At 35.5% G+C, this 60,948-nt stretch overlaps 5 protein-coding genes across 5 annotated transcripts; 3 read left to right on the forward strand and 2 right to left on the reverse strand.

The window, feature by feature from the left end:
* Positions 1 to 6,640: 6,640 nt before the first annotated feature.
* LOC128229694 (uncharacterized) lies at positions 6,641 to 23,002 on the reverse strand. The gene is made up of 8 exons (XM_052941486.1): positions 22,787 to 23,002; positions 20,573 to 20,803; positions 19,920 to 20,011; positions 19,420 to 19,490; positions 17,576 to 17,690; positions 15,844 to 15,902; positions 12,589 to 12,716; positions 6,641 to 11,263 (listed from the first exon to the last, which is right to left on the reverse strand). The coding sequence occupies exons 1-8, from the start codon at positions 22,952 to 22,954 to the stop codon at positions 10,985 to 10,987; spliced, it is 1,143 nt and encodes a 380-aa protein (XP_052797446.1). The 5' UTR covers positions 22,955 to 23,002; the 3' UTR covers positions 6,641 to 10,984.
* Positions 23,003 to 23,140: 138 nt separating this feature from the next.
* Positions 23,141 to 38,852, forward strand: LOC128232138 (probable tRNA (uracil-O(2)-)-methyltransferase). Its single transcript, XM_052945524.1, has 11 exons — positions 23,141 to 23,294; positions 24,346 to 24,914; positions 26,395 to 26,500; positions 30,956 to 31,172; positions 31,876 to 31,944; positions 33,198 to 33,305; positions 34,251 to 34,322; positions 34,891 to 34,997; positions 36,109 to 36,310; positions 36,769 to 37,219; positions 37,718 to 38,852. Exons 2-11 carry the CDS (start codon positions 24,362 to 24,364, stop codon positions 37,936 to 37,938), a joined length of 2,106 nt encoding a protein of 701 aa, XP_052801484.1. The 5' UTR covers positions 23,141 to 23,294; positions 24,346 to 24,361; the 3' UTR covers positions 37,939 to 38,852.
* LOC128232139 (DNA ligase 1-like) lies at positions 27,590 to 29,734 on the reverse strand. The gene is made up of 2 exons (XM_052945525.1): positions 29,641 to 29,734; positions 27,590 to 29,004 (listed from the first exon to the last, which is right to left on the reverse strand). Exons 1-2 carry the CDS (start codon positions 29,678 to 29,680, stop codon positions 27,818 to 27,820), a joined length of 1,227 nt encoding a protein of 408 aa, XP_052801485.1. The 5' UTR covers positions 29,681 to 29,734; the 3' UTR covers positions 27,590 to 27,817.
* Positions 38,853 to 44,393: 5,541 nt separating the features above from the next.
* Positions 44,394 to 50,191, forward strand: LOC128229797 (agrin-like). Its single transcript, XM_052941617.1, has 5 exons — positions 44,394 to 44,494; positions 46,552 to 46,675; positions 47,009 to 47,123; positions 49,627 to 49,727; positions 50,075 to 50,191. The coding sequence occupies exons 1-5, from the start codon at positions 44,458 to 44,460 to the stop codon at positions 50,145 to 50,147; spliced, it is 450 nt and encodes a 149-aa protein (XP_052797577.1). The 5' UTR covers positions 44,394 to 44,457; the 3' UTR covers positions 50,148 to 50,191.
* A 6,618-nt stretch (positions 50,192 to 56,809) lies between these two features.
* Positions 56,810 to 58,759, forward strand: LOC128229901 (uncharacterized). The gene is made up of 3 exons (XM_052941803.1): positions 56,810 to 56,940; positions 57,511 to 57,643; positions 58,608 to 58,759. The coding sequence occupies exons 1-3, from the start codon at positions 56,907 to 56,909 to the stop codon at positions 58,699 to 58,701; spliced, it is 261 nt and encodes an 86-aa protein (XP_052797763.1). The 5' UTR covers positions 56,810 to 56,906; the 3' UTR covers positions 58,702 to 58,759.
* The last annotated feature ends 2,189 nt before the right edge of the window (positions 58,760 to 60,948 follow it).

Genomic DNA, 60,948 nt, shown 5'->3' on the forward strand with positions numbered 1-60,948 from the left:
TTATCTATGGTCATGTAGTTTGCATGGTGACAGTGATTTACTGTAAGATAAGTAACACTGCGTGGAGTTTAATATACTAAGTTTCATGTTAAAGTGACATTCGTATTAAAAATCAATACATACACATGTATAACAAACATATATTTTGAGTGTTAAACCTTTAACTTCGTACCAAATAATGCATTTATACAAAATATTAATTACTGATAAAGAGATTGTAACAATGTATTTAATAGTTAAAAACGCACAGATATTTAATGACTGGTGGGTCCTAAACAATTTACAGTGATCTACTATCGTCGCATAAGGTAGAAATACCGTGTTTTCTGCACCATTGTTAAAAGTTAAACACGGCATCCTTCATAAGAACTATTGTTTTTGATACTTAATCATCCCATATGATAAATTAAAACAATTGTATTATTAGAGTAAGAGTGCATATATGTCTCGGACGGTTTCGAAATGATGACGACGACGAACATACCAACGTTTTAGCAATACCTTGTATTCTTTATTTATGTATCACGTGATATCTATCCATGATCATGTGATTTGAATGGTGACAGTGATTTACTGCAAGGAAGTAACACTGCTTGGAATCCGGTGTACTCAGAAATGATGACGACGGCGAACATATATAGGTTAAAGAAAACTCGTATCCTGATTCTTATTCGAAAACAGACAAGTTGAAGTTTAATGTGTTGGCTATTTGCTGTACTCGCAGAACTTGAAAAGTGTTTAAGGTACGTGTTATACATTCGTTAATCTTCGAGGCACGAGGGAGTTTTGTCTACTAAGCACATACATATTTAACGCCGACATTCATAAAGTATGGCAAGTCTAATAAAACATTATCTTCTTTCCCATTCGAGTCAATCCAAAGCTTGCGAAACATACATAATGTATTGCAGAATGAGAAACCTCTGGCCGATAAGCAATGCGTTTCACACAAACAGAACAAATAAATTTGACCAACATCTATGAATTGTTAGTTTATGTCACTGTGATTTTTATAAATGGATAGATGGCACATATACAACATAACTCGTTCTCTTCTGTCCTGTTCTTTAATATTGTTTATTCGATGCCAGATCAGAATAACTGGCCAGAGCATTTTAAGATAACAGTATTCAAAATGTGCGACACATATATATAGACCATCGACACGATCTTTCCCGATCGTGTGCTCTGCAGAACATGTTAAAAACAACGTGATCTTAGCACAAGACAACAGTGCAGTGAACGAGCGCTGCATGTTTCAAATCATTCTATGTCTTCCGGTCTCTTGGAATTGAAATCCGTCGACACGTAATTCAGAAATTGCAACGAAAATAAACATTGACTTTGCTTATAGCATTCTGCTAAGAATGTAAATATAATTCCTGACAAAGATTCTAACTCACTGCACGATCTGTAAAACCTCGTCTATCGTTTTGAAAGTCTTAACTAAGATTTCCCTGCGGCAGTGGCAAATAGTTTACTTGACAATCGGCTGTAAAAAGAAGAACTCATTATAAGATTCAACGGCAAAACACGAGAAATTAAAACGGTTTTGATTAAGCATTGGGGTTTATCATGCTGCTTTTCCTGTGTTTCGTATCTATGTCTGAACAATTATTAGGATAAATGTTAATATGTTAGACATTGGTCCAATAAATCAGGGAAATGTGTAGACAGTATATCATGGGGAAGCTCACTAGATAGTGTCGTATAGCAATATGTGAATAATTTAAGTTAAAGAGCTCATAACACAGAAAGACACACTGTGGCTGCAGGAAAGTGTACTTCATATCAAAGCTTCCACCCAGGTGAATGTAATTAGTGAACAAAAATCTTCCATATAGCAAAAGGTGCATACTTATTTTTTAAATGGTATGCCAGATATTAAGCTAGATAGATGAAACTTTTGCTTGTTGAAGCATTTCATTATTTTGAAAGGAATGTGTTCGAAAAGTTATCTTCTGATGTTGTAAAATCTGGTTATCTCCACCTGACTTTCCTTACCAAGCTATTTTATTTTTGGGGGTTTCAAAACCTGTTTAGATCATATAACCATAGAATTAAAGATTGACACACCAGATTTTTAAAATACTATGCTTAAAAACAAGCCCTCTTTCACTATCAAGTTGAGACAGCAAACGGTGGTGCGCACGTCATATGAGATATATGCCAGCAAACGGTGGTGCGCACGTCATATGAGATATATGCCAGCAAACGGTGGTGCACACACCATACGAGATATATGCCAGCAAACGGTGGTGCGCACGTCATATGAGATATATGCCAGCAAACGGTGGTGCACAAACCATACGAGATATATGCCAGCAGACGGTGGTGCGCACGTCATATGAGATATATGCCAGCAAACGGTGGTGCACACACCATACGAGATATATGCCAGCAGACAGTGGTGCGCACGTCATATGAGATATATGCCAGCAAACGGTGGTGCACACACCATACGAGATATATGCCAGCAAACGGTGGTGCGCACGTCATATGCGATTTATGCCAGCAAACGGTGGTGCACACACCATACGAGATATATGCCAGCAAACGGTGGTGCGCACGTCATATGAGATATATGCCAGCAAACGGTGGTGCACACACCATACGAGATATATGCCAGCAAACGGTGGTGAGCACGTCATATGCGATTTATGCCAGCAAACGGTGGTGCACACACCATACGAGATATATGCCAGCAAACGGTGGTGCGCACGTCATATGAGATATATGCCAGCAGACGGTGGTGCACACACCATACGAGATATATGCCAGCAAACGGTGGTGCGCACGTCATATGCGATATATGCCAGCAAACGGTGGTGCACACACCATACGAGATATATGCCAGCAGACGGTGGTGCGCACGTCATATGAGATATATGCCAGCAAACGGTGGTGCACACACCATACGAGATATATGCCAGCAGACGGTGGTGCGCACGTCATATGAGATATATGCCAGCAAACGGTGGTGCACACACTATACGAGATATATGCCAGCAAACGGTGGTGCGCACGTCATATGCGATTTATGCCAGCAAACGGTGGTGCACACACCATACGAGATATATGCCAGCAGACGGTGGTGCGCACGTCATATGCGATTTATGCCAGCAAACGGTGGTGCACACACCATACGAGATATATGCCAGCAAACGGTGGTGCGCACGTCATATGAGATATATGCCAGCAAACGGTGATCCACTCGCCATACCAGATATATGCCAGCAGTCGGTGGTGCGCACATCATATGAGATATATGCCAGCAGACGGTGGTGCGCACATCATATGAGATATATGCCAGCAGACGGTGGTGCGCACATCATATGAGATATATGCCAGCAAACGGTGATGTGCATGCCATATGAGATATATGCCAACAAACGGTGATGTGCATGCCATATGAGATATATGCCAGCAAACGGTGATATGCATGCCATATGAGATATATGCCAGCAAACGGTGATATGCATGCCATATGAGATATATGCCAGCAAACGGTGATGTGCATGCCATATGAGATATATGCCAGCAAACGGTGATGTGCATGCCATATGAGATATATGACAACAAACGGTGATCCACTCGCCATATGAGATATATGACAGCAGACGGTGATCCACTCGCCATATGAGATATATGACAGGTACGAGATATATGACAGCAAACGGTGGTGCATACACCATACGAGATATATGCCAGCAAACGGTGGTGCACACACCATACGATATATATGCCAGAAAACGGTGGTGCACACACCATACGAGATATATGACAGCAAACGGTGGTGCGCACGTCATATGCGATTTATGCCAGCAAACGGTGGTGCACACACCATACGAGATATATGCCAGCAAACGGAATGGCTCAAAACATATGATATATGCCAGCAATTCCGTGCGCATGCCATTATCATTGACAAGTTTATTTATGATTTTCAAACGGTTTGTTTAAATTTCTTATTTCGGCAAAATATATGATCTTGGTGTGTGTGCTTTGATTTTCTGTAATATATTTTTGCCTCAGTCCTGTTTTGAAGCCGAAAATGGAGTAATTATAGGGGCTGCGAAGCGCTTCTTGACATTACCCGTACAAGCAAAAGTTGCTATTGGCCTTAAATTCGTTTGCGATTTCTTTTCTTCTCACATGTACTGGTGATCTCTCCGACTCCCGCATACAACGCTTTTACCGTGACTTGTAGATGTGATTAAAAAATCAACTTGCATGAGCCTATGCAAAAACTATTACGGTCTGCTACAGGTCATAGGTCTCGTCATAATTCGCCACAAACGCTAGTCGTCTCTCCGCAAACCAGAGATTTTCGTATTTGGATGGAATAAATAATTCGCCATCATTCAGACAGAGAAAATCCCAACGAGTGTAGCATCAGTAAACCGTGACAAACAATTTCGTAGAATACTTTCAGATTTCTTTCCGAAACAGCGGTCCGCGAAATGGAAAATGAGTCAGAGGCTTGTGCAAATAAAAAATGTCAACGTCTTAGATTTCATAGTGTTCATTGTTCAAGAAATTGTTGTATCACCCTTTTCGCATTTGATGGTCGAATAAATCACGCATGTTCATGCGAATACTCTCGTGGTTTGATAGCTTTATATCTAAAAACGCAACTAAGTTCGATTCGAAATAGGCGCCATATACTTAGTATGCTTTTTGGCTTTTTTTCTATGGTCAGAGATTAATGATACATATATAGAAACGGGCAATGGCAACCATTAAATCATCGGCGACCGGAAACTATGTAAGACAAAATACAAGAGTATTCCCCATGTTAACATATATACCAAATTTCATATTAATGCCTTGGACGGTTTTCAAGTTATTATTAATAAATATAAGACCAATGTTTGTTTCTTAGTTACTAACACAGACGCTATTGGACATTGCTGTATTTTCAAACCATTCCCCAACATTACCAGGACATTTTATGCTGGTTGTACTTTGTTGTCTTGTAGCGTTGTGTCTCTTGTTAAAGGGATTCGCTCATGTTTTATAAAATGCATTTAGTATGATGAAATAAAGTGTGGCAAATCATTACGCCTGAAGCCCTTCAACAAATGTTGAAATATGCTCAATTTTTGTCTTTCAGTCCACGATTTTGAACAGCATTAGTAACGCTTTACAACAAAGGGGTTTAAGGTTAAATAATCCCTCACTATATCCGAGTTCTCGTGGGCGAGCGGTTTTGTTGTCAGTTTTATCATTTTTTCTTGACTGCATCAGCGTGAGTTCTCTGCCAACTAAAACAAGTTTTCTTCTACACTTTTATGGTAATTTTTTCTGCAATTTCGGTATCAAAGAGTATAAACAATCATAATGTAAATAAGTGTTTTCTGATGCATTACCATGAAAAAAATGGTCGAAGATCATAAGCGAGGCGCTTAAAGCGTTTGTTTCGAATTCATCCTACTGCCTTTAAACATAAATAGTGTTTAAATGTTTTAGGCTACTGGGCTTGTCCCTGCAGTTTCCATTGTGGCTTTGTAAAGTGGTTTAGTAAGTCTTAAACAATTGTAGTTCTTCTTGATTGCGTTGCCTTAAATATTAAAGCTGCACTCTCACAGATTTATTTTTTTGTGCTCGAATTAGCCAATTTGCGTAAATGTCAGGATACGAGTGATTTAAGACTGCTGACAAATATTAGTTCGCAGTATATTTTGTATATTATTTTCATGTTAGAAAATTAATGTTTTATACCTTAAACCGTTACTAAAGCTTTAAGAAAAATGCATTTTTCCGGCATTTAACCAAGCAATTCACTGAATTGAGATTTGTTCTATTGTGAGTTCTTTAATATGACTGAATTGAAGGCAATGGTGCCAAAATCAGCTGATTCTGCTACCAAAATATGAAAGTGTCAAAACTTAACAATTTGTGAGAGTGCAGCTTTAAACACTGATATCCATTGTGTGTAAAACATCATTTGATTATTAAACAAATAATGTATTGAGGAATGAGCAACCTCTCGCCAGTTAACATGCAATACCTTCACACACAAAAACAACAAATAAGTTTGACAATGCTTACTTATAAGATCAGTTGTTAGGCCATATAAGTGTCTTCTTCAAAGTGCTCTACATTGAAACATGATTGCTCCTCTTTTCATAATATTGTTTTTTGGATGCCAGACCAGAATAACCAAAACTCAATGTTAGACAGACTATATTTTAACCTTTTTTTTCTGTAAAACGAAAACACAGTACAGCCATATATTTGATATGATCCAAACTCATGCAAATAGAAGAAAAAGTGCTTTTATCTGCCACTAATCTCTGGATATAAAACTGACTCTCCCAGACTATGCCAAATAAAGCTGTTTATCTTTAAACCCTTCGATATAGAGAAAACATAAGAATGTATGACTTTTGATCAGAAAGACAATACATTCATTCACTATTGGAACCTCTAAGCAAATACGTCCACTGTTTAAGATGTAGAAACTGTAACAAATAGAGAGATAAATCTCAATAGTTCATTGCATGTAGCACCCTGACATGTTTTATCATGACATGTACCAAAACATAGGTTTAATAAATCAATTTACAATCTAGGGAATCAAACGAGTATTTGAATATTCAAATATTTGAGGGAAAGTATATCTTAACTTTAGATATAAGAGATTCCTTATTTATTTCATTAACACAACATATATAAAACATGCCAAGGCATCAAACTGCATAAAAACATTTAGTAGAAGACATCCCATAATGTGGTGGATTGATTTTGGCTCCTGAAGTAAACAAAAGTGCCTTGAGCAAATTTTTGTCTCAGTCAAACTAAAGATGCACGCTTACTCCCATAGGAGATGTACCTCAATAAATACCATTGTTTTAATTTACCGAAAAGCATGAATAAATATGGAAGAGGGGTTCATATAGAAAGGTGCAGAAAACACAGTATTTCTACCTTATAAAACAACAAGTTGATCACTGTAATCGGCTCTTAATACACGAAACATGCAAATGGAACTGTTTCAATTCCTGAATGGAGAATAGAGAAAATTATACTATTGATTTCATGCTTCCAAGGCACGATTTCCAAAACTTTCAAACCCTCCGACTGATTGAGTTGCGTGAAAATCTTTAAAACTAAGCCATATCAATTTAAATTTGAGGCTGCAGAATTAATAGATTCTATTATTTTGAGATTTCCCTTGGGAAAGCGAAAGAAATCCCAAATCTTGTTTGTCATTCGTCAATCCGTCAAGTTTTCCCTGTGTATATCCTGGATTCCTAATTCAATTAAGCGTGTGAATTGATAATTAACTAGATATGGGACCGTCTTATTCGGCAGGTTCATAAATTGTTCCGGGAAATCTTCGTAGTTTTTATGTTGCAATAGATGAGTTGCAATAGATGAGATTTTCAAAAGAAATGGGATCTGTTTGGGAGAAGATAAATTATGTAATCAAAACTAATGTTCCACTTTTAAAACAGTTCTTTCAAGATAGCGCAAATTTTCAAAGACCTTCATGGTCCGTTTAATTACATTTGTTTTACAATAAAACTCAGAAAGTGTAAATAAAAGTGCTCCACCCTTGAACCACAAATTTTATGTTCCAATAAAGGTTACTTTATTGATTTTATTGCCTTTAAGAATGCTGTTATGTACACATCTACTTTTAAAGTATTTTTTTCTGGAACATAGTGTTTGTTAGATTTCATGGAATACTATTCAACCCCCGTCAACCCATCCCGTCCCCCTGATGAAGTTGTGTCACATTATATAACAACTCAAATATAATGCACATGTGTTTTGACTTGGTTATGACTTCATTTCTTTGTTTCTGAAATACAACAATATTTTATAAACTCTCTATTTAACAAACAATGTATTTTCTTCAAAAGTGATCTGACAAAAGCAATTGCAATTAAGTTCAGGTATTTTTCATTCTTGAGTTTTATTCATTTCAAAATTATTATCATTACACAAATGCATACAAAATATCGATGGCACCGAATGAAAATGAAAAACCAGTAAATAGATTTTGGCGCAATTTATTTTAATTAACTTTCTTGAATATTCTTAATTTCGCGCTTCTGTTGAGAAAACACTCTTTCCAAGAGCCAATCAAAAGGCAAAAAAATCACCATATGATAAAGAGTGGCAATTGCATTGGATGAATAAAATTCTGGTATTTGCAGGCTTAGTGCAAGACAGTTTCAATTCCACATAAAATTGATTATTACATCAATTTTGTTCACTTACCCTTAACATTGTTAAAAACAATAAGACAGGTTCGGAATTTTCACTTATCAGTTTTTGGTCTCTGCTGAAAAGTACCATTTTGGCATTTACTGGTTTTTCATTTGGTGCCATCGATATGCAAATACAAAAAACAACAACATAGAAGTCATAAAAAACACAAACAGACATAACAGCACAGCAAGTGAAAGATCAGCAGTTTTTAATCAGTCAACCAAGAAGCATAGCTAACAAAAAAGCGACTTGAAGAAAGTGCACATGTTTAACGTTCGTCTGTTGATTTTCAGTTAAAAAGAGGCAGATCTCGATAATTATTAAATCCAGAATTATGGGCCTTGCTGTACATGTGTGAATTGTCAGTCTCATCCTTTGTACCAAGTTGCATTTTAATATCTTGGAAGGTTATTTAAGTAATGGGCAAAGTTAAAAGATTTTGCCCACCAACGAAGACCACAACACCACAGCTTTAACAATAATTTGACTTTTTTCATTGAGTGACAAGCTTAAAATTATACAGCCAGAGTAATAACATTTACTTCACACATGCGTAATATCATTGATAATGTATATACTAAATTTCATGGGAATATCTTGAATGTTATTCCCATTTTTCAAATCTTTGCAGATCTCTGCTGCCAATGACACCTTAGCTATGACAATATGGTGGTGAAGTCCTAACTGTGTTCAAGAAAGTCTGAAATGTATCTGAGCAATTGGATTAAAATAACAAGTGATCACAATGCATTCAATTACTTAAAAATAACATTTAAGATTGTTTTCAAATTGGCTGTAATTTCCTGTTTTTCGACAAATTGCTTTGCCACAAATGGAAACATAGTTGTTTCCCCCACATGAATCATTTTCACTGGTGACGTCAGATATTATACTGTTAAAAAATTGCAAAGAAACAGAAGAAAGATGATGATTTCAACAGTTTAACAACTAAGCATAACTAAACTTTGTTAGGCCCTGATTTCACGAAACATCTTAAGTTACATGTAACAGGATAAAGCTATGGAAAACTCACCATTTAACATTTGGTATAGCATGTGATTTTGTTTCGTTGTTCAGTAATTTGTTGACATTTAAAGAAAAATCATTCTCATACACCAGGGTGAAGATGCTATGGTACCATTCTCATACACCAGGGTGAAGATGCTATAGTACCATTCTCATACACCAGGGTGAAGATGCTATGGTACCATTCTCATACACCAGGGTGAAGATGCTATGGTACCATTCTCATACACCAGGGTGAAGATGCTATGGTACCATTCTCATACAGTGTGAAGATGCTATGGTACCATTCTCATACACCAGGGTGAAGATGCTATGGTACCATTCTCATACACCAGGGTGAAGATGCTATGGTACCATTCTCATACACTAGAGTGATGATGCTATGTGTACCACAGATATATCATTATCAAACCTCTGAAGAATAAGAATGAGACAAATATGTAAAAAAATCTTAATAATCTGCTGTTAAAAAAATCAAATTGAAGTAAGTAATTTGGCGAAATTAAATAAACTAATTAAGCTTATTTTGCTTAAGAAATTTTGAGAAACAGGGACCAGATATTATGCCATAAACAATCCACATATATAATTTGCCTTAGATAATGAACACATGAGGTATTGAAAAGATTACTCCTCCAATCAACAAATACAAAAACAACTCAAAATATGCGTAGCATTACAGGATTTTTAGCACAAGTTGTTACAAAAATTAGTTGTTGACATAAGCAACACATTGCATTCAAATGATTACAGTTCAATTATTTAAGGGCTGATTTAGGTTAATCCTTGTATTTTGGTCAGTGCAAGGTTATTTAAGTTCAATTAGGCCTTCACTTTTATCTTGGCCCTATATAATAAAACGTTTTCATACGCAGATGAAACCCTATTCTAAAATATGCAATGAAAATATTTTCAATTAATGTTAGCAAAAAAAATTAAGTGATCATCCAATAAAAATGGGGAAATGTTTTCATACACAGACGCAACACTAATTTAAAATATGCAATGCAAATATTTTCAATCATTATTTGCAAAATATTTAAGTGATTATCCCACAAGAATGGGGCATGTTTTCATACACAGATGAATTGCTATTGTAAAATATTCAATGTTAATATTATCACTTATTATTTGCAAATTTTCTATGAGATAATCCAAAAAAAAAAAGTGGGAAAATAACGCTTCAATGATATGAGGTTGTCATAAATATTGGCTGTTCAAAGTGCAGAAGCATCACTGATGTCACATTCATTTTACATACTTAATTATCATTTAACCAAACACAAGCGTCGGTATTGATGTGTCAGAGGTATTCCGATGATGTTGTGTTCTTCCGAATATGAAAGAAATCAGCGGGACTGTTAATATTTAATTCTGACTACAGAAGTGATTTCCTTTCCAAATCAAGGGTTCTGCCTAAGAGCTATTCTCGTCAAACATATTACCTGTGGGGTAAGGCAATTATTTTTATAATACATAGGTGGGTGTCATTTTTACTAAATTGGACCCCAAAAAGGGTAAATTTGCTACGGTAGGGGGATGGCATAATTAAGAAGTGCCTTCCCCCCGTGGGTTATATGTCTAAATAAAAAAGCCCTAAGAGCAAAATTAATTATTACACATTTAACACAAACTATTGCGAGTTAAACTCTGTATAAAAATAAATATGTAACATCTCACAAACAAATATGGTAGATCTGATGGTCTTAAAATGATTTTGTACTAATTTCTTTCAATCGTTTGAAAACCAGTCACTCAGCTGCCAGTCGTCTGCTCGATATAATGTCCAAATATAGAAGCAGTTGCCTAGCAACACCTGAAACACCCGCCCTACTATAATGTCATTTGGCAGCAATGACCAGGGCCAGGCAGGTGTGGTATGACTACAGCTGTGATCGTACAGTTGGGTAGTGTATTGTGTGACTAGTATTACTACTGCAACTTTCACTAGGAATGGTGATCGCCATGGTGATGAATCCTCGTCTACGTCTGACAGTTCTAGGTCATCATTCTGAAAGTACATGTAATCTCTAAAGAATTTCAAATATTTTCAACTAAAAAATGAAGGCACTAGGGACAATTTTAAAGCTTTTATGGCACAGACTGGTGTTTTTATTGTTAAACAAATACATATTAATTCTGAACATTCTTTTTATTTCAGACATGACACAATTATTGCAAGTAGCCTAAATGAATTACATACCATTTGGAGTATGATGAAAATTTATTGTTCCCTGATAACATGTTTATTTCTAAGAATAAATACTGCTTACAGACAGCTGTATATTAAATCAATCAAAGAACCAACATTGGAGAAGAGCCAGACAAGCAGATAACAATGCTATTTTGTTTTTGTTGTTTTCTCAAATAGATCAAGGGATATCACTGAACAATGATTTAAAGATGCACTCTTACTCCAAACTAAGATTTACCACAATTAATACAATTGTTTTGATATACCAAAAAGGATGAATAAATGTTGAAAACAATGGTTCTTATGAAGGATATTGAGTTTAGTTTGAAATAAATGTGCTGAAAACACGGTATTTCTACCTTATGAGACTATAGTACATCACAGTAAATCTTTAAGCACCCACCAATAATTTAATATTTTTGTGTTTTCAGCTATTGAAAATATTGTTATAATCTTGTTATCAGTAATTAATATTTCCCATGAATGTATTACTTAGTATTTAAAGGATAATCACTCAAAATGTATGATGGTTATACATGTGTATGTATTGACTTTGAATAAGAGTGTCACTTTAAGTGATAGCTGTAGGTCTTGTTACACAAGTGTGTACTGTATCTTGTAATAACTTTCACAGTTTTAAATCTTAAAGTGACACTTGTATTCAAAATCAATAAATACACATGTATAATAAACATTAATTTTGAGTGATAAACCTTTAACTACTTACTAAATAATGCATTAATTTTATGAAAATATTAATTACTGATAACAAGATTGTAACCATGTATTTAAAAGCAGAAAACGCAAAAATATTAAATGATTGGTAAGTGCTAAAATATTTACTGTGATGTACTATCCCCTCATACGGTAGAAATACCATGTTTTCTGCACATTTCTTTCAATTAAACTCGGTATCCTTCATAAGAACCATTGTTTTCGACATTTATTCATCTTTTTCGGTATATTAAAACATTTGTATTAATTGTGGTAGTCTTATAAGGAAGTAAGAGTTCACCTTTAAACAGTGTTTGAAAATGGGCAAGTTTTAAGTTTTGCATGCAGGCTTTAATAATACTTCATCATTTTCATTGAAAAGCAGGTGAGCCGAAATTATCACGCTTCACAAGTTTGTTTTCGCATACCTCAAGACCGCAGTTTCTTATTGTTCTATGCATGAGAAAGACGACGCTGTACAGACGTATGCACAGCAGGGCCATCACCTGAGGGCTGATAAACCGACGGAGAAACAGCATAGCTAGCTTGGCACTGTCTGTAATGTAAAACAGAATTCATACAAAGGCACTACAGAGTGAATACCATTGCTTGCCTGTTGCTTATTTCAGTCAAACTAGGGGCATAATACGACAGTTATTAAAGTGAGATTTATGGGCTTGCTATGCTCACATGTATTGTCTCTGGCAACTAATTTCATTTAAATATCAGAAATGGTTTTTGAGTTAATGCCACGTTAAAGTTTTTACACAACACCACAGCCGCCACTGCAATTGCAACCTCAGAGAATGTGCACTGAAGTCTCAGGGCAGCACAATTTTTCAGAAATCGTGTTGTTTTTAAGTCTAAATAATTCTCCTACAGGGATACAAAAAATACCAACGATGTCAGCTCAACTGGACAGGCCTGCACTGATATTTTGTTCTTGTTATATCCCTGTGAACATTGAATAGCAAAAAATTGTGAATGTCTTTTCCTGTACATTTTTAAAGATAAAATATAAGGAGATTTAAAATATCTATTAACTTTTATTTTGTCAAGACAAAATCTAAAAGGGTTTAATGTTGGTAAAAACAGAAACTCTTTTAAACTCTTAATTTATCAGAATCAATATTCTATATAGGAACAAATCTTTAGGATAAATTCAACAGTTGAAAGCAAAAGAATCCTAAATGCCAACTAAAATAGATGCACTCAGGGATGTTTGCCCTCCCCCTTCCACCTAAATTAGCTCATCAAAACATCATTTGGTATAAGGGGGATAGAAAATCTAAAAAGGTACTTATTTTTCTATGTGTAAACAGACAAGTTATCTCTTTGCATGCTGTTTAAAGGTAGATTTTGATTTAAAAGCATCTAACATGCATAGGCCGGCAGTTCTTGTATCTTAAGGTATTCAACCCCAGTGTTAAGGTGACATTTGTACATATTCATATCAAAACATTCTATGAGTAAAATATGTAATGTTTGACCAAAATAGGTTTACTACACAGCCTTTGTGGCTTTCTTAACAGAATAGAAGGCTGTTTTCATTTTCAGTTGAAAATCAGTATAGAACTGAATTATTCAGATTCATCTATAATGAAATATATTTTTGAAAGTAATTTGCTTCACATAACCCTTATCAGTAAATACTTAATCATTGAATCATACACTTAATCAGTTAGAGCTACACTAAATCTGTTAATCTTCTATCAGTAGACCATATCCTAAAAAAAGTAAACCCTATCCTTAATCTAAATCAGGAAATCCCAGCCTTAATCCTTAAAACTAAATCAGTAAATCCATCCTTATCCGTCAACCAAATCAATAATCAGTAAACCATAAATAATCAGTGATCTGTACCAATTATCAGTAAGTCATATATTTTCAAAATATATAAATATGTGTTACATGAGTTCAATGGGAAGCACAATAAAAACATAAAAATCAACAGCTAATGGGCTTCCACAATAATAGGTTTATTTAGGGTTGGAAAACCTTAAAACACAGGCAGCATCTTCTCCATAAATCATCCAAGTCTTAGATAATGCTGTAGCAACTTACATAAACCAGAGTGCACAATGTAAGACCAAGAACTCTGCTTATGCTCAAACTTTAGAATGTTCCTGGTTAATGTCTCAAGAAATCATAAGTGGAATTGTGGTGCATTGAGAGAAAGGCAGGACTGATTAGAAAATGTGTTTTTTCTGATAATAATGCTATAAATATCTTCCTGAACCTATTTACCTGAATGCTAACTGTGTGCACATGATAATATTAATAAATAGTTATGCCAAAATAAAATCTGACAGAAACAGCGTAAACATGAGATCTGTAAAATGTATGGATTGCAAGTTTAATTTTTATTATGCTATTCACTATTACATGGGTTATTAAGTTTGAAATTTGGAAAGAGCTGGAATGTGTACATCAAGTTATTTAAGCAAAGTCGGACCAACAAGTATTTGCAATAAAACAGCTTAAAGGGGCCTGCATTAGTTTCAATAATATTATTAAAAGATTATCAAAGTTGTCAGTTTTGGGTACATATGCATCAACAAGACTTTGAATTTGTTTTGTCTTAAAGCAATATGTATTTGCTAACATTGTACACTCTGATTTTGGAAATAATTTTCTTGAAGAAAAGTATTTGAATCAGGAATAATTATATCCCTAAGCGAAGATTCCTATTTCTCCCACCTCAGATAAGTAGATCCAAAAATTTAACCATGCTAGAAATTCTTATCTTGCCCAAGGGCAAAGATAAAACAAGTACCCGTATGGAACTCCTTATTTTATTGTCATAACACAATTACCTCCCTTGTTGAAGACCGTTGTCTGTAGCATTATGGAAACCTTGTCTTGTGGCAATATTTAGAATGCTTATTAATTATTTATTCAAATGGCACCATAATTTTTTTTCACACACACCATTCAAGAAATAATGCTGCACTCTCCTCAGAACTATTTAAAGACCGATTTGACTATTAACATAATCGGAATCACTGCACGCATATCCATGACAACCACGAATTATCACATATCCAAACGCATTTATTTTCACTACGCACAAAAGAGTTCCAGCAAAAAAATACATTTTTACTTTATTTTGTTTAACTGAGGTGGGTGAAAAAGCATCTACCATAGCCGCTCGTGTAAGATAGGTTCATCCCGACCCTCGCGCAGGGTGTTATGCGGTATCTTGGTAAACCTTGTTTCTGCAAAACACCCTACACTCGGTCAGGATGAACCTATCTTACACTCTCAGCCATGGAAGATACTTATAATCACCCTGCGCTCAGTTACAGTGTTTAGCAAGAGATAAAAATAGATTCCTGTCACAATACTGTCCCATTTTTGCGCTCAGCTAAACACTCTATGATGACACCATAAATTACTACCACTAGGTTACCTCATATATTCTCATATTTAGAATACCCTAACAGCTTCTTTACAGTTTTAGAACACATTTTTGGGAAACTTAATATAAATCTATAATACAGCTCAAGTATTAACATTGGTTTAACTAGTTTCAGTCCCGTAGAGACATGTGTACATTTTACAGAGAAATAATCCTTCAAGACGGCTTGATTTTTCTTAAATATCAAAAGACTACTGAACCATCGAAATTACTGATTGAAATACACTATGAAATGTATGTTATAACCAACAGTTTTCCTTACCTAATGACATATGTATAACTTTGTATGTTTCTGTCCACAACGACCCTTTGGCATGATACCTGAAAAACGAAAACATTATAATACTTATCATGTAAGAAAAACTACAACATGTCATCAATTATACTTGTTTTATGAACATTTGCATAGCTGTAGTTTTCTCTCATGGGCTACTGGTGAGGTCGTACCAACATGAGATTGTACCAAAGCAAAGTGGCGCCAGATTTAGATAAGGAGTCCTAATTGTATATTATATTGTTAACTGTGAACAACAATATGGTAGAATTATAGGCAACTAGTCATAAAATCAGACTTACTTTTAAGTATACATACATGTTAACATGTTTTTTCACTACTTAACTTTAAATATCAAATGTAAAAAATATAACACTCTTATATTCAGTGATGTTTTACCATGTGACATATAAATGGGACGAATTCTCTTCTAATCCTGTCATGGTTGATTATGTTACATACTTGATATTCTATTACATGTATGTATATGAATGTATATGTATTTATATGTTTACACACATGTAGATGTATATATATATACACGTATGAACATGCATGTATATATGTGTATGTTTGTATATGTATGTATATGTATGTTGTATATTTATGTATATGTTTGTAAATGTATGTAAATGTATGTATATGTATGTATGTGTTTGTAAATGTATGTATATGTTTGTATGTGTTTGTAAATGTATGTATGTGTTTGTAAATGTATGTATATGTATGTATGTGTTTGTATATGTATGTTTATGTATGTTACACACAGAGCTCGTACTTTGGGGAATGAAATGTTTTCCAAGTGCCACTACCCTGGACAGATAGGTAGGTAGATGCTATGTACCCGTAAGTTTTGTATGTACATGTTTCATATGTTTGTAAATGTATGTATATGTTTGTAATTGTATGTATATGTTTGTGTATATATGTATGTATATGTTTGTAAATGTGTGTATATGTTTGTAAATGTATGTATATGTTTGTGTATATATGTATGTATATGTTTGTAAATGTGTGTATATGTTTGTAAATGTGTGTATATGTTTCATATGTTTGTATATGTATGTATATGTTTGTGTATATATGTATGTATATGTTTGTATGTACATATTATGTAAATGCATGTATATGAATGTTCATTTTTGTATATGTTTGTTTTTATTTGTATGTTTATGTCTGTATATGTATGTATATTTATGTTAATTTATGTATATATAGTATTATACAATGTAAAAAAACAAAAAAACTGTGATGATTGCAATTCTAATTTCATAGAATTCATCAAGGCTCAAAACTTAAGGCTCAAAACTTATGGCTCAATACTCAAGGCTTAAAACTCAAGCCTCAAAACTCAAGACTCAATATTGAAGCCAAATTTGCAATTTTATCTTCATCAAGGCTCATATCTTTTACCATATGAACCCATCATGTGACTCCTTGTACGCATGCATATTTTCATTGTCAGAATTAATTACTATTTTTAACCCAATACACATAAGGCTTTTTTTAGTTGTGCCAAGTATTCACTTTTATGTTTCAATGTCGGGCTGGGTGACAAACTTTGTTCACAAGCTGTAACATACGACCATCGTAATCTATATAATACGACCATGGCTAATGACACATATTTTATATCATTGAAGACAAAAATTGCTATGAAGCAGCTTTAAACAATTTAGGCAAAAAGAATATAAATAAGTGAAACTTCCAAGGGTTTTACCTGTACCACGAATTCGGCTTTTGAAGGGGATGATTTGCCAGGGCGATTTCTTCCCTCATCACGTAAACTATCAACATGGAACTCAACGTCACAAACGCCACATCACTAATGATTCCTACATAGAGAAGAAAATCAAACAAATGCTTACAAATTAATTCTCATAAATTATCACTATAAAGTATTCATTCAATGGCTTAAAACATCAAATTAAATTAATTTTCCTATGTTGCGTTGTGTGTCAATGATCAGTTGAAGAGCAAAGTCTAGTGTTCAGCATTTAAGACTCTGGATCAGAGGGTGACCAATGTTCAGTTGCTAGTACTGGATAGGTTAATGAGTATTATTGACCGCCCCGATAACTCAGTGGTAGAGAGTTTGCTTCGGGTTTGGAAGGTTGGGTGTTTAAACCCCAGCTTAAACCGAAAGATGTTTAAATATGGTACCAGTAGCTCCCTTGCTCGGCATTTAAAGAGTAGTACTGGGAACATGGTGTACTCAGTACTGGTTCAACCCAGAAAATTTGTACCCTGTGTATCGGTGCTTTACACTGACCACATTTAAGAACCAAGAGGTCTTTCCGCAAACAGCTAGGGCATCGCACCCGGATTTTGTGTATCTCGCTCTGTTTCTTCAAGTCTTTTAATGTCTGGATTGGACAGCAGATAGCAGTCACTTCTATTTCATGTCACTTATGGCATTTAAACACAATTTAAGTCATGATGGCATCACAGCTGGGTCAAGCCATAATGCAGCCAATGGGCGCAGGCAGACATTGATAAACCCACATACAAAAACATGAGTCTTATCATAAACAAATGTAAAGCAAACTTTAACAAGAGCGTCATGGTGTTTCTTATGAATATGTTTGACAGTTTTGAGTTAGGGCCATTCCCCCAAGGTCAAAGATTTTAAAATGCTAAATAGTACCTGAACTCTTTTTTTCCAAAAAAACAAATGAGCTAAAAAATTATACATGTATTAGGTTTAAAAGCTATAAAAAGAGTGTCCGAGCATAAATGTTACATAAGCTTGTTTGTTGTTAAGAAGTGTAACGTTGAATGAAGGTCACTTATAGCTTGTGATGAAACCTCCCATTTTTGACATACAAACCACCTTGAATTGTTAACAAGAGGTGTGAACAGATATCGAAATTTGTTGTTTTTTATTGTTGGCCAAGAGACATAACTCAACAATCATTTTAGTATTAATTGGACTTGCCACACCAGCATAATTGGTAAACGCTAAGTAGACTTAGTTTTATGTGAATACCAACATAAATTTTAGTTATGGTAAAAAAATTATGTCTTTGCACAACTTTCCAGAAATATGTTAAATACATGCTCAATACAATGCGTAAATAATACCTGAGGGAATTGGAAAATTATAGTCAATAGGTAATTGTATGTCCAATAGCAGCACAAGCTTTAAGTTAAACATACAAACATCTTTATAGACACATTGAATGTTTTTTTGTTTTCATGTATCCATATGCATGGTAGCCAACCAGTGTGCCATTGGTCAGTGGCATGATTTCATTGTAAAAGCAACCAATATATTATCTTGGTTGGTAATAATCATGTGAATTGTTACTCATCAATCTGTCTATTACACTCAGGTCATACATACATGACGACAAATAAGATTGGTCATCAGTGTCAATATGAGCTTAATAATACTAATACAAAGAAGAACAACTTTTTCTTGAGTTGACAATACCTCAACTCTTGTGGGTTTTTTAAATATAGCCAAAGTTTTACAAAATTAGTGTTTTTAGGTGAGTAAATACTTGAAAATATTCGAGAAACTGGGGCCCATCAAGCTTAAAAGGTTGCCGTATAAACTACCTTGATGTGACATCCACATCATGTTGTGTGCCGCCAGTAGCACACTGAAGCTAAGAACCAGCATTACCAGCCTGCAAGATAATATTTTGAACATTAAATTTAGATTTATTAAGTTTATACTAATATCTTTTAGTTTGATTGTGACAAAAGCTTATAGCTTTTAGAATCAGGCTGTATCATGGGTAGAAACCAGTTCTGATTTTCTTTTTTAGAGGCCATGAGGAAGTTCTTGGAGATGAAACCCACAACCTCTTTGTGAACATTAACACCACTAGACCCCTCTCACACTTTTTACACTCACAAACATACTTATATATGATGGTTGGAATAAAATTTTATTAAGATATTTTGTCACAATTCATAATCATTTGAACCATACTTTCAAAACTTTTGATTTAAGTAAAATACTTAAAATTGGCTTAAAAAATTAAAGCTGTTTCTTAACAAAGGAAATGCATATTCTGTGCAAGTGCTTGCTTTCATATTTAAGCTTTATTTACCAGAACTGAATGTCCGATCCTTCTGTGAAGATGATAAACACCATGACAGCCAACAGCGCGTAGCACCCGGCAGAGAACAAAGTCAGGAGTAACTGTAAAATTGTTACAAAATTAAGTTAAGGTTTTAGTTCAAAAATATGGAAGGGCCCTGCACCCTGTCCTTTTTTTGGTAGCACTCTTCTGCCTTCATGGAGGCCAGCACCAGCTGAATTCTGCCTTTATAGAATGAAATTCTTAAGACAGCCAAATATTTCGTCTGTTTCTTCTGTCCTTTTTAAAACATGGCTTAAAGCATATAGGTTGATACTTTGGGGACTTAGTATCTTAAGAAAAATGAGTTACATGCATGCTTATAAAAAATCACCAAGTGTACTACAAGAAGTTTTCAATTAACGGGCAAAACTCAACAATTGTTAAAGTCAAAGTCATAAGCCCTGATAAAAATACATGCATATTGTCACTAATAACATACAAACTTACTGTCAAGTGAATATTTTGAACAGATTTTAATAATTGACTCATTGGTTAAAGTGTGCACTAAGTTTACACTGACAGAGACACAGTTCATCAACTTTTCTTTAAAAAACAACAAAAAAATAACAGAGAAGTTAAAAATGTAAGAATTACGAATTCTATCTTCCAGCATCTTTTACCTTCCATTTCCATGCCTCATCTTCATCTTCTTCAATCTTTTCTGCACAGTTCCGACTGAACTGCATCACCAAGTTCAGGGCCAGCACGGTCTCGATGCACAGTAGAACCGGCTCCATTAACCATAGTAACCAACCGTACAGCCACACTGCAGGGTAGGGGATCACGCTCAGGGGTACGCAGATTACCAGAGCTGTTAGGAGGCATGCTTTGCAGTTTGGTATTATGTCTAACTGAAAATACACGCAATAGCGAGCCAATGAAATAATAAAAAACCTCACTCAATGTACAGCTCTTTGTTTTTGCTTAATACCGATTAGATTAATTCCATTTTTAGAAACTCAAGTAACTTGAATGAACAAAAATCACCTCCTTTTTGTAATTAGTAAACCTGTCAGGTCCAAAACATAGTAAAAACATTGTTTTATTGATCTCAGTCAGCATATTTTTTCTTCTTCATGAATTGTCCAGTCACTAATAATTTTCTTTTTTGTCAGGCTTGGCATCTTAGTAAAATTGTTACAATGCCATGCTTGCTGCATAAAAGACTGGCAGTCTGTTACAAGCACACTGTGCCCAAAGTGACCAATAAAAACACATTTTATGTTTTTCTAAGGTATTAATGCTAAAACCCAGTTACTGAAAAAATCAGCCAGACTGTCGGACTGATTTCTGTTCAGCAATCAAATTTGCCTGTCATGTCTGTCAGACCAACAGCCTTTCGAAAGTCTGCCATAGATCCAAGTGTTCACCTTAGATTTATAGGACAATGCTTTTGTGTTCAAGATCACTATGACATTGACCTGCTGACCTCAGAATCAATTGAGTCTGCTAGTCATGACCAACTTACCTACCAAGTTTTGATGACCCTAAGTCCAAGCAGACTTTAGTTATAACACACAGACAAGTTTTTAATTTGAAGGTTACCAAGACCTTGAGCTTTGACAAACTGACCTTAATATCAATATGGATTATCTGCTGGTCATCAATAACCTCGCTACCAAGTTTGAGAACCTTAGGCGCAAGCATTATCTTGTTATCAATCTGGCAAAGGTCTGGTGTCAGCGACCGATTGACAGACAAGTGCATAGCAATATATGTTCAAAGAGGGGGAGGGGGGGGAAGGCATTACAATATTTACGCAAGCTCACCTAGACAAAATTGGCAAACTACATTTTTATGTCAGCATAGGAAAACAAACAGACTTAGGCAGTGAATGTGGCATCCTACTCAAAAGTAATGATTACTCTCCCAGCATATTTTATGAACTTAAAGTTTATGGACAGGAGTATTTGTGTTAGTTTATTTTTATTGATGCAAAACTTAACAAAAACTTAATCCGTTCTGCACACCCTGTTAGTCGTAATAGACGTGTTATACGGGATTTTTCCAATCCCTAACGTCTAAATGGGTTTGTGCAAAAACCGGGGGTGTTTGGAAAATATTGAAATTGCATTAAGTTATTTTGCACAAAACAAGCATTTAATGCATTAAAACACATTATTTACCTTTCCAATAAAACGAAAGTTGACTGACACAGACAACAATTATGCCAAGCAGAACAAATCGACCCAATCGTAATAGCTCGGCCACCTCCGACAAGCTCGAGATAGACCTCGTAAATACGTAACAACTCGGCCAAACTCATAATTATTCGTTGGATATTTATTTTTTGTGTACGGAACTAATATAAAATAACATTATATCTGGTAATATTTCTTGTTTTTATGATACTTTATAGACGCAATATGCTTTAACCCGGAATCACGATCGGAATAACTACCCACTTTTCGTACAAAACAATTTGTACATGAAGGATTTGCCATATCAAAAATCGTAAAAAAAATCCATCAACGTACAATTATTTGGACTACACACCCTGTATGTTTGTATTTGCTTAAAAATTGGTTATTGTGTTGTTTTCTCATTTAAGACACAATCTTTAACAGCTTACCTCAAACTGGATACTGGTAAGTGATATACATGGTTAAGAATTCATAATTAAATATTTATTTATAGTCGGATACCATGAACAACAGTAAATATATAATAGCTTTTAAGTTTGACTGAAGACAGTTTAGAAACCAATGTCCGTTCTTTTTCTTGTTCATACAGGTCAAAATTGTCATATATTATAATTTAGATCATTTAAAGACACACTGAATTGTAACCATTAAGTTTTAAAAGGTTAAAAATCAAATCACATTAATACTTACCACATACTTCACATTTGGGATGAATTCTCCAGCTGTGATAAACGCCAAAATAATGATTGACAGTCGTAATATGAGCTCAGTTCCACTGAATGAACCAAAAAAGGGTATAGTTACAAGTAAAACATATGGCAGAAATTCTAAATAACATGAAAAGGGACAAAAACACATTTTCTTTGGTGGTGGGTAATTGTTTACATTTTCACCGGCACGGTTACTTCCGGGTTGACTTTCGCATTTTACAATCTTTCGTTGTAAAAATTGCAATTTACATGGTGTTTTAGTAAACCAGTCAGCAAAGAAGGCAGCAACCTAGTCTGGTTCCCTGCTTACTGATATTTCAGTTAGGGGAAGGAACTCCAGACTAAAGGAACTCCAGACTAGCAGCAACCATGATGCAAAATTATGACATTTCATGAAATTGCTTTTTCTTATATATTTCAACTCAACTTACATCATTTCAAGCAACATTTGAGCACTTTTAAAAGTGTATTTTGAACATATATATGTGGTAAGCCAGTTTACAGACGTGTTAATATATGTATTGGAATTATAATATAGACTATAGTCTACAGCTGAAATGGGAGTGCTCTGTCACCATTATCATTATGGTAGCTAAAGAATTTCAGCGAACACGTTATGTATAACCTTTTCGGATATATTACTTTTTCTTTACTTTGTAGTAAACATCAAACAAATGAATATCTACATTAAAGTTATGGAAGCCAATACTACCATTATGTAGTCATTCTAAAATGCCGTCCAGGCTTCTTTTTTTTTAATGATGGTTAGCCTGGACCAGGCTAACCATCATAATAAAAAGCCTGGACGGCATTTTAGAATGACTATACCATTATGGTACTTAGGAAGTTAAATCAAAGAAAAAGGTGGTTAAAGGGTGCACTCAGACTTCAGCTGTCTCATTGTAATGTGTGTCGGTTAGAACCAGCTGCCTGGTTAGCTCAGTTAGTTAGAGCGCCGTGCTAGTGTTCCGGCGGTCGTGGGTTCGAGCCCCACACCAGGCACACTTTTCTTCCCAGGTTTACTTTAGATATTATTACACAGAATCTGTGTAATCATATCAATGAGACAGCTGAAGTCTGAGTGCTTTGACTCATTGGCTCATAGGATTTCAAGGGTATTGCCATTTATAGATACATAACATTTTCTCATCATAGATTTGGGCATGTTTTAAATTTTAGCTCTTTTTATCTGATTTTCTTGAACTTTTGAATAATAAAATTGGGTTTGTGTTTGTTTTTGGTCGATGAGAATCTAAGGGACTCACTCACTTTTTATAGAAAACAAACATTATGAATTTTAACAAAATACTTAAAGCAATATTAAAACAACTTTGAAAGTTCAAATACAACCTGTATTGTTAACAAATATTAAAAAATGACCGAAAAACTTTTGCCAAAAAGCTTTACTACTGTATAATTTATGAAGCTACAGTTAAACCAGTTTAACAAATTTTTATTGGCAAGTGTTTCATTACCATGTGATGTGGCATTGCCTGCAGTGTACAAATATATTTGTATTTTGTTCAATGCAATTTCCAGATAAAGTCACAGCAAAATGACTACGTTACCAGAGGCAAAAGAAACCGCTGAGGTTGAGACATGTTCAGGAACTCCTGAAGGGTTTATGGGGGCCCTAGCCATTTGGATCAACAAACCCCATGTTGTCAACAGAAGACTATGTGGCTCTCGCACAGATCACCTTCAATCTGTACACAAACCAGAATTTTCTCCAGAAATAGTTGCCGACATCACTGCAAACCTTGGACTTCAATTTAATGTAGATATCGCTGAATGTTCAAAAGCTAATGAAGGTACCAGTAATGATTTAGTTTCATATTTAGAGGGTTCAATGATGGAAATGGAATCTAATACTCAAGAGATTGGAGAATATCATGGCAATCATATAAATTCTCAAGAAGAAAATGAAAATATGGAGTTAGACTCAGCAGCCTCTGACAACAGTTCTCGGTCTGGTGATTTGTTGTCCGATGTTGATGTCAGTGCTATGATTGAGGGTTGTACAGATGATGAAGTGTTAATCATTGTGAGACAGTTGCTGCCAAAACAGCCAGAGCGGCACAGAAATATTCCCGAGCTAATCATTATAGGTAAGATTTATAAATTATTCTGATATGTCATGAATGGTCCGTAAATGATATGGAACTTTATCACATGCTTTCTGGTGATTTTGAGAGGTTGATCAGTGAAATAAAATGATATTTCACTATTTCAAACACTTTCAGAAATAATTTTATTTCTATTTTATGCATGTAATGAAACAAACAGTTATCTTCCATGTTATTCCAACAGAATGAAACTTAAACAGAAATGAGATTTTTAATTTAAATTATAAAATGATATATAAAAAGATATTTAAATTGGTCATTTATATCCATAAGACCACAATTAATAAGGCTAAAAAATGGTTTAGTTGGGGTTACATCCTTTTCAAAAACAGGTAGGTTAAGTACTTTTTTAATTTTTTTTTTTTTACAGGGATGTGATTTGTCCGCAGATTCGCAAAATTTTGCGGATCTAATGGCCCCAGGAACACCCCCCCCCCCAAAAAAAAATAAAAAAATAAATAAATATAACTATATATATATATTTTTTTTTTAGCTGATAAAAAAAGATACTAGTGTGCTTTTGGTTGTTAGTGTTGATATACCAGTTTGCTTCAAATTTAAAGTCAGAAGAACCCTCAAAAGAGCTTCTAAAAAGCCAGTTTTTCTTCTACGGCAGTGTGCTTTTGACCCCAAAAGTGCCCCAAGAACCCATGGCCGGAATGGTTTCAGCCCTCCAGCTGCCAGGTCAATCACATCCCTGTTTTATTAGGCTTTATGTAAGAATATTATTGTTGTCATTGGGGAATGATTTTAAAGATATCTTCAGTATAAAGCTATACAGGTTTTAAACTACCTATTAAAACACATACTTATTTTTTTACCAACAGAGTTGGGTAACCAATAATTACCAAAATAAAAAATAGTTTTTTGGGCACTTCCTGACTAATTCACTTAATACTCATGACCCAAATTTCTTTTAGCATTTTTTTGTTATGGTAAGATTAAATTTTATGAAGAAAAACAAAAAAGAAAAACCTACATACCTATTCACAACACAAATGTGTGGAGGGAAAAACCAAACTAACTATTAAAGGGGCAAGACACCAGATGCTCCAAATATGGGCAAATACAGTATATCCTCAAAACAAGCCTAAAATTGTCAATGCGAGCTAGATTGTGGCTGATAAAACGTCATTTTACTTGATTAAAAGAATAAAACAACAATCATGTTGCTGTCTCATCTGAGATTCATTGTTTAGAAATAGCACAACAACCGCAGTAAATTTCAAATTGGGAAATGCTAGAAACTGCAAAAGTTGCATGTGTAGTAAGCGATGTGATACATCAGTAAGTAAGATGCAATGCAATTTGCATTGTACACAGCGATGTCAATTTAATGAAAGTTTTTGACAATATTCTTTTTTTCTTGCAATTGTATTATCTAGTGCCTAGCCCCTTTAATTAAATGTTGCCTAATGTTTCATAATCATGTGTATTGTATATATGTGTTCTTTTGCTTCAGACAAAGCCAACTGTAAGGGTACGTTCATTCCCCTGAAAGAGGAAAACTCTTGTGTGGTGCCGGAAATTGTGTACAACTTCTCTTTAGGTACACAGCCAAGTCCATGGTAAGAGTATGGCTCTTTACTTTATGCATTCTGATTCTTTATAGACATTAATCAGTGATAAATTTTGGATAAACACGTATCAGTGTTAAAAACAATTTAACAGGAAAACAACATTTTCATATCACTTATTGTTTTGCAACTGTGGCCTATTTGTCTGTCCTTATCAAACATCAGCACGCACAAACCAAAATAATCAGTGATGACATTTCTAGAATGGCTTGATGTCATCATTTGGGTTTTGTTATTAACTATTATTTAAATTACTATTAATTTTAAATAACTTTTAAGCATGAAAAGAAAAGAATAAAAAAAAAAGATTAAACGATATATCAGTTTTATTTCCTCACATGAACACCATATTTTAACATTACTTTTGTGGCTCTGTGACTGGATGAAATAAAATTGATATCACACTGAAACTTGCCCGTTACCTACTATTATTACTCTGTTAATTTGCGTTTCTTCATTGAAATTAAACATAAAGTTTTCCATTTAGCATAATCTTTGAGTAAAAAGCAGCAACAAAATAATAAATATGAACCATTATAAATCCCAAATCAAAATTGAAAACATATGCAATTAGCAAACAATGGCAAATCCTGATGCGTGTATAACCTTAAAATCTTGATTTTAAAACTGATTATATTTTTTGTTACTCGGCTAAAACACGGTATTTGTCCACCTAAGTGTCTCACCAAGGTGGAAAAATGAACTTCCATGCAGGGCCATGAAATTTTGTCCATTTTTAGTTTAAAGTTTCAGTCATTGGAAATGATATTTGTTTTCCTACAGTCGCTTTTATAAATTTATTTTTTTGGCGACTTTTACATACAGGTCAGTGTAAGGTTACAGACACTACAACAGGCATATAACAACAAAGATTTTAATGGAAACAAGTCTGTATTATTCAGGTTAACACAGAAAACTAACAATTAGAATGTTAACAAACAAATGCATAAAATCTCTGCTTGAGATAAGCATAAAAAAAACATATTTCATCCCAGTTGCGATGAACTCTAAAAATTGACAAAAATGATCACACAACTTTAACTGTAACTTTTAAATATTGTAGAACCAAGTGCCCCAAGCACATTGTTTTTCTAAAATAAACACTTTTCCTATCAAGTATAGTCAGTTTCTGCTGTTTATATCAATAGAACATATTTTTTGTATGAGATAGAAATAGACTGCACTACGGTTACGGACTCTACACATTGTAAGAACCAACACATGCTCAACATTTTCTATTTGAAATACACATGTTTGTGTATTTTCAACAGATTAACTTTAACTTTGCTGAGTTCCTGTGTATTGAATTTAAAATGTCTGGCACAGGCATGACCGTCTGCTTGTCTCGGACACTTTCTTTACATTAACTGGTTTTAGTTTGCTGAATGATGTAAGTCCTATTTTATGATTGGGGTTTCTTGTTTTGTATAACTTGTGTGCTTCTTCTAGTGTCATTGTCATCACATGTTTCTGTAGTGTTTCTTTCATACCAGTCTGAGTTTTGATTCTAACAACATCACGTTTGGATGGCACCTCTCTGCTAATTTCAGCACTCAGGTAGAACTCTTTCACTGATTGTTTCACATGATCACTTATCACATCACATCTTGTTTTTCTCTGTTTCTTTTTCCACCATTCATTTCTCATCTTCCTTGTCTTGTAAGACACATTGAAATATTTACTAACTGTGATATTTTTGTATTTCCTTAGTACTGATTCACGTATTACATCATATGCATGTTTCTTTTCTCTGTCTTTTCGAACACCAATGTTTACTTCGGAAATACTTTCTTTCAAGGAATTCACTATAGCATCTGCTACTTCAAGTTTCTTCTTACAAGCTGGTGTCATTGTTACTCCTTGGTCAGAAAGTACTTTGGATGTTGAAGGTGACTCAATAAGCTTCTTTAAAATGGCGGCTTTCTTCTTTGGTGTCCTAGGCAGAATGCCTTTCACCATTTGCGCTCGTCTGTATACTGTTGCACAGGATAAGTTACTTTTGTTCTGTCTGCTTTCTCCATGACTGTCATTTTCATCAACTGTGTTAACAATTGGAATTGTAGGAGACTTAAGTTTAATTCGCATTCTCCAGGCTTGTGTTCGCTTCACAGCTTTTTTCTTTTTTTCTTCCAGAGCCGGTTTCTTACTCTTTTTAACACCAGGATCTTCAGAAGAACATGTTGTTTTCATCTTTTTTCTCTGTCTGTATCTTTTCATTTCTTCAGCTTTTTTCTTTCTTAAGGAGGCTTTTAATTCAGGATCTGAATTGGCCATGAGTTTCACTTTCATTCGAGCTTCCTTCTTTCTTTCTGTGTCTTTCTTTTTGATTTCAGAATATTTTGTGGAGTTTTCTGTTTTCTGACGCATTCTCCATGCCTTGACTTTCAGCCTGTTTTTCTCCTTTTGCTTCTTTTCTATGTCTTCATTCTTTTCAGCATTCATTTCAGCATTTTTTTCAAGTTTCCGGGATCGCAGTGATGATTTTCGGCTCTCTTCTGTAAAAAGACATTCTGAATATTAATTAACCTTAAACGGTTGGGTTCAATGTATACCTTAGAATATTAATATATATGGTATATAAATCTTCATATAAAGACAGGTTTTGTGAAAAGAAAAACCTCAAAAGGTATAAATGTCCCTATATGGTTCAATTGTATTGTTTCTGTTCATAAAAATGTTTTTGAACATACTTACAGTAGACTTAGAAACAAGTGGCCGTATTTTGTAGAGTCTGTAACCCGAGTGCAAGTACAAATCAAATATTACTTAAGCTTCAATTCTGTACATTTAACAAGTATCCACTGTGTCTGTGATCTGTATATTATAACACTGATTGTATTCATTGGCATACACGCCAATCTTTATGTAAAAATATTTCATCTCGGCTCCGTAATAGGCTACACAAAATGAAATTGTGTGTCATACTGTCATAGGATTTCCATTAAACAACCTGTTAAGACCATTTTAGTTTGTTATATGTTGGGCATGGCAATTTCAACAAATAAGCATCACAACATGTGCATTTCATGTGGACAATTGCATTAATTCAGGGCATCATGTACAGACATATGGTTTTGGTTACGGACCCTACGTAACATAGCATGGAATGTTTAGATAAGGATAATACATACCTAGAGCATCACTGGAACCAACACCTTTAGTGTTTTCCATTTGAAAGGACTTCTTGCTGGAATCTGACCGACTATTACCCAAAATAAGCCATTTTCTTAGCTGATTCCATCTTTACAGCTGGATTGTTGTATTTCTTAGAAAGGCGGTTGTTTTGGATGATGCAATAATTCATCACAAATATTGTTGCATCAGCCGTTTTATTGGTATTTTCCAATAGTTAAAAGATGATGCAATATTGCACAATAAAAAAATTGCTTTTACCATGAAAAAATATAAGGAAATATGCTATTGAAAACAATGGAAATTTCAAATCAAAATTTGAAGGCAGATTTTGTAGTGTCCGTAACATTAAATATGTAAAAAAATGCAACTTAAAATCAAAATATTCCAAAAATATTTCAGCCATTAAACATACTCATACAGAGGTTTTTATTTGTGGAATGCCACATTTCTGTCATTAATACATATGTAGATACAAACCCATGGTTACGGACTCTACAGATTTTTTAACCCTGAAAATCTTACAGGTGAACCTCCTTCTTTTTAAGAATGTGAATCATGAATGCCCAAAGCAACAAAAAATTGGAAGTTTGATTAATAATCAGTCTTACAAAACAGTTATCTCTTGTAAATGGGTGAATTTTCAATGTTTTTCATGCATATAACAAGGGATACTTATTGTGATTTTGAAAAATTGGCAAAAGCACCACTTTATGTTAATAAGTCATATTTTCTGTAATAATTTGTCTATTTTCTTGATTTACCCACCAAAATTTAGCACTTGAAATTTTCTATAAGCTGAGGTAATGCATTTTTTCCAAATCATCATGCAAAATAGATATATAACAGTTTGAATATATAAAAAAATCAAATGAGACAGCATAACGCTTGAAAATGGCCATTTTTGGGATATGTTTTTTGCTGTTTCTCGAATACAAATTGATATTTTCACTTGAAATTTGGAGGCCAGCAGGAGTGGACTAGGTTACATGCTTTGGCTGCAAAGTTTGAAATCACACACTTTCCTTCAATCTATGTATAACAACCAAAAAATATAAAATGGACAAATACCGTGTTTTAGCCGACTGCAAAAAAATGAAACCAGCAGTCAACAGTATACTCAGAGCTTTTTCCAATGTATGATTAGCTTTGTCAATGAAAATAAGACATGAGCATTGAAAGCGGAGACAAACCTTTTCACTTATTGCCACTCGATATGATTTTTGTTGAAACAGAGGTAAAAATGTGTCGGTGAAAAGTACTTATTTATGTTATTTATCTAAAGAATGGAATTCATCCTTTTATTTTTTTCAGCATAACACTCTACACAAGCACAACCGACTGTTCAACAGATTCGGAAAGAAAGCTTTCATTGACCTGGCTTAGGAATCAGCTTCTTCAGAAGCTTGCAAGATGGAGCGAGCAGCCAAGCCTTCGTACACATGTGACCTCACTTAGGCTTGTCAATGTAGCTGAGTACAGTCGCTTGTATAGTGAACTCAAAAATAGATATGGCCTGCATTTTGCTAAGGTACATCATTGTATTGATACTTTAAGAGATCTTATTTAGGCATTGTCATAGCCTTGGTGTTGTCGGCACTCTGGATTGTAAATGTATGTAATTAGGAGTAAAAATGAAACACTTAGTTTAATATTTTTTAATTTCCCCCTATTTCATAGAGTGTATGACTGACTGTTTTGATGGCTGATATATAAGTAACAACCAACTAGCAGTAGAAATATTTGAGAAAAAATATACTAGTTTTGTACATAAGAGCCAGTATTTATTAAATATCTCAAGTAATTTCCTAACTTACATCATTTCCTCAAGTATCTCACTTCTCGTATGATATACAGTCAAACCCAGTTGGCTTGAATCGCATGGCTCGATTTCTTAGTGGCTCAAACTGGGTGTAAAGGACCGATTTTATTCTGCTAAATGTAAATATTACTGTTTGGCTCAATTTCCTGAGGCTTGAGGTATTGTCACTGGTCCCTGGGTGTTCAAGCCAAAGGGGTTCGACTGTAAAAAAATTTGATTTTGAAAATTTAAGGAAGTTGACTCAAGTTTAGACATGACTGAAAAAGTTCTTCCAAGGGCTGCTTATGTAATTATCATTATGACTTAGAGTCGACACAAAATAAAACATTAATGTCTCATTTTGACCGTAATGATTCATGTATGTTAATGAAATAATCTTGACAAAGATGTCATGTAGGAGTGTATTTTTCAGATTTGGCCAGAGAAAACCAACCCTGAGAAGTATGTTTTTGAGGATGTTGCCATAGCTACATATCTACTGGTAATAATTAGATTTATTTAAGGATTGAAGGCATTTCTTGCAAATTACACAGTAGGGCACGTGAACAAATTCCAAGAATTCCAAATTATGATTTTTGTAATGTATATCATTGGTTAAAAGGCTTGCTAATCCAATCCAAGTGCAATAATGAAATAAAGAATGAGGTAATAACTCCTTGCATGTTTTACAATGTGAATGTCAAGTTTTATCTATACAAAGGACTAGGCGAATGTAAATATTTTAGTATATTTTATTAACATGCAAACAGCCTACCCTAAATGTCATACAGTAAGATTATTGTACCGACACTGTTATCTTGTGCAAATAGGGTCTTGTGGTTTATATATACAATAATAAAATAAAAAATCAATCGGGTCTACAAAATAGGGTCGGTTGGGTACATATTACTGTAGCCACCACATTTCTTTTTTGGGCCTACCCAAACTGTAACCCTAAAATGGCAGTTCAAATGGCAGACCAAGAAGCTTTGTGCTTAGTGGTAGCATTTTGAAATCTTTTACATCAGTGTCTGTAGAATAGGGAGCAAGAGTGTACTAGACAAGATTGAAAAGATTCCATTTGTGGACCTTGGTCATTGTGAAGCTCTTCTGGTTCACATTATATGTAACTCTTGTCGAAAGGATTTATTTGATGGCAGGGTCTTATAAAGCATATTGTATATTTGTTTGTGGAACAAGAAGTGACATTGTACTAGACATGATTGAAAAGATTCCATTCGCGAACCTTGGTTGTGGCACTGGTCCACTGGTTCAGAAACTCATGTCAGATGGGTTTATGTGATAGCTGGCTATTATAGAGAATATTTAATTTCATCATAAACAATCATTTGCAGACTATAGTTGTGGAAATAGTCGACTGGTTCTCATACTCCTCACTCCTGTCAGAAAGGTTTATGTGATGTGGGTGTATTATATAACATATTTTATTTCAGTATCTATGAAATTCGGAACAACGGGATACTGGACAAGATGGAAAACAATCATTCGCAGACCTTGCTTGTGGAAAATGGTCTACTGGTTTAAATACTGATGTCAGAAGGGTTTATGTGAGGGGGTTGTATTATAGAACATATTTTATTTTAGTGTCTATGGAATATGGAGCCACAGCGTACGGGACAAGATCGTAAACAATTATTTGCAAACCTTGGTTGTGGAAATTGTCTTCTGGTTCTAATATTCATGTCGGAAGGGTTTATTTGATGGGGGTGTATTATTGAGCATAGTATATTTTAGTGTCTATGGAATACGGAGCGACAGCGTACCGGAGTAGATCGGAAACAATCATTTGCAGACCTTGGTTGTGGAAATGGTCTACTGGTTCACATCCTTATGTCAGAAGGGGTAGGTATTGCTGCATATCAAGTTTATCAACATCAACCTCCAAGTGTTGTTTTTTTATAAATAATTAGATGTTTCATCAGGGCTTATTGTGGGTAAGAAAATTTGTAGTAATTGTAAATAACTTAGATTATAATTATTATAATTATATCAATATTTTTTCTATTATAATTATGATGTATATGAAATAACTGCACAGGAATAGAAATTGTTTTAAACAAGAAAAAAGTTAAAACATTGTGTAAGGTTTTACGTTTAATAATGAAAGTGTCGCTGTCTAGAATGACTGAATGGTAGTGGAAACTCAATATGTTGCCTGACTTTTTTTAACAGATAAATGACCTTTTTGCAAGAATTAAATACAAGTACAGTGATAGTGTTTAGTAATGTATTAGTAATGTAACTCTATTGAAAAGTCTCATAGGAAGATAATCTAGAAAAGTATATGGCAGATAATAATTTTAATGATGTCATAATTGAGGATTTTGATAATTATAATATTACTTATATTCATTAAGAGCGTTATGCCTTGTATAACCATAAGTATTTGATGCTAATGGCTCTTTAATGGCCATGACTATACTAGCCAATGTGCATGCACGTATGGCTTAATAACCTGCTTAATTAAACCAGCCAATGAGTTAACAGTAACTTTGCTGGGTTTTTTACAAATGCTTTTTTAAATGATTAAATCCATTCAGTGGTCCATTATTTAGTTTAAATGGACATGTTATGAAGAATGAAGAACAAGTTATAACAACATTATATTAATCTCATTGTACAATGTTATGCCAGTGAGGTCTTGTGTTTTGGGAGAAACCAGAGAAACCCGAAGGAAACCCAATTGTCCAGCATAGAGAATACAAACCAAACTCACTGAATCCATTGGCTGAGACATCAGCGTAAACACTATATCGCTCTATTATCCCCTTTCACTTTCCCTTTCAGCATCCAGGGTATGGGTTAGATGTGAGAAAAAGGAACATTTGGGATCTGTACGGCCCAGGGACGCTTCTGAAAGTATGTACTAAGACAGAATAAACACTTGCTCCATCCGCATTTACCAGACTTATCTTACTTTACTTGATATGCAGTCTCTTTTTAGCTTGTGCAAGGAATGTTTGAGGTATAGGCATAGCCGTGGGGTTGTCATCGCTGGTGTGCAAAAACTGGAATGTTGTTCAGAATATGAAACTTGGTACCAGTACACATGTTCACTTTGTATGACAAAATGCACTAGCAATATATAGCAAGTCACATAAACATAAAAAATCTCTTTAATTTAGATTTAAAGCATAGCACTCCCTTGTGATGCTCTTCTTTATCTGGTTTCACAACTCTATACTCATTTATTTAAGCTTGATTGTGAAGCCAGCTCAATCACTCTCGAGTCCGCTTCCTGGGCAGAAACCATGATAGTTTCCTTTTTGAAAGTTTAAGAGAACGTTCGCTTAGTGGGTATTGAACTGACACTATCTGGGTGAGAGGTGGACAAGTATACCACTAGGCCGCTCTCACCAAATAAGAACTTAAACATGCGTTCTTTAACATGCATAACTATATTAAAAGCCTTAAATGGTCTTTTCAGGAGGAAAGCATTAAACCCTCAGATGACAGTGTTTTTCCTGATGTTGATTGGCTGATTGGTAACCATAGCGATGAATTGACTCCATGGATACCCTTTATGGCAGCTAGGTAAGTTAAGAAACATCCCATTGAGTTGCTTTGATTAATACATGTTACTGCTATAATGTAGATTGGTCTTGTTTGATCAATAACTTTAGAAGCCTTTGGCCAATCATCACCAAATTTGGTCAGAATGTTTATGGGCAGAATATCTCAGTCAGGCTCAGTCACTCCAGAGTTATGATCCTTGAAATAACAAAAACCCTATGTACAGTGCCCCTCTCTAAATTTGGCTTATTGCCAAATTTTCAATGAACAACCATTATCACCAAATTTATTGTCCAAAAAAAGGATGGGGATTTCTTCAGGGACAGTTTGCACTCTTGTTAATGTCACATTTTCTTTTGTATATCACATTTTACTCTTGCACCTATCAATATTTTGCAGCTGTTGTGAGTTAAGATGGTGTTTGATTCCAATTTACAGGATTTTAACACACTAGAAAGACACCATTTTGGGATATAAATTGCGTAGCCTATCTTAAGATATTATATTCTTTGGACAATGCGAGGGATTCTTACAAACCTCCTCTCCTAAATATTAATTAAGACATTAAAAATCTAGTTTTTTTAAATCCTCTGTCAGAGTGAGAATCTTATGTTAAAGGGACTATTCGATGTTTTTATGGGAAATGTAAACGAAATGCTTTTTTTTTTGTCATCATGAATAGAATTAAGAGGCAAATTGTTAATACATATTTGAAGATGTAAGCGACAATGATACCTCTTTCCAAATGGTGTTAATGAAGCTATTGAAAACTATATGATACCTGAGTTTGGATTTACAAGTTGCTGGTTGTTGATGCTAACATGAAAGTTGTGATAGTCCCGTTAAATTTGAGAAAACTGGTGTTATTAATTTTGTTTAATTAGTTATACTCATATTTCAGGTGCTCCTACACTTGCAAACACTTCATGCTTCCTTGCTGTTTCTGCAATTTAATTCCCGGTTCATTTTTTCCTATGGACAGTGCCGATATGGGAAAAGGCGGCAGAAATTGGGAGGAAATATGGAAGAAAACCTAGATTACATTATAATTTTACTTAACTGCTAAAGTAAAAGGGATTATGGAAAAATGGCATAACGATTGATGCAATACTTTATACATTATATGTTTCAGGTCCTCATACACTTGCAAATACTTTGTCCTTCCTTGTTGTTTCTGGGATTTTAATTCCCGGTTCAGTTTTTCCCGCCGACTGGGCCCCATGCGGGAAGAAAACGGGAAATACAGACAGTACTTGGACTACATCCGGGAAGTTGGGGAAACATGCGGGTTTAATGTGGATGAGGATACATTACGGATACCTTCAACCAAAAGGGTATGTTAACTTTTTTTCTCTCTCTCCCTCTTAGTTTATTTTTTTGTGGAAATTTTGTATTTTAGTATTTAACTGGAATTTGAAAATGATAAACCGGTTTTGCTGTAGTAAAGCATCACTTGATTGATACATACACCAGATTTAATCAATGTTGTTATTTACTACAATTATACTAGTTATACTAGTAATCTTTTATATTATAATTTGTAACTAAAGATGAATTTTATATTAATATGCAAGTTGACATGAATATTGCACGGATTCTATTTTAGTTTGTCAGTTCACCTTAACATGATTAAGATGAGAATATGTCTGTTTATGGTTTCTTTTTTCTAACTTTATATCCGCTAAAGCATTAACTAAGCTTTTGTAAACACATGTAAAAACCTCAGAATCTTCAGTCTGGAGTGTGTGAAAGCCACAGACCATCTTTAGAATGCTGCGAATGTTTCTTTCAGATATGTTTTGTCGGCAGTTCCAGAGCCTATGAGCAGGCAAATGAGAAAAGTGTGGATGAAATGAGGAGACTTTTCCTTCTTTCTAGACAAAATTCTCAGGAAAACTCAAATCACAATGGTAAAGATAGCAAAATATGTGATCCATCTAGTGAATCTTCTAAACAGTGGATCAACGACTTCAGTCCAAGGAGCAAGGTGGAAACTACAAGAAATTGTGTGACCATTAGTGAACAGATTAAATCTCATGTTGTGCAGACTGTATTCGCAGCTTTGTTGGCCTGTGAAGGTGGTTTGGTGAAACTAGGTCAAGATGGCCGCCAATGGAGAGTTGGGGGTCGTCTCACAGTGTCCGATGTTGTGGAATTGTTTGAACGAGGGTTGTTGCAAGAGTTGAAATCAGAGTGTGGAGGGCTGCAGACTCTCTTAAGAAATCATAGTCACATATTTCAGGGTAAGCATATTAACAGGAAAATATGTTGAATAAAATTGGTGACGTTGTTTAAATTGCACAGTCTTGCAAAGTTTGTAAAACTTAAAATACAAGAATAAAGAATAAAAGTTTCAAGACTCTACGAATTTGTTTTAATAGAAGTGTTCTAGTGGTATAGGTGTCCATATCAACCCAAGAGGTTGTGGGTTTAATCCCCACCAAGGGGCTTTTCTATTGGCCTCTCAAAATGGACACCAGTTCTGGTTTCTATGCAGGAAACAGACACAAGAATGAATCCATATGATATCTGCTTTTGTCACAATCAGGCTATGATTTTGTATTGTATACTAATGATTGATAAATGGTAACAAAATGGTTGTTAATAAAGCAAAAACTTTGTTCTTAACTACACAATTAGTAATATTTAATAACTAAATTGAAAATAAATGCTTTACAAAATGACAAGCTTTGAATTATTTACATTTATTTAATCATTATCTATAATTTTCTTTTCTTCAGCGAGTGGCGGGAATGTATGTCTTCGAGACTTCACATTGGATGACCCATTTGAAGGAAGATATAACAAGGGCCGTAACTCTGACAAAACTGCCTACCATAAGACAACTCTGTGCTGGTTTCATGAAAACCATCCAGATGGCTGTCCTAAAATGGCTGAAAGATGCATGTATGCTCATGGCGCGGAAGAATTGAGGAGTAAACCCAAGAAAACAAAGTCTTGATATTTTAATTAAACAAATCGGATTGGGTCATACATGAAAAAGAATTGTGTTTAATGTAAATAAAAAATAAATATGGTTTGTGGCAGTTTATAGAGATTTATCAGTGAAATAAAAATGATATATTTCCCTGTTTCAAACAATGAAATAACATTTTCAATGTTTTGAAATTTAAGCCCGCTATCACCAAATCACATAATACTGGGACACTATTTCAACCAGAACTGACGTTATTTTCATATTCAATGTGCCACGGATTTCTTAAAAACTACAGTTAACTGTCATTTCAAACCCTTTTTGGCATAAATTAAAAAGAAAAATTGTTGGTTTCTGTGTAAGATCACTATATATATAACTAGTGAACACCTAAGTAAATAATTTCCTTGTGGGAAACCCACTTATGGAATATACAGTAGCCTTTGGTGCTCACTCTGTAAAATATATAATGATCTTACACTGATACAAAAATATCCTCTTTATTACTGATAAAATTTCATCAAAAGTTCAGGTAAGAGCTAATAAGTCAGAAAACACTCCATGTTTTAAGGCTGTGGATTTGCAAAACATTGTTCAAATGAGCATCTGTCAGTTGCTGTTTGTTCATAAAACTAAAATAGTTGATTTCAACAATGATTATAAAGAAAATAATGCCTTCAAAATCTTGAAGCGAGTCTGTTTAAGAGTTATTCATAAATTCAAGGATGTGTATGATTAAAACTTGTAAGCATAATTTAAAATTTGAGAGAGGTGGTGAAAAACTAACATTGCAATACAAATTTTAAGATGCATTTTATTATTTTTTTTTCAAAATTGAAAAAGCATGATTATTAAGATTTTTTATTAAGGTATTAATTGTAAGAATATTTCTCTCTGATGAAGTCGTTATTGTGAATATTTGTTTCCAAATAAAATTATACAGAAAACTTTCAGTTTTTGTAACTTTGAAACAAATGTCATGAATAGAAACATATTTTTTGTACTGCGCACGAATTGACCATAGTTTATTTTTTTGAAAAAAAGTCTTAAGAGTTTTTGGTCAATTTTTGACAATTCAAGGGCGATAACCCGGAAATGAATAATGCAAACTGGCTATTGAAAGCCGTCAAGATGATACATCCATTAACATTGTCACTCTAGAGGTCAACTTTAGACAGCTCAAGAAACATAGCTCGTGAGTGAATAGTACAATTTGGGGGTTGGTCGATCTTGGTCGGAATATGCCCATAATTTGGCATAAACATCGTAAACGTTTGGTAAAATCGGATATGTACACAGTTGAAAATACATTAAACCATCTACGTTGCCTAGTGGTTAAGCATCTGCCTACGGAGCGGGAGGTCGTGGATTCGATCCCTGGCTGCGTCATACCAAAAGACGTTAAAAGTTGGTACAAGTAGCCCCCTTTCCTGGAGCTTGGCATTTAAAGGGTAGTGCTTGGAAAATTGGTATACTCAGTACTGGTTGAACCCAGGAAAAGTTGTACCCCGTGTATCGGTGCTTTACACCGAGCACGTAAAAGAACCAAGGGGTCTCCTCGAATAAGAGCTAGGGTATAGCACCCGGACTTCCTTGTATCCCACCACTGTCTCTTCAGCGTGCTTTCCCTTCAGCAAAAAACAAAGGACCCCGTTGGAAATAAGTGCTTGCACTTTCACGGGTTATCCTTGACCGCAAGGTCTATAGAAATACATACAAAGGCTTAAAACATTTAAACACAAGATGTTTGTAGTTCACGGAAACAGTGCATGATGATACTCTGGAAGTATATACATGTAGCAACCTAGTTATGTAATTTACCCGCCATGACCCATTTTGGAACTCGAATACGGTTAAATTCAAATAAGTTTTATGAGGATTTTGTTGAAAATGTGCATATTATAGAGTACCAAGGTTTTTAGCTCCACTGGCCGAAGGCCATGGAGCTTATGTCGTCACAGATTGTCCGTCGTGAGTGCGTGCGTGCGTAAACTTTTACTTTAAACGACATCTCCTCTGAAACTGATAAGCGGATTTTGACAAAACTTCACAGGAATGTTCCTTTGGTGGTCCTTTACCAAAATTGCTCAAATGGTTCCGGTCCATTGCACAATATGGCCGCCAGAGCTAAAAATAGCAAAATCTTTAAACGACATCTCCTCTGAAACGGTTCGGCAGATTTTGATGAAACTTGACAGTAATGTTCCTTGGGTGGTCCTTTATTAAAATTGCTCAAATGGTTCTGGTCCATTGCACAATATGGCCGCCACAGCTAAAAATAGCAAAATCTTTAAACGACATCTCCTCTGAAACGGAAAGGCAGATTTTGATGAAACTTGACAGAATTGTTCCTTGGGTGGTCCTTAACCAAAAATGCTCAAATGGTTCCGGTCCGCTGCACAACATGGCTGCCAGGGCAAAAAAATAGAAAAACCTTTAAAGAACATCTTCTCAGAAACCGATTATCAGATTTTGATGAAACTTAACAGAAATGTTCCTTGGATGGTCCTTTATCAAATTTGCTTCAATGGTTTCGGTCCACTGCACAAGATGGCCCCCAGAGGTAAAAATAGAAAAACCTTTAAACGACTTCTCCTCAGAAACCGATGATCGTATTGCAATGAAACTTGACAGAAATGTTACTTGGGTAGTCCTTAACCAAAATAGCCCAAACAGTTCTGGTCTGCTGCACAACATGGGCACCAGAGCTAAGAATAGAAAAAAACGTTAAACTACATCTTCTCAGAAACCGATTATCAGATTTTGATGAAACTTTACATAAATGTTCATCGGGATGCCCTTTAACCAAAATTGCCCAAATGGTTCCGGTCCGCTGCACAACATGGCTGCGAGAGTTAAAAATAGAAAAACCTTTAAGGACTTCTCGTCCGCAGTCTTCACGAAAAACATTTTAACCTACTAGCCAGTTGGACTAGCATAATGGCATATTTTACTAGTCCGAATGACAATCTAGTAGTCCGACTATTTTGCCACATTATAAAACTGTATGCTTGAGGTAAATACCTATTTCAATTGAGCAGCTTGCAGTTTGAGTAAACATTTCTTTATTATGATGCTCATGCAGTGATAGGGAGTGACATCCTTCTGTTGGGAATAGTGCTCCTTGTTTTTCAGAACCTATGGGTACTATGTAAAAACAAAAGGCATCTTGCTTGAATAGACTGTAATAATATCAACATGGTTAGAAAAGAAATGCCATGCTTTAATAGCTTTGATTACATTTTACTACTGAATTACCTCCCTTTAATAGAAAAAAATAATGTCTTAATTTTTCACGTATAGCATCTTTAAATAATTTTTAAACAATAATAATTTATGAGTAAACATATAAGCATAAAGTTCTCACAAAAAGATCAATTTAAAAACCTTACATTTATACATAGGAAAGTATATATAGACTGAACATTAATTTTCGTTTAAGTGACATTCTGAAAGTTTATGAAACAGCTATTTTTAGTAACTTAAATGGCCGAAAAGTGTAAGTGAAACACCAAGTCGATTCTATCTCGTCAGTTCTTGTTCAGGTTAGATATTTGCTTCATAATCTATTCAGATTAAATGTTTATTAATTGTTTAACTTTTAAGCATTATTTTGGGTCGATATTTATAGTTTAAAGGAAAAACTTATATCTTAAACAGCGACAACGTGTCGCGAGTGGCAAAAGACCCGACATCACATCAGAAGTGAAAAAAAGATGGTCTTATGCAGGACTAAATGGATGCGTGTTGAATGCTGCTTGTATAAATATATTTTGATAATCAGTAACTAGTGATTAAAATCGATATCACTTAAGTTAAAAACTAAAAAGACAGTAAATGCTTATATTACTTCAGGTTGAGGGTTCTTTTATGTTGTTGTTGGTTCTAGTCGGTTTTTAGTGACAGCGATTATTCGGAACGTCTCGTCGATTTCCAGATAATTTCCCGCGGAAAAACAAGCATGGCTGCGAAAAGAAAACGTGAAAATGACTCGGTAACGGGTATTTAAAAGACGTGTCGCCATTAAAAGTCGCAAAAAAACAATAATAAACGTCTCCATTTCCATTTGGAAAACAATGGTTTGTAATTTTTAGCTCGCCTGTCATATGACAAGACAAGATTACATGTTAGTCAATCGTCAGTCCACAAATTGCCTGCGTCACAATTTTGACATAATCTTTATGAGACTTAATAACAAGGGTCATCTCAGCAAAATCTTTGACAAAATGGCCCAAATGGTTCCGTTCCGCTGCACAACATGGCAGCCAGAGCTAAAAATAGGAAAAACCTTTACACCACTTCTCCTCAGAAACCGATGATCAGATTTTGATGAAACTTGACAGAAATGTTCCTTGGGTGGTCATTAACCAAAATTTGTTAAATGGTTCCAGTCCACTGCACACCATGGCTGCCAGAGCTAAAAAATAAAAAAAACTTTATACGACTTGTCGTCGAAACCGATGACCTTTTTTCGATAAAACTTGACAGAAATGTTTGTTTGGTGCTCCTTTACTCAAATTGCCCAAATCATTTCGGTCCACTGCACAACATGGCAGCCAGAGCTATTAAAGTAAAAAAATTTTTTAAATAACTTCTCCTCAAAAATTGATGATTGTATTTCTATGAAACTTGACGAAAATGTTCGTTAGGTGGTCTTTGCTTGAACCTTTTGGCCAGTGGAGCACAGGCACTGATGTGCCTCTTGTTTTTATTTCTCATATATGGCCGACTTGCATTATTACCAAGTTTCATGAAGATTCATGAATGCTTAGGAAGATTAAGTGGACACTTCATCGCTTAGATGCATCAAGGACAATGACCTATTACAGTTAAGGATTGATGGCATTTCTTCTTGTGTTTATGCTGTATAAACGCAGTAGGGCACGGGAGCAAATTCCATTAAGCGTGCTACCGCTTCTTGGTCATTTGCGATCAATACTTATATTTACATTTTAAAAGAAATATTCATAGTGATTAAACATTAACAGTATCTTCTGCAATTGAGTGTTTGATTTTTAAGAAGTGTGACAGACAAGATTATAAGTATCTATCATGTGTTTCCGGTACGGATAGAAAAATCCGACCCGAGGGCACCTGCGTTGCCAGGTAACGAGGCTTGCCGAGTTACCGGCTACGCAGCGTGCCCGAGGGTCGGATTTTTCTATCCGGAACGGACACACATGATAGATATTTTTTCTAGCATACCTTAAATTACATTTTTGGCAAAGAAAATAGATAAGAAAGCGCGTTTTGTACATTTCACCAAAAAGCGCGTGCGATGATGTTTACTGACGTCATGACGCGCAGTAATTTGTACTCACTGCATACGTCAATAAGTTCCTTCGCTATCACGTCCTTTAATGGTTATTTTGTTTTGTTTTTAAGGAATATTTTTGTAAAGGTAATGTTAATGGAACTCATCTATTGAAATCTCATAACTATGGTTACATTAAGTGTTAAATAAAAGAAATTGAAAGTATTACGTCACAGCGCGTGACTCATCTGACATGGGGGATGCCAGATGGAGTTTTCCAGCACGGCTGAAATCACCGGAAATGCCTATCCGGTGTGCTAGAAACGTTTGTATCAAAGGATAGCTGATTGTGTAACGTCGAATATCATTGGTTAAATGACGTCGCGCTTATTCGATTGGAACGCAATATTGAAATAAACAATGACGTCATAATAACTTGCGTGTTATACAATCTAAACGTCAAGTTTTATCTACTAAAGGACTAGGCAAATGTTAATCATTGCTTATAACCCGTTGTTTGGTATGGAACACATTTTCGATTTTGGTATAAAACAAAATTAACAGTAAGTTTTGGCTTCTTTTAACTATTATGGGAAAAGGCAACCTCCTGGAGTAAAAGGGACTCCCTCATAGATTGGTACATATTTACTGTGTGAAACATGTTTTTCTTTATCCGAATGCAAGTCTCGAAATCGTTAGTGTTAGTAAAAAGTTAGCAAGTTACTGAAAGCTTGTAACATGCAGAAAATGTATAGAATAATATGTCCAAATATTGTCTTTCTTGATGACAATAATGCAGGTACTCGTGCTAAATCCGAAACGGGGTTTCTGAATTAGTTCTTATTAAGCGGACAAGATTAAATGTGTTCAAAAGTAGAATTGCGAAATATAGCCATGTAAAATGGATGATTTTTTCGGTGCCAATCTATGAAAGAGTTCCTTTAAGCGTTGACAAGAAGGTGACAACAAGATATGAACAGAGCCAACGACGATACTGCCAGCGTTGTTTACTAAATATAAAACAAAACATCTTGATATACCCTTCCCACATTTAATACATGTTACTGCATGCCTTCTTCATGTGTATTATCATATTGTCTTGAAATAAATTAATGATGTGTCAACTTTCTTCGTGTATTAATGAACCACATATTAACCTGTTACGAAACTACAATCAAATGTCATTGTTCTATATTTGGCGTGTTCTGATAAAGATAAGATACACTCAAGTAAAGAGACCAAAAGGTTCACACACAGTGCGTGCTCAAGAAGTCAAGTACAGATAAACAAATATGAAGATCGTGCTCGTTTTTGCTTCATTTGCTGTCGGTAAGAACAACTTCACTTTAACTATACACTTCCATTATACAAATATAGTGCACTACTATAAATTATACTTTTCTCTGTGTTTTTAGCCTTTAGTTGAAGGATGTACGTTTATTTAGCCATGGTCGTCGGCACCAGTGGACGTATCAGTCTTAGGTTGTAGGGAATTGTGCGTAGACATAATGTAACCCTCGTAACAAAAAACCCTGGTTCTCTAACCTGCGCTAGTGTAAAGCAATGTCACACGGGATCCCTGCCCCCCCCCCCCCCCCCCCCGAACACGATTTGAAGCGGGATATCGCCTTTTCGACCACTGGGTTAACAGTTAAGTGTGTTACCACTAAACTACGGAATCCAACGAAACAGCATGGAGAGCTTATTGTGATTCTTTGTGGCCCTCGAGTATAAGCACCGCTCCACCTGGTCACTTGTCGAAGCTTATTGGTCATCCATTGTACTATGCGATCATGTGCTAGTATCCAATGACGAAATATAATGCCTTAATTACATCAGACCACTGAATTGACCATTCGCATGCTGTCAATCAAACAATCAGTTGACAATTATGTAAATAAATAAAAGCACATGGTAACATTATGCAATGTATTAACTGGCAAACCTCCACCAAATGATCTCGATATGTCGCAGTAATATTACTTTGGCGACTGGTCCATTGCCTCAAACGGCATCTAAAAATAGCTTGCTCAAATCAACCATACATTTCTTCACAAAACTGATCGTAACCTTGCAGTCATGTTTTTAAGTTTGTTCAAGGAAATGTCACTTATGCACTACTCTGGAAACTAAGTTAACTGAATAAAAAAATATCCCAAATTGCTCCAACCTGCAGCCTGATTTTAAGATTATTTAACAGGTATGTCTCTCTACCAAAGGCGATCGAGCTGTCGCCATTCGTCAAAAACATGATGCATATATAAAGAATGTTTTATTACAAGACCATACAAAATCGTTTCTATATTAAGCGCCCATGTAAGGATATTTTTCGGGCTTCACGACCAAAAAAAGAAACAACATTGTATATGATGAACGAAATTCCCGAATATTTTGAATTTCATTTTACTATTTAATATCCGACTTAAGATTAAAGGGTAAAGAATATGCTTCATACGTTAAACTAGGATTCTTAGCATTTGATATCAGAAAGTATCGATTCTGTGTGATTCCAATGATCAGCACACTTAAGTAAAAGTTTTATTTGAACTCATTTGGCTGTGGGAATCTATATAACAATTGAAAATGACCCATAACTGACTGATGGGGTTCTGGTGTCTATATTCTACATAGTATGTCTCATTTAAGATTCATTTTTCGGGGGTTCGTTTTTTCAGGAAAGCTTGATAGGGTTTGTACTAACGGTAGATGCCAAACATAGGACAAAACAATTTGGTATGTCAACAAAAAGCGCAACTTAAACACAAACCGAGAATAAGTGTACATAATGCACAATATATATTTAAATATCCTTGTGCAAAACCAGCCATATATAGTTGGCATTAGCCATTTACGAGTGGTCAATAACCGCAAGTAGAAACTAACGCTCATATGAGAGTTATATACCAGTCAATTATAACCACGTCCCCAACAGGTCCGGGGGATAGCGGAGACGTCAAAGTCAGCCAATCCCAGGTAAAATCCCCGTCCAGGGTGGACAAACTGCTGGTGAAATCCCCGCCAAATGCCCCCGTGCCCCGGGGACATCCTAGGTGAGGCCCATTCCCCGCTATTTTCGGCGCGAAAACAAAACTAACTCATTCACTCGGCACTGCGGGGCCAACTTTAAGGTAAAAACACGGCCCATTTCTAAGGCTACCCCCGTTTATCTCAAGACATAGCGGGATGTGGTTACAATTGACTGATGCATTATGAAATTTAATACACATGTGCATACAACCACTGGACATATACTCAAAACGTTTTGTTGGATAATCCGTAACGGTGTTGAATTATTATCACGGTAAAAGGGTTTGTAAAATGCTAACTACGACGGAGGCATGGACACACTAAAAATACTTACTTAAAGCATAAACACACTATTTCAGCGGCGTATGGCCAGCTCAGTGGCGGGAACTCAGACTGGTACTGCAATATTCTCAAGGACGAACACTGCGAACAACATATCTACGAACCGAGATGTGGCACCGACCACGTTACCTACAGGAACATGTAAGCAAGGCTGTTGGACTTTTTCTAACTATTTTTGTAGAGAATTTTGATAAAAGAAACGATACATGGATTTGTGACAGTTTAAAGGAGCCGAGGTCTCTGCGGAACCGAAATCTATGGTTACAGAAACATGAGTTCTGGTTTCAAACATGTATATACAATGGTTAATTGACTGAATTATGTTTGTATGTTTGTTTTGTCTAAAACACTCAATATACACATGATAATAACTCATGTACTAGATTATAAGCTAATTTTAAGATATGGCGACAGTGTATTTGATAATATAGTATGCGTATGTTCATAAAATGGAATTTTTCGCCATGGTTTAAGGTGCGCATTTGGCAAGGCCCACTGCCAGAACGACACCATCAACCAGCTGCACGTGGGTCCGTGCGATCTGATGTCCAGCACTAGGAGTCCGGAACAGGTTATTCACGGAAGCGAGGTAATTTGAACAGATGCGTTTACCTCTTGTGCAGTTCAAAAACAATTACGAGTAGTATTAATTTTGATTCGGAAATAAAAAAGCCCTGTGCTAAATGAAACAAGTTTTACACCAATGTTCAGCAGTGAAGCGCAACAAACAAAGAAAACCCGAAGCTTGAGGCGCCCCAGTTTCGAACACTTATTAACCATTATAACCATTATTATTATACATACTTTTCCCTAGTATTAAACACTCGTTTTAGCAATACTATTCACAGAAATAATTCTTTGAAGATTTGAAGGAGGACTTTTATCATATGTAGCATAAAATTAAGGAGTAATCTGTGTTAGCCTAGTTTTTGTCGAAATATCCCCGCTTTAGGTGCTGGGGGAGATAACACCTTATCAAAAACAATCTCAATACTGCGAGACTGCTGTTGAAAGTTGTGCTTGCGAAGAATTTTCCTTTCAGAATGTATATACTTGTGGATAGTATTTCCCTTTTGCAAGCTGGCCCTGGACCATCGGTGCATATCACTTCTCCTTTGGAAGGTGATCCTGAACTTCCGGTTTATAATATTTGTTATTTGCAATATGGCCCAGGACTTTCTATACATACTATTCTTTATTTGCAAGGTGACCATGGACTTGAATTTCCAGTGTATTGTTTCGCCTTTGCAAAGTCACCTGGACTTAAAGTGAATGATATTTATCCTTCGCAATGTTATCTTGATCTTCCAGTGTATGATACTTCTCCTTTGCAATTTTATATTGGACTTGCATAATACTTTCCCTTTGCAACGTGACCCTTGATCTGCATTGTGAAATATATCTGCTTTGCAACGTGACGCTGGACTTGCAGTGTGATATATATATATATATTTTGCAACGTGATCCTGGACTTGCAGCGTCCTTTGCAACGTGAGTGACTCTGGACGTGAAGTGGGAAGAATGTGTCCTTCCTTTGCAACGTGACTCTGGGCGTGAAGTGTGAAGTATGTGTCCTTCCTTTGCAACGTGACTCTGGGCGTGAAGTGTGAAGTATGTGTCCTTCCTTTGCAACGTGACTCTGGAAGTGAAGTTTAAAGTATGTGTCCTTCCTTTGCAACGTGACTCTGGACGTGAAGTGTGAAGTATGTGTCCTTCCTTTGCAACGTGACTCTGGACGTAATGTTTAAAGTATGTGTCCTTCCTTTGCAACGTGACTCTGGGCGTGAAGTGTGAAGTATGTGTCCTTCCTTTGCAACGTGACTCTGGGCGTGAAGTATGTGTCCTTCCTTTGCAACGTGATTCTGGACGTGATGTTTAAAGTATGTGTCCTTCCTTTGCAACGTGACTCTGGACGTGAAGTGTGAAGTATGTGTCCTCCCTTTGCAACGTGACTCTGGACGTGAAGTGTGAAGTATGTGTCCTTCCTTTGCAACGTGACTCTGGACGTGAAGTGTGAAGTATGTGTCCTTCCTTTGCAACGTGACTCTGGACGTAATGTTTAAAGTATGTGTCCTTCCTTTGCAACGTGACTCTGGGCGTGAAGTGTGAAGTATGTGTCCTTCCTTTGCAACGTGACTCTGGGCGTGAAGTATGTGTCCTTCCTTTGCAACGTGATTCAGGACGTGATGTTTAAAGTATGTGTCCTTCCTTTGCAACGTGACTCTGGACGTGAAGTGTGAAGTATGTGTCCTCCCTTTGCAACGTGACTCTGGACGTGAAGTGTGAAGTATGTGTCCTTCCTTTGCAACGTGATTCTGGACGTGATGTTTAAAGTATGTGTCCTTCCTTTGCAACGTGATTCTGGACGTGATGTTTTAAGTATGTGTCCTTCCTTTGCAACGTGATTCTGGACGTGATGTTTTAAGTATGTGTCCTTCCTTTGCAACGTGACCCTGGACGTGAAGTTAAAGTATGTGTCCTTCCATTGCAACGTGATTCTGGACGTGATGTTTAAAGTATGTGTCCTTCCATTGCAACGTGATTCTGGACGTGATGTTTAAAGTATGTGTCCTTCCTTTGCAACGTGATTCTGGACGTGATGTTTAAAGTATGTGTCCTTCCTTTGCAACGTACGTGACTGAGGACTTGGAGTGCGAACTATTTCTATTTTGCAAGGTGACTCTGGATTTCATGTGCATAATATTTCTCATTTACTAGTTGGCCCTGCACTTGGGATTCCAGTTTATAATATTTCTTATTTTCAAGGTAGCTTCGGACTTTAAATGTGTAATTGTTCTCCTTTAGCCTTGTACTTTCAGCCTACAATTTTTCCCCTATGCTAGAAAACGTTCGACTTTTTGTGTGTAATATCCCCCCTGTGCTAAGTAGCTTTGAACTTTCAGTGTAACATATTTCCCCTGTGCAAAAAACCTTTGACTTTCAGTGTGTAATAGTTCCCCTGTGCTATGTAGCTTTTGTTTTCCAGTGTGTAATATTTGTCCTTTATAAAGTGGCACTGGACTCTAGTGTATAAATATTATCCTTTGCAATGTGACCCTGGTCTTCCAGGTATAATATTTCTACTTTGCTAGATCGCTATGGACTACCAGTGTGTGTTGCTAGCCCACAGAGTTTGTGAGGCAACTTTGAATGAGAAACTCTGCGGCACCGATGGTGTAACATACCCAACATTGTAAGTGCTTTAAAGAAACTCTTTCGCATATCTCAGGTTGAAAAAATTATTTCGACTATGTTCAATTTTAACTTATTTGCTTATTATCAAGAACCCACAGTAACTGACCAATACTTATTTGAACATAAATTTATATATTCAAGACTAATTAACACACTTTTGAATTGCGTTGCTACTCTGCCTTTCGGGAAATGATGTATTTTCGGTCACACATGTATTTTGAGATATTCATTTGCGGACTTCAATTGCCCCGAAAATACACAACCTTTGCTTCCACATTATGAGGTCGATACTGAAGATAACTAAGTAACTTGTCATGAGCATTACACCTTTCTATCTTTGTATAGCTGCGAGTACGAGAAATCTCGCTGCCAGCACAGGGATCTGCACGTCGCTAAACTCGGGGACTGCAACGCCTAGCCCGCCCGCTTTGTAGTTATACCCAAATAAAATGTCGAAACATTCCTGACTTTCTAATATACTGTTAAAAATCTCAAATACTCGCTAAACTCGGGGACTGCAACGCTTAGCCAGTCAGCGTTGTAATTATACCCGAATGAATGTAGAAACATTCTCTCTTTCTAATATTGTTATAAATTTCAAAGGCTCGCTTTTCTCGTGGACGGCAACGCTTAGCCAGCCCACTTGGTAGTTCCGAACAATAAAATGACGAATCCTCTTCACGTTCTATTATCCGGGGACTGCAACGCTTAGCAAGCTCACTTGGTAGTTCCAAACAAATAAATTACCCGGGGACTGCAACACTTAGCCAGCCCACTTGGTAGTTCCGACCAATTAAATGACGAATCCTCCTCACGTTCTATTACCCGGGGACTGCAACGCTTAGCCAGCCCACTTGGTAGTTCCGACCAATTAAATGACGAATCCTCCTCACGTTCTATTACCCGGGGACTGCAACGCTTAGCCAGACCACTTGGTAGTTCCGACCAATTAAATGACGAATCCTCCTCACGTTCTATTACCCGGGGACTGTAACGCTTAGCCAGCCCACTTGGTAGTTCCGACCAATTAAATGACGAATCCTCCTCACGTTCTATAACCCGGGGACGGCAACGCTTAGCCCGCCCACTTGGTAGTTCCGAACATTTAAATGACGAATCCTCCTCACGTTCTATTACCCGGGGACTGCAACGCTTAACCAGCCCACTTGGTAGTTCCGACCAATTAAATGACGAATCCTCCTCACGTTCTTTTACCCGGGGACGGCAACGCTTAGCCAGCCCACTTGGTAGTTCCGACCAATTAAATGACGAATCCTCCTCACGTTCTAGTACCCGGGGACTGCAACGCTTAGCCCGCCCACTTGGTAGTTCCGACCAATTAAATCACGAATCCTCCTCACGTTCTATTATCCGGGGACTGCAACGCTTAGCCCGTCCACTTGGTAGTTCCGACCAATAAAATGACGAATCCTCCTCACATTCTATTATCCGGGGACGGCAACGCTTAGCCCGCCCACTTGGTAGTTCCGACCAATTAAATGACGAATCCTCCTCACGTTCTATTATCCGGGGACGGCAACGCTTAGCCCGCCCACTTGGTAGTTCCGACCAATTAAATGACGAATCCTCCTCACGTTCTATTATCCGGGGACTGCAACGCTTAGCCCGCCCACTTGGTAGTTCCGACCAATTAAATTACGAATCCTCCTCACGTTCTATTACCCCGGGACTGCAACGCTTAGCCAGCCCACTTGGTAGTTCCGACCAATTAAATGACGAATCCTCCTCACGTTCTATTATCCGGGGACTGCAACGCTTAGCCAGCCCACTTGGTAGTTCCGAACAATGAAATTACGAATCCTCCTCACGTTCTATTACCCCGGGACTGCAACGCTTAACCAGCCTTCTTTGTAGTTCTGACCAATTAAAATTACGAATCATTCATGACTTTCTAATACTGTTTTAAAGCTGCACTCTCACAGATCATATACCATTTTTAAAACTGTTCTTATTTTTTGTCTTGGAAAGAGCAAATTTTTGCGTAAACATTAATTTTGCAAACCAATGATAAAAGATTGCTGACAAAAATCAGACCGTAGATTATCATATTTCCGTTCGAAAATTAATGTTTTATGGCTTTAACCGTTACTAACGGTTTAAGAAAAATGCCTTAAACATCATTTTTTGAATTTAAATATAAAAATCTGCGATCTAATTTTTTGCCAACAGTCTAATATAACTGGTTTCCATGGATTTTCGCAAACAAATTAGGTCGTTCCAAGACAAAAAAAAAAAAATGTAAAAACGTTCAATCTGTGAGTGCAGCTTTAAATTCCAAATGCTCGTATTTTTATCGCCCAACACACGGCTATAACAGCTTTGGGATGGTAGTGTATAGTCAACCGCCTTTGTAGCTCTGAAGGAATGACATGTTGAACCATTATCTGTCTTAAGAGTTTTATAACAATTTACAATTGTATGATATGATTATAAAATGTATATAAACAAACTGTTAGACTGAATTGAACACTGGAGTGTCCATACAATGTTATCAAAGTTATGTTGATTTATATTATGTGCGCAGACTTTAATTTAAACTTTATTTAATTTTACAACGATTGTGAAACAAGCTATTACAGCTTATATTTTTCACTCTCGTTGGCACGATGTTGCGCGAGAGTGTGGTCTTGTGTTGTGGGGAAAACCGGAGTACCCGGAGAAAACCCACTTGTCCGGCTTGGTGACCACTAACCAAACCCACATGCGCCCAGGCCGGGAATCGAACCCGGGTCGCCTTGGTGAGAATTGAGACTTTGACCCCCCCCCTCCCTCCCCCGCACTCACACACAAAGTTATGGAAACTTTATAATTAAGAAAACATTATTTGCTGTTACAAAGTCTTTCGCAGTTTCAAGCAAAATGTTTTACGAAATCAACCCAGAATTGAGCTTAACAAAATGGCGACGAACACATATTATAAATGCAGAGGATGCAAATTGTACGTACAACTACATTGCAAGACCATCATGACTTGTTCGTGTCGAACAAGTTTAAGATTTTAATATGAAAAACCTCTATTAATAGTTAAATGTTTTATCTCATCAATCAATTTACACAATTTTATTTTTGTAATACTAAATGTTAAACGAACTGTTTGCTTTTCCGATACAAACATATGCGTTTCTAAGGAATCAATAAGAACAACATTATTTTGTCGATACCAATAATTCAATTGGCTAATTAAATTAACAGACAGATGACCCTATACGTCTCTTAATATGAACAGAAAATGCATTAATTTTGTTAACGAAGAAAGATGGAAACTTATTATCCATATCAACGTTGTTTAAATTGTTTGTATATATCATGAAAGCACTTCTCAAAGAACAGTCTCTGGAAGTATTTTACTTTCGACATTACACAATACACGAACACTCACTAAATATGACATCTTATGTACATGTCTACGCTATGTTTGTCACTAGCCTGCATGTAAACAAAGAAATATTTATACGGTCTTGTGTACCAGTTTGTGTATACCACGTGATAAATAACGTCATAAATGCTATGTCGGAAGGCAACACTGCTTAAAATGAAGACTTAAATCACAAATAACTTTTCTTTAAAGATAACTGACAGTCTATGCCGCTATAAGAGCCCCGCATTAATTTTATTGCCGAAATTTGATCATTAGTTTCATCAAACATTTCGACAAACCTGTTTTCAAAACAAATGTTTTGACAGTGCTCCGTCAGACGGCCGTATTGTGAAAAGGTTTGTCGAAGTGTTTTAGAAAACTAAACCCTAAATCAAATTCTGGTCAAAGACCAAAGGCAGGGCTCCTTAAGCGGCGTAGACTGCTCTAGGTTTCATTTAAAATGTTGAAGAAATAGTGAAGATATCTTTGTTTAAAGTATTTTTTCAACTCAAAATGTTGCCTTCCAACGTAGCATTTATGACGCAATTTATCACGTGGTATACACACACTGTGTACGGTCTTGTGGGAAAACTTGATCGGGTGAACATTCTTTTGAGCACGCAGCTCATGTGTAATCACTTTAAGAACAACGCATTAACTGTTGAGTTTGAATACATGTACTTTTCCAGACGTGAACTTTATGTTAATTTCTCTCTCTTTGTATACGTATTTTCAAAATTGGAATACTGATAATCATGTCTTCATAACTATGTATCGCCACAACTGTCTTATGCTGTGACAAATTATGCTGGCACAATATTATGCCTAACAGACATGTTATTATATCTTAATAAATTGTTTTTATGTAAAACTAGCATGTTTTCATGTCTAACCAACATGTGATTATGTCTAACTGACATGTTATTATGTGCGTCCAACTTGCTAGTATGTCTAACTGTGTGTGTATGTTATTATGTCACCGACATGTTTATATGTCTCATGACGTCATTATGTCTAGGTGACATGCTTTTATGTTAAAGTGATGTTGAATTATATCCAACCGACATATTGTCAATATCCTTCTTAACATTTTCCTTCTTAGACATTATGTTTCTGTTGACAAAATACCAATTATGTCTACTCGATATTTAATCATGTCAGATAACAACATGTATGTTGAATTTTCCAATTGATACATGAACTTGTCTAACTGACATGGTTATATGTCCAATTGACATGGCAGTACATGTATATCTATTTGACATCTTGTCCACAGGGCATTTAATCTTGTTAATTGTTCATGTTATTATGTCAAAAGATGGTTATGTTATTTTTATTTCATTATCACAAAATGTCAATTGTACATTTAACCATGTCAATTTAACATGATAACATGCAAACTAGACAAGTTTACGTGTAATACAATCCCTCACAACAAATCTGGATTCCATTACATATAACAGTTATCACTCGAGGACTTCAACGCTTAGTCGAATCTCAAATGTCTCTAGTTTAACAGACCAAGACATTTAATAAATTGAGAACTGCAACATATATACATGTAGCTTAGATCTTTCTTAATCTGTAGCTTTTGTCGAAATATTATTGATTTTCCAATGCTTTAATGTACCTATTTGGAGATGAGAAACAGATGTAGCCATGTCATTTTCGTTCTTTAGAGTAAATACCACTATTACCTTTCACGGGCGTTAGTCTAGTCAGGGCAGGTTGGATACTGTCTCGTCACAGTTTTAACCTGCCCTACATAACTGCCACGTCTAAACATTTAAGCCGACTTTTGCATCGACTTATGCATTGTATATTAGGCTATTGTGAATATGATTCATCTTGGGTAAAAAAACTATATATATATTTTTTTTTATAAATATGGGTATTCTTGGTTAAAAAAACTACGCCACTACTTCAAATCTTATGTTTGCAAAATTTCATCGTCAACTAACAAAATCAGGCTTTAATGCGGCATCTTGTGTTGAAGATTTGAAGTGATTATTCGAAATCTCAATTTATTAAAAAGAAAATCTAGAAGTAAGCCTCTAATATGAAATGAATGGGCATTTCTATAAAGTACAATTGAAATATGCCAACTGTTTAGTGTTATCCACTCCTTGGTGAAAACACAGATAATCCAACCCTTATCAACAAATAGTGCATTTTTTGCCTAAAACAGATGACAACACTAGGCAAAATGGTTACCCCAATAATAATTGTTAAAGATACTTTGATGCAGGTATGGTCTCCATGTTGTTTACAAAATAATTTAAAGTGGCACTCATATTTAAAATCAATACATACACATGTATAACAAACGTAAATTTTGAGGGATAAACATTTAAACTACTTACTTAAGAATGCGTTTATGGAAAATACTTATAACTGATTGCAAGATTGTAACCGTGTGTTTAATAGCTGAAAACGCACAAATATTAAATGACTGCCGGATCTTAAAATATTTAACAGTGATTAGCTTTCGTCTCACAAGGTAGAAATACGGTGTTTTCTGCAACTTTCTTTCAAATTAAGCATGATATCCTTTATATGAAGCATTGTTTTCGATGTTTATTAATCCTTTTCGGTAAATTAAAACGATTGTTTTAATTATGGTACATCCTATTTGTGGGTAAGAGGGCATCTTTAAAGGGACTGTACACCAGATTGGCACCAAAAAAGTTTTTTTCTGTAATGAATTTCAGGACAATTATTTAATAAATGTTTTATTCTTTGATATCATAATTGTAAAAAAATCATACCAAAATGTAAAAAAATAAATCGAGTCGGACACCGGCTTCGAACCGGTGTCGCCAAAATTGCAGTTCAGTGTTGTATCCACTGTGCTACGAAGGCTTACCCTAAGCAGTTGGAATATTTAAGCTATATACCTAACATGGTCATATCATGTAATAATATCGACTAGCCAATCACGCATAAGAAATGAATTATACTAGGTAGACATACCATTTTCATTTTTTCGCTGTTTCATCATACGGAGTTCAGCCCCTTTAATATGTTGCGTGTCTCTCGATCAGTGTCTGTTATGGACAGTCAATTGTAAACACGGCCCCCAATGTCCGGGGGTATACCGGGGATAGCCGGGGAAATGGGCCGTGTTTTTACCATCCCGGTGGGCCCGCAGTGCCTGGTGAATGCGGTGGTTTTGTATTCGCACCAAATATGGCGGGGAATGTGCCTTACTTAGGGTCCCTGGGGTGCGGGGGCATTTGGCGGGGAATTTACCATCAGTTCGTGCCCGCAGGGCGGGGATTTTACCCGGGCTTGGTTAGACCGAAAGTCAAAGTCCAGCTATTCCCCGGAACTGGAGGGGCCGTGGTTACAGTTGACTGGTGCATTAGGCCTTGATCAGCATCTTCGTTACTAGTTTGACCACTGGGTCTCTACCTGCAGTTTCCTTTATGTTATTGTCTTAACCTGATGGCAAGAATTGTCAGCCATCAGTATAAATATTTTGTTAAAACCATCATATTTTTCTGCTTGTGGACCTTCACTACTGTTTAGTATATCTGTTAATTTTCAAAATGATAGAACATTTATATAACGTGGAGATATTAATTATAGTGCTTCGTTGCAGGGATAACATATCTGCATATGTTAAGTATTTGTTCTCGTCTTATCTTTGTACATTAAACTATGTCAGTAAGATCGTGACTTTGGGCACGCTCTGGCGTCAGAACTCACATATCTGATAAAAATACACGACGCGATTATTTCACCAGACTTCTACCATCAACAGAACGGTGCGCTGAACTTTCTAAACGATCGAAAATGATGCGTGTATTGTGCTTGGCTTTGGTTTTGGGTATGTCAGTCTTTCATTACAATTACGTACACATACCATTAAAGGTATCACTTTCCTCACCCCAACCCTCCTCCTTACCATCAAAAATCAACAATCATTACATTCTTCATTATATCACGGTATATGTTCCGAAAATCCTGTTTCGTTTTTTATTAATCATTCGAAAGGATTTCTTTAAAAACGTATGTTTTATTACGACTTCCATTTAATTATTATACTATATATATTTATTTTAATTAATATACTGTGTTTAATATTTCGTGAATATAAAGGACAGTTGAAATAAGGAGGATTATTTTGTTCATATAACGTACTTAAAGTGAAATTGCAACAAACAAATATCAATCTATCCCCCCAACGCCCCCCCCCGCCCGCCGTCTCCCATAGCCATGTTCAATCACACGCGACAAAACATCTCTGCAAATTGTTTTCCAAAATGCAATTTGTGGATGTTTTATGCATGCTTAAGCCATGACAGATTTAAGAGATATATAGGTCGGGACACGTCGATTGCGAATAGCTAAATGCCAGCTGCTAGATGAACATTTAAATTAAATTTGAACTATTCAGGCGTGGTACTGAGTGAGAAGCCCGAGTTTGGTTCCCAGCATTGCCAGACTGTGCTGGCCACCGACTGTTCGGGATACACACCGGAACCCGTCTGCGCATTCGATGGTACTAGCTACGTCACCTACCAGAACAGGTGAGCTCGAATTAGTGTAGTATTATATGGAGGATATATTTTGTTTCAGTGTAAGATCGTAATATATTTCACCGAGTGAGCAACAAAAGCTATAGTTCACCAGTGGTGTTGCCACGAGTGTAATATTTACTTTTAGTGTTCACGAGGTACAATATATAAAAGTGAACTAGTGTGATCTTACACTGAAACGAATTTTTTTGTCGTTTTTACTATATGGCTGAAAATGATATTAAATGACAATTGATTAATGATTTTCAGAAAAGTGCGCCAAAAAATATGCGAACGTTTATTTAATTCGGGAATAACTTCTTTGAATTTGTGCCCCAGCCATGTGCGTGCTTACGTTTGAATTGAAATTGAGAATGGGCTAAAGTTTCAAAAAGAGTAAAAATATCAAAATTTTATTTCACCTTTTGAAACATTGAAATATTATATTTATTTCACTGACAAAGCTCCATAAACAACCGGAAAGCAAATACTCCAAGGGTGATCAAACACAAAAGTCGCATACAAGAAAACGTAAGCAGGACATAATGGTAGATTATAAGTTAGTTACTCATTTGATGGCAACAAAATCTTCACCCACCAAACAAAACAGGTGAGATAGAGCTCATTAAGTTCACGATTAAAGGAGTCCATTCCGATGTAAGGTAAAGGGACTATCTTACGAAATATTGCTCGCATAGAAAAACGGCCGACTTTGTTTCGAAGAATCACAAAACTTTATCGCCACATTCAGAAAGACGTCTATGTGAATACAAATGTATGTTTCGAACCAATTCCTGTCCAATCACTATACATTCCATGCATTCCTTTCCGCTACTACTAGCATAAAGAGTAATTGTAGATAATTACACAACGGATTGACGGTCCAAATTAGAGACGCAAGTACAATCGACTTTTCTATTATAAATATTCATCGTACATTTTATGTTTTAACTTACATTGCATTAACGACTTGCAGTTGCGAGTTCGCCAAGGGCATCTGCACTCACCACGGACACAGTCTTCACGCTGTGCACGAAGGCTCGTGCGGCACCAGTACCAGTACCCCCTAAATAAACAGTTCCGATTGATACATTTGTTTAAAAAATATTATATAAACATCATTGAATACTTGTCTGTGTCATTTCTAATGATTAACAAATGATAGTTGTAGTCGAATTTTGCAATGAAATCATTTGATGTGACTAATATTTGCAGAACGAATTTTGAAAAGATCCAACTTTTCACACTTCTCACAGCAACCCAAACGTACGCATTAAGTATTATTCATATATGTAGCTCTAAAAAGCACGATATTTCAAGATATCTGCGATACGTTACTTGTCTCCTTAATTCTAGTTTTCTTCTTATAGTGTAAAGACGTCTTCCTTTTTCATAAACACTAAGCAAGGTGCAAACGCTTTCTTCAGACCTATGAAGAGGAAGAAAACCACCCCGAAACATCTTGCCTCATAATAATCGGAAAAGGTTTTTTGAACACACATAACCTGCTTGAAACTGGTGCTTTGTAAATCGGATTTGCCACTTAAAGTTTTTCAGAAAATGTAAGAAAGCGACTGCTCCTTGTTTTCAACAAAATTTTTACCAGCTTTAATGTGTGACATGAACGCGACAACTGACTCAAATTACGGAACAAGAAATATAGAACACCAACATATAGTCATATTTATTATAATATATATCAATCATAAATCCACACTCAATACATGTCAAAAAATACGGTAGTCCGTATTTCACTCCAGTGCAATACGGTCGTATTCCACTCTTGTGACGTTAGTTTTGCTTTTTGATCCGGAAGGTTGTTTTCGACTCTCGTGGATTTATTTTCCGATTTTGATTTCACTCGGCTATCGCCTCTGCAAAAAATCCACTCGAGTCGAATACAACCCTCCGGATCAAAACGCAGTACTAAGAACCCAATTGTATTGTTTAAGTGTCGTGCCACAATAATGTATATAAACTTAGTAATTAAATCGACTTTACTGCCAAAAACATATCAATCTACCATTCAGATAATAACTGTCCACATGTATTCAAATCAAGGTAAGAACAATGCTAAATGTTTATATTCAAATTGCACATAACATTAATGTAGTCATGTATTCAAATCAAGGTAAGAACAATGCTAATGTTTATATTCAAATTACACATTACATCAATATCCACATGAATTCAATCGATGTAAGAACAATGATAAATGTTTATATTCAAATTACACATTACATCAATATCCACATGAATTCAATCGATGTAAGAACAATGATAAATGTTTATATTACAAAATTACACATTACACATAACATCAATGTCCAAATGTTTCAAATTAATGTAAGAACTTTGATTGTTTATATTTAAATTACACATACAATATATGTCCACATGAATTCAATATTAAATTATTAATGCAAGAACAAACAATGATGGAAATCTACTAACCATAACATGCAATCAACTGTAAAAACAACGCAAAACATACACATTTAGTCCAGCAGCAGTTATAGAAGCTCTAGCAACGTAAATTCAAGCTCAATACATCCAATCATTATTCAGAAAATATTAATTTTAACCGGAAGTAATAAAATGTAAACTTGTTAATATTTGCGGTGAATAATTCGATATTTTATAAACAAAATATGAAAAGTAGCGCCTAAAATCCAACATGCGCATCCTTGTGGCATAAACCAAAGACAAAATTATATGTGTTTCAAAGAATGAAACACTTATATGGAAATTCATCCGTGGTGAATTTCCCTTAAATATGCACTCTTACTCCCAAATCAGATTTACCACAATTAATACAATTGTTTTGATATACTAAAAAAGATGAATAAATGTCGAAAACAATGGTTCTTATGAAGGAAACCGAGGTTAATTTGAAAGAAATGTGCCGAAAACTCGGGTTTTCAACATTTTAAGACGCTAGTAGATCACAGTTAATCTTTTAGCACTCACCAATCATTTAGCATGTTTGCGTTTGAAGCTATTTTATTTAAATTATCGCTGTAGGCACACGACCACACAGGTAACGACAAGCGTTTTGACGGGAAAGAAACGAGCTAATTTAATCAAATTAATGGCTTAATATACAATTTAAAAAATAATACAAAAATATCCAATAATGTGTTTTTTTCTTTCATTTTTACTTATTTTAAAAATCGCCGCATTCACTCAGCAAAATTATCAAGTTCAACAGATAAATGTGTTATACGTTTACTTATTTTACACATGTACCTTACATATCAAAACCTACAGCAAATAATTTACAAGTATAAATGATGGTATGAAGATTATAATGGTGA

This window comes from Mya arenaria, chromosome 4 (genome assembly GCF_026914265.1).
Source record: "Mya arenaria isolate MELC-2E11 chromosome 4, ASM2691426v1".
Taxonomy (NCBI): domain Eukaryota; kingdom Metazoa; phylum Mollusca; class Bivalvia; order Myida; family Myidae; genus Mya; species Mya arenaria.

Bases quoted from the DNA above. Each gene is read 5' to 3' on its own strand.
- LOC128229694 (XM_052941486.1), bottom strand. From the start codon at position 22,954: ATGTGTTTTTGTCCCTTTTCATGTTATTTAGAATTTCTGCCATATGTT. The intron at 20,012-20,572 runs GTAAAAGATGCT...ACAATTTTACAG, and splicing joins ATGAGGCATGGAAATGGAAG to TTACTCCTGACTTTGTTCTC. The intron at 19,491-19,919 runs GTAAATAAAGCT...ATTATCTTGCAG, and splicing joins GGATCGGACATTCAGTTCTG to GCTGGTAATGCTGGTTCTTA.
- LOC128229797 (XM_052941617.1), top strand. From the start codon at position 44,458: ATGAAGATCGTGCTCGTTTTTGCTTCATTTGCTGTCG. The intron at 46,676-47,008 runs GTAAGCAAGGCT...CCATGGTTTAAG, and splicing joins CACGTTACCTACAGGAACAT to GTGCGCATTTGGCAAGGCCC. The intron at 47,124-49,626 runs GTAATTTGAACA...CTACTTTGCTAG, and splicing joins AGGTTATTCACGGAAGCGAG to ATCGCTATGGACTACCAGTG.
- LOC128232139 (XM_052945525.1), bottom strand. From the start codon at position 29,680: ATGGAAAACACTAAAGGTGTTGGTTCCAGTGATGCTCTAG. The intron at 29,005-29,640 runs GTATGTATTATC...GTCTTTTTACAG, and splicing joins TGGTTCCAGTGATGCTCTAG to AAGAGAGCCGAAAATCATCA.
- LOC128232138 (XM_052945524.1), top strand. From the start codon at position 24,362: ATGACTACGTTACCAGAGGCAAAAGAAACCGCTGAGGTTGAGACATGT. The intron at 31,945-33,197 runs GTAATAATTAGA...AGTATATTTTAG, and splicing joins CCATAGCTACATATCTACTG to TGTCTATGGAATACGGAGCG. The intron at 34,998-36,108 runs GTAAGTTAAGAA...TATATGTTTCAG, and splicing joins ATACCCTTTATGGCAGCTAG to GTCCTCATACACTTGCAAAT.
- LOC128229901 (XM_052941803.1), top strand. From the start codon at position 56,907: ATGATGCGTGTATTGTGCTTGGCTTTGGTTTTGG. The intron at 56,941-57,510 runs GTATGTCAGTCT...TGAACTATTCAG, and splicing joins GTGCTTGGCTTTGGTTTTGG to GCGTGGTACTGAGTGAGAAG. The intron at 57,644-58,607 runs GTGAGCTCGAAT...AACGACTTGCAG, and splicing joins TACGTCACCTACCAGAACAG to TTGCGAGTTCGCCAAGGGCA.